The sequence below is a fragment of the Papaver somniferum genome, chromosome 5 (genome assembly GCF_003573695.1).
Source record: "Papaver somniferum cultivar HN1 chromosome 5, ASM357369v1, whole genome shotgun sequence".
In the NCBI taxonomy this organism is placed as follows: domain Eukaryota; kingdom Viridiplantae; phylum Streptophyta; class Magnoliopsida; order Ranunculales; family Papaveraceae; genus Papaver; species Papaver somniferum.
The window spans coordinates 168,632,280-168,704,368 of NC_039362.1; the positions used below are offsets into that span (position 1 = coordinate 168,632,280).

Below are 72,089 nucleotides of genomic sequence, written 5' to 3' on the forward strand. Positions count from 1 at the left end.
GTCGAAAAACTATGCTTAGCCAAACTAGACGATTAAATCCGCCACATCACAATGGAAGTGTGGCCACGCCCTAGCTTGCCGGCCCAACTTCCCATTGATAAACACATTTTTGTGTCCGATTTGTCTCGATTCTATATATTGTTAGGGCTCATTTTTGTACTTATTATGGTGTTTTATTTATTTGTAGGTATTTTTGGCCAATAAATATTTTTGGAAAAAATTGGCTCGAAAAGTTGTCGGGAAGCACCCGGAGGACACTTGCTATTCGGACCCCCGGTTTGGATAAGGGGCACCCCAGGACACCCCTTAAGGCAGCTGCTAAAGGCACCCCTACTCTGGATAGGGGGAGCTCCCTTTTTCTTCATCGTTCAAACACAGTTTTGGCGGGAAACTCTATTATTACCTGCGTGAATTTGGGGGCATCAGTTGGACGTGAAATAACGAGATTCAATGGCTGATTTTTGTTGGGATGGACTTCCTAGAGCATAAAAGGGTTGGTATATGTGATTGGATCGAATGAATTGGGTTAGATCGACCGGGAGAAGGAAACAAAGGTGTTGTGGTCACGGGTTGCTGTTGGAATATTTTTTCGACAATTCAGGGAGATTAAAGGCTAGAAAAGCTTCCCCAACATTCGTAGTTATCTAATAAAGAGTTTGGAAGTATTGGGAGAGGTCAAATACTCGTGAAGAGAGTTTGGCAGAAAGAAAACTCCGAAACTTGCTGTGGAGATAAACAAAGATTTTGGGGGAGATTTAATCGAGCTGTGGCCTATAAAAGGAGAGGGGATAAGTCATATAAGGGGGACGAATCCTTTAAGATAAGTTTAGAACACCACAGAGCTCCAGAGATCGAGTTGCAGGAAAATACCTTATTCTGCTGCTGCTGCTGCTGCTGAAGAGGAAGAACACGAAGAACATTGACGCACAAGAAACTGTCGCAGAAAACTATCGTTGTTTCACAGCAGAACCTATGTGTCGTTCATCACAACAATTGCATTAGGTCTTTAGCTACTATTTCTCCCTGTAACAGTGATTCTGTAACGCCAACAAACTGTTGCGAATCGTCTGTATTATCACTTTTCATCTTTTTAATCATCTTTTGAGCCATAAAAAAATATTTTGAGATCATGATTAATATGAGGAGCTAAACCCCATTTCTGAGGCGATAGAGGAAGCTATTTTTCCAATAAAAAGTGGTACAATCTATTTTATTTAATTTATTGCAATTATTATTATGATTATTTGCCTTGAACTACTATTGAATATGATTTTTATTTGAGTGATTGTGATCTATTTTGAAGGAGTATGCTTAGTTTATAGACTCTTGATTCTTCATACTTGGTATTTACAATTATTACTTGTGAAAACCTATTAGTTGCAATATTTTAGAATCAAAGTAAACGAGAAAATTGCATGAATATAAATATTTGGACCAAATCACTTTGAACTTGGAAAATAGTGGAATCTTAGCCTCAGTGTTCTTTTAATATTGATACCAACTTTGTCAGTGTTTGTTATAATTATTAGTGAGTTTTCTATTTAGTTTTGAATTTAAGTCTAAAGTTATCCTTCACAAGTTCGAGAATCGAATCACTTTTTACCACTATCTACAAATCACATCAATTTTTGGCGCCACCGACGCGGACTTTTTTTTAGGGTTTTAGATTTATTTTATTTTTATTTTTTTATTATTTTTGTTCTTTTTTATGTTTTTGGGTATTTATCTTATGTCTACAGGTTATGGATCATAAAGAAAATTGAGCCAAAGAGTTTGGTGATTTCATAAAGACTTGGAGCTTAAGATTAAAGCAAAAAGAACAGAAAAGAAGACAATTTTATTTTAGACAATTTTAATTTAGGGTTTGTTTATTTTCTTTTAGAAAAAAAAACTGTACTAGGGTTTCTTATTTTTGTAACTTTTCTTTTTGGACTTTTGGACATTATTTTTTTTTATTACCCTACGGAAGGGTACTTTAAATATAAACTGTTTGCAGAGAAGGAGGACAATTACGATATTGTCTCTGCACCTGGGGTTCGTACACTTGACATCGGATTCAGTGGCCCGAATCGACTACAACCGATTCATCCCCCGTCTGGAACGGGAGGTAAGATTCTAAACACTCGCGAATCCCCTGTCAGCGAGTTACTGGACTCCTTCGTATGCATATATGTTGAGGATTGAATACGGACATTTATTTTTCTAGTAAAGGGCAAGGCCTGGCCATACAAGATAAGGGTTCGGATTTCATCACCGTTCTCTTCTTGCCCGCTTTAGGAACACGTAACCTACGCGAACCTAAGCCTAAAATTTTGACTAGAACGAGACCGATAGGGTAACGAGCTTAACAGGAAAGTCATTCGAAAAATATTGGTTACTCTTTTAAGCATACTTCGAAGTTCTTGACGGTTTCTGTAAGTTGACTGCGTGACTGCGCCGCCTTGTAATACCGGTGAGGCCTCGGGTACCAAAGCTCCACCGAGATTCCCTCGCCTCTATTCAACTTACGTTAACTCGGATTTATTCCAGAGGGGTTTGCTTAAATTGTAACGAATTCCCGTTCGAAGGATTAGAAGCTGGTCTAGAAATAATCTAAGTGGAGCCATCATTCTTTTTGTTTGCTAGAAATCAATAGGTTTGATTTGGTTGAGTCGGCCTTGATCTGTGTTTGCTTACCCTTCCAATTTAGAAAATTCTATTGTATGCATGAACGTTAAAGAGACGCACTAGGTAGATTTGTTAAAGAGAAACCTAGTAGTTCGAAGCGTCTCGATTACCTTAATCTAGAGAGTCCGACTTTTGAAGAGTCTGTTTTTGAACGTCCTTTGACTGAGGAGAGAATCCTTGTTGCTCCGATAGCGCCAGAAATGTCAACTTGAAATCTTTGTTGAATCCAACTAGGACTACTCGTCCCTCATGTATCAGGTTAGCTGAGACGGAAGCAACTTATGAACTTAAATCTGGGACCTTACAGCTGCTCCCAATCTTTTTAGGGAAAGAAAATGAAAACCCCTATTTCCATGTTAGGGACTTTGAGGAAATTCGTAGTACCCTCAGGATTAAAAACCTAGATGATGATGCTTTGAAACTTAGGTTATTCCCCTTTTCCCTAAAAGATAAAGCTAAATCGCGGCTATATAGTTTGGCTTCCGGGCCAATCGAAACGTATGAACAACTTACATCTGCCTTTTTGAACAAGTTTTTCCCTAGGCATAAACATCGTCTATTAGGACGCAAATCTGCATGTTTTCCCAACAGGAGGGAGAAACTTTGTATAGGTATTTGGAAAGGTTCAATGATTTATTAGCCCAATGTACTCATCATGGTTTAGAGAAGGTTAGGTTAGTTCAGATCCTTTATAAGGGTTAAGATTATCCCACCACAACCACAGTAGAATCTATGTGTACTGGTGGATTTGAGAACCAAACAGTTGATGACGCGATGACATATTTGCATGAAGTCGCCGAAAAGACCCAACAATGGGAAAGTAGTAGGGGACCCCAGAAAACAATTCTTCTTAGCAGAGGAAACGTTAATAGGGTAGAAGGAGGCTATGAATCAGATGCCAAAATTGCTGCTATAGCGAAAAGGTTAGAAGCTTTAGAAGTGGGTAACACTAGTGGTAGATTGGAGCCTTTTGGGAAGGCCAGAATAATGAAGAGCAAGCCAATGCTCTATATAATAACACTAGGTTTGATAATCGTCAGAAGTTTGACCCATATTCAGAAACCTATAATCCTGGTTGGAGGAACCATCCGAACTTTTCATGGTCTAAGGGCCAGAGTCAGGGTCAGTCTAATAATTCTAATGCTCCCCCAGGTTTTGGCTACACTAGGAATACATCAGGCCCAGAAAATAAAACGACTAGCTTAGAGGAATCTATTAAGATGTTAGCAAAAACTCAGGAAATGTTAGCACAGAGCCATGTTAGTTTTCAACAGGAAACCAAGCAGAATTTTCAAACTAATGCTCAGAGCCTTGCTAAGTTAGAACTTCAAGTCGGCCAAATAGCTAAGACCTTAAGTGAGAGAGATAATGGTAGGTTCCCTAGTCAGACTAATCCCAATCCTAGAGGAGTTCATGAAGTAGGTACAAAACCATCGAATCAATTGAATGCTATTAGAACCCTTAGGAGTGGTAGAATAGTAGACAATCAGGTAACCATGCCCGATAGTGAACATACTGTAGTTCACCCCTCAGGACCACTAGCTAAGGAAACTGATAAAATTTCTGATGATGCCAACTCAGTTCCTGAGAGGTCTGATTCTGCCTAGAGCCCCATTTCCTCAGCTATTAGTACCAACAAAGAAGGAATCGAACTTTAATGACATATTGGAGGTTTTTAAGCAAGTTACCATAAACCTTCCTTTATTAGATGCAATTAGGAAATTCCTGCTTATGCCAAGTTCCTTAAGGATATGTGTACGCGAAAGCGAAAACTTAGCGTCCATAAGAAAGCCTTTTTAGCTAGTCACGTAAGTTCAATTATTCAAACACACAACTCCAAAGTACAAAGACCCAGGTTCCCTACCATTGCTTGTACAATAGGTAAACCCGGGTAGAAAAAGCTTTACTTGACTTAGGAGCCAGTGTGAACTACTCCGTCCATGTGTACTTACAGCTAGGACTTGGTGAAATGAAACCTACTCAGATAACACTGCAGTTAGCTGATAGGTCTGTTAAAATTCCTCGAGGTGTTATGAGGATGTCCTTATTGAGGTCGACAAGTTTATCTATCCAGTGGATTTCGTGGTCCTAGATACCAACCTGTCCCTGACCCAGAGAACCAGATACCTGTGATTTTAGGTCGCCCATTTTTAGCTACGTCTAATGCGATCATTAACTGTCGAAATGGTGTGATGAATTTATCTTTTGGTAATATGATGGAGATGAACATTTTTAATGTCAGTAAGCTACCTATGAGCTAGATGACACATGTGTTGAAGAGGTGAACATGATAGAAGCCTTAGTTCAGAGTCATTACCAAACATTTTGTTGAAGACCCATTAGAAAGTTGTCTATCCCATTTTGGTTTAGATTTTGACGATGACGATACACTATTGAACAGTGAATGCTCTATTAGATTCTACCCCGTGTTAGACACTGATAGATGGAAAGCTAGGTTCGAACCGTTACCAGTTTCTGAGACTACCCTAATTCCTTCTTTAGAAGAGCCCCCAAAGTTGGACCTTAAACCACTACCCGATACTCTAAAGTATGTGTTTTTAGGCCCATCTGAGACTTTACCTGTGATTGTAGCTTCCGATTTGGATAGTGATCAGGAAAGTAGGCTAGTAGTAAATGTACTTCAAGACAATAAGGAAGCTTTAGGGTGGACTATAGCAGACATTAAGGGTATAAGTCCTACTGTGTGTATGCATCAGATTCATTTAGAGGAAGACTCCAAACCTTCTAGGGAGATGCAACGTCGACTGAACCCTAACATGAAAGAGGTAGTTCGAAAAGAGGTGCTTAAGTTGTTAGATGCGGGTATTATTTACCCAATTTCAGACAGTAAGTGGGTCAGCCCTGTTCAGGTTGTCCCCAAGAAATCAGGTATCACTGTAGTCCAGAATGATAATAATGAATTAATCCCAACCCGAGTGACCACGGGATGGCGTGTGTGTATTGACTATAGGAAATTGAACAAGGTCACAAGGAAGGATCACTTTCCCCTTCCTTTTATCGACCAAATGCTAGAGCGATTAGCTGGACATAGTCACTATTGCTTCTTAGATGGCTACTCCGGTTATAATCAGATCGTTATTGCCCCAGAAGACCAGAGAAAACCACTTTTACCTGTCCCTTTGGTACCTTTGCGTATAGACGCATGCCTTTCGGGTTATGTAATGCCCCTGCGACTTTTCAGCGTTTATGATGAGCATATTTTCTGATATGGTAGAACGGTTTTTAGAGGTCTTTATGGATGATTTTTCAGTGTTTGGTTCATCTTTTGATGAGTGCTTGCATCATTTGACATTAGTGTTGACTAGGTGTAAGGAAAAGAATTTAGTGCTTAATTGGGAAAAATGCCATTTCATGGTTGAATCAGGAATTGTCTTAGGGCACATCGTTTCTTCAAAGGGTATAGAGGTAGACAAAGCCAAAATTGACCTTATTAAGACTCTACAGGTCCCAAAAACCGTAAAAGATATTAGGTCATTCTTAGGGCATGCAGGTTTTTACCGTCGATTCATTAAGGATTTTAGCTTGATTTCTAGACCTCTTTGCAATTTGCTTGCAAAAGATGTTAAGTTTGTCTTTGATGATGCTTGCTTAAAGGCTTTTGATAAGCTTAAAACTTTACTCACTACTGCCCCGATAGTCCAGGCACCTAACTGGAACCTACCCTTTGAGATCATGTGTGATGCTTCAGATTATGCTATAGGCGTTGTGCTAGGTCAGCGAGAAAACAAATTACTCCATGTGATTTACTATGCTAGCAAAACTCTAAATGATTCCCAAATGAACTATACAACTACCGAGAAGGAATTGCTATCCATCGTGTTTGCCTTGGATAAGTTTAGATCCTATTTATTAGGTTGTAAGATCGTAATCTATACAGATCATACTGCTTTGAAATACCTTTTGTCTAAGAAGGATACCAAACATAGATTGATTAGATGGATCCTTTTGTTACAAGAATTTTGTCCAGACATTAGAGACAAAAAGGGTGCAGAGCATGTGGTAGCAGACCACTTGTATAGGCTAGTTGTTAGTTCCCTTAATAATTCCCTTCTTATAAGGGACACTTTTCCTGATGAACAATTGTTCTCTGTTTCCCAATCACCTTGGTATGCAAATATAGTGAATTATCTTGTTATTGGTCGAATGCCTCAACATTGGGGTAAGCAAGATCGTTCTAGGTTTTTAGCCGAGGTTAAGCATTTCTTTTGGGATGATCCTTATCTGTTTAAGTATTGTCCGGACCAGATTATTAGGAGATGTGTATCTGAGAGTGACCAGTCTAGTATTATCTCCTTTTATCATGAACATGCATGTGGGGGTCATTTTAGTGCTAAGAAGACTGCTGCTAAGCTTTTGCAGTGTGGATTTTACTGGCCTTCGTTGTTTAAAGATTCCCATAGTCATTGTGTTTCTTGTGAGCGTTGCCAGAAGTTAGGAACCATTTCCCGTATAAATATGATGCCTTTGAATCCTATTTTAGTGATTGAGGTCTTTGATGTATGGGGCATTGATTTTATGGGTCCATTTCCTATTTCATTTGGTTATCTTTACATACTTGTCGCTGTAGACTATGTGTCTAAGTGGGTTGAGGCGGTTCCATGTAAAACGAATGACCACAGGGTCGTAGTCCAGTTTTTGAAAGAGAATATACTTACACGTTTTGGTACGCCGCGAGCTATAATTAGTGATGGAGGTTCACAATTTTTTAGTAGACTGTTTGCTCTTTTAATGAAACAATACGGTATTACCCATAAAGTAGTAACCCCATATCACCCTCAGACTAGTGGTCAGGTAGAGGTTTACAATAGGAAAATTAAATGTATTCTAGAGAAAACAGTTAATCCAAATAGGAAAGACTGGTCGTCGAGGCTTACTGATGCATTATGGGTTTACCGTACTGCGTTTAAGACACCCATTGGAATGTCACCTTATCGTTTAGTGTTTGGCAAGGCATGTCACCTTCCTGTTGAGTTAGAGCATCGAGCCTATTGGGATATTAAGAACTTAAAATTTTCACTTGACAAAGCAGGAGCTCAAAGAAAGCTCCAGCTCAATAGTTGGACGAGATTCATAGAGATGCATACAATTATGCTAAGGAGTATAAGAACAAAATGAAACTTGTGCATGATAGGAATATTTTACGAAAGTCATTTTCTCCAGGTCAAAAAGTTCTTCTGTATGACATTCGTTTGCATCTATTCCCCGGGAAGTTGCGCTCTCGGTGGATCGGTCCTTTTGTGGTCCGTACTGTTTTTCCTCATGGCGCTGTTGAGATTGAGACACCAGATGGTAGTAGTTATTCGAAAGTTAACGGTCAGCGATTAAAGCCCTTTTTAGAGCCTTTACCAATGCTAGGGTGAATTAGAGTGATTGAGATACAAAAAAAGAAAAAAAAAAAAAAAAAAAGAGAGAAACTGAGACCAGACCATCAGACCAACTCGAATAAATTCAATAAAGTCGACCACTGTAACCCTTGTATATGCCAGTTGTGTTGACCTAGAGTTAGGATTATCAATCACTGGTTCCCTTGTATATGCCAGTGTGTTGATATTAGTCATACTAGTATCTCATTCCATTAAGAAAGGTTCATTTTGGCGGAGGCCTTCAGACAGATATGAGAAACACCGTTCACCTAGTAAACATCAAAACCATCTATGTTTTTCTCTATATCCATCTTCTTGATCTATCCATGTGATTAGTTTCAACTCTGGATATTGATGTCCATAGTGCAACTATCTGAGTAGAGATCTGTCACTTATATATGAATTTTAGTATGCTTGAGTGCAAACTCGTGTACAACAATTGTAATTTCGCATCAGGGTACTTCCTCCTGTAGTCAATAAGTATGCAAACCAAGGATATTTTTTAGTGCCTTCCAAGGTTCTGTGTAGATAGTTAGGGTCTGGAGTATAAAGGTTTTGTGGGTATACCTCTGGTAAGCCCTCCGGAGACAACACTCCGCCACTAGAGACACCTAGGGGTTTAAAGGCTTATTGCATACGCTAAATGCAATCGACGATGCCTGCGACAGTGAGTTAGGATTTTATTTCTATTTTATTTTTGCTCGAGGACTAGCAAATAATAGGTTTGGGGGTATTTGATAGACACATTTTTGTGTCCGATTTCTTTCGATTCTATATATTGTTAGGGCTCATATTTGTACTTATTATGGTGTTTTATTTATTTGTAGGTATTTTTGGCCAATAAAGATTTTTGGAAAAAATTGGCTCGAAAAGTTGTCGGAAAGCACCCGGAGGACACTTGCTATTCGGACCCCCGGTTCGGATAAGGGGCACCCCCAGGACACCCCTTAAGGCAGCTGCTAAAGGAACCCCTACTCTGGATAGGGGGCGCCCCCTTTTTCTTCATCGTTCAAACACAGTTTTGGCGGGAAACTCTATTATTACCTGCGTGAATTTGGGAGCATCAGTTGGACGTGAAATAGCGAGATTCAATGGCTGATTTTTGTTGGTCTGGACTTCCTAGAGCATAACAGGGTTGGTATATGTGATTGGATCGAATGAATTGGGGTTAGATCGACCGGGAGAAGGAAACAGAGGTGTTGTGGTCACGGGTTGCTGTTGGAATATTTTTCGACAATTCAGGGAGATTAAAGGCTAGAAAAGCTTCCCCAACATTCGTAGTTATCTAATAAAGATTTTGGAAGTATTGGGAGAGGTCCAATACGCGTGAAGAGAGTTTGGCAGAAAGAAAACTCCGAAAGTTGTTATGGAGATAAACAAAGATTTTGGGGGAGATTTAATCAAGTTGTGGCCTATAAAAGGAGAGGGGATAAGTCATATAAGGGGACGAATTCTTTCAGAGAAGTTTAGAACACCACAGAGCTCCAGAGATCGAGTTGCAGGAAAATACCTTATTCTGCTGCTGCTGCTGAAGAGGAAGAACACGAAGAACATTGACGCACAAGAAACTGTCGCAGAAAACTATCGTTGTTTCACATCAGAACCTATGTGTCATTCATCACAGCGGTTGCATTAGGTCTTTAGCTACTATTTCTCCCCGTAACAGTGATTCTGCAACGCCAACAAACTGTTGTGAATTGTCTGTATTATCATTTTCATCTTTTTAATCATATTTTGAGCCATAAACAAATATTTTGAGATCATGATTAATATGAGGAGCTAAACCCCATTGCTGAGGCGATAGAGGAAGCTATTTTTCCAACAAAAAGTGGTACAATCTATTTTATTTAATTTATTGCAATTATTATTATGATTATTTTCCTTGAACTATTATTGAATATGATTTTTATTTGAGTGATTGTGATCTATTTTGATGGAGTATGCTTAGTTTATAGACTCTTGATGCTTCATACTTGGTATTTACAATTATTACTTGTGAAAATCTATTAGTTGCAATATTTTAGAATCAAAGTAAACGAGAAAATTGCATGAATATAAATATTTGGACCAAATCACTTTGAACTTGGAAAATAGTGGAATCTTAGCCTCAGTGTTCTTTTAATATTGATACCAACTTTGTCAGTGTTTGTTATAATTATTAGTGAGTTTTCTATTTAGTTTTGAATTTAAGTCTAAAGTTATCCTTCACAAGTTCGAGAATCGAATCACTTTTTACCACTATCTACAAATCATATCACCCATCGACCAATCAGGTCGCTTCAAACTCGTCACAGTGTTGAAAAGGAGGAAACCACGCCAGATGGTCGCAAATCCAATGGGATTCCCAAAACCTGCGCCAAACGCGCATGCCAGGCGCACACGCCAATCGGCACGCCAAACATGCTAAGCATCATGCCAAACTCGCCAAACACGCATGCCAGACGCACATGCCAAGCAGTATGCCAAACTCGCCAAACGCGCATGCCAGGCGCACATCCCAAACATGCCAAGCAGCACGCCAAACTCGCCAAACGCGCATGCCAGGCGCACATGCCAATCGACATGCCAAACTTGCCAAACACGCATGCCAGGCGCACATGCCAAACGACATGCCATATATGCTAATTAAGGTTTCGTCACGCTAAACCCTAATTTAGAAAAAGTTGCCAGGCGCCGACAGAAGGTAACCATAATCAACGGTTATCCTCCCTCGTGAGATGCAATCTCAGCCATCCAAGTTCGCCACCGAGCTGACAAACTTGTGGCAACTTTCAGGCGACCAGCCGCCTAAAACTAATGGCCATGTCTATGCCAGGCGCCACTTGCACCACCGTGCCACTGGAATGCGCGATCCATGCCACATTTCCTCTGGCGTGCACCAAAAACTCCGCTGCACCTTCTTCAGACGCCAACAAAATGTAGACACAATCAACGACTACCCTTATTTCCTAAGATGCGATCTCACCCATTGAAGTTCGTGACCAAGCCGGCGAACTTGTGGCAAGTTTTTGGAGACCAGCCAAGACGAGCCTAATAGCATCACATGCTATTCACCTGCGGAAAGCCTCTCAATTTGAACTTGCCACACGTAGAAAAGTGCTACATGTTTTCCACGAATACACTCGAGACATCAAAACATGTCACAAACTGGGGGTACTCATCAGGGTATTGGTATGAAGGTTTACAAGAAAGTGTCATAAAGCGGGGCGGTTAGTAATGGCAAGAAGTAATGGTGAAACGTATCCTTCATTATGGAAACATCAATTCCAGGCGTTACCCGTTACTCCCTTCTTCCACCACTCAATCGTTTCCACTTCCTACGAGACCAGGGTACGTTTTGTTGCGACTTGTATAAATAGGTCTCACCTATTTCCACCAAAAAAACAAGTTTTGGTCAGGAGAACAATACAACATTCAGAAATCACCTGATAGCTTTTTCATTCAGCTAAGCAGTCCAATTTTCTGATACAAGTCACAAAACACCCATACTTCCGGAATGACGATTTTGGTCTCAATACTTTATTCGCTTCCCTCCTTAAGACAAACCCTTCTCCTTCACTTTGTGACCGAAGCAAGTATGGAATGACCATTTCTTGGTTTAGGCCAGATTTGTACAGATTGATCTCTCGAATCAAAAGTACTCCCGTCCAGTACATTGTTTAGGGTTTAGACTCGTTTCTCATCCACACACACGAATTTACCAAAATCCGTAGAAACAGTTTTCACTCACAAGCAATTGGCGACAACAGTGGGAGATTAATCTCTCGGTTACAATATCAATTTCCAATTCTGAATTTCATCCTTCAACCCAAACATCAAGATGGTAGAAGAAAACGATCCGCGCGGGATTCAATGGCTCAGTTGTCAGTTATTACGCGATGAGGAATGACTGGGGACTTCTCACAGTCATAACGGTGTCGCCCATAAAACTCAGACTTACGCCCGGAGGATCCATTTTGTCGGGAGGCCCTAAAAGCGAGTAAGTCTTGTTAGACAAAGTACATAATCTACCATTTCAAGTTTTCACGTTGATAACAGAAACCGACCATGTTACCATCAAAATTTCATCCTATACTTTCTACCGTCATACAACATTCACGGTTCCATGACTCTCCTGGAATATTCATGCTACTAACAGTCATGATCAAAACGTCATTATTCTAAAATTCATTCCAAAGAATAATCCAAAACCCTCATAGGTAACAATTATCTACCAATCCAAAAATATCAAGCCATAAACCAGGCGTTTCGTTTGCCTTTAAAAAAAAAAAAAAAAAAAAACACCTAAGCAAAGGAAGTTCGGAAGACATGAGATATTCAATGAAAATCATTTGGCAACGACTTGATCTTCTTGGAGAGAGCCTCCTTCGTGCTTTGGAGGGACGCCCGTTTCAGCTTCAACTTTCTGGACAACCTTTCGATTTCCGCTTCCTGTTGATTGATCACATCCTCGGAGGGGCCTTCAGTCGCATCAGCCTGCAATTTTTGGATCTCAGAAAAACCCTCAACAAACCAGGGAGCATTGAACTCAAAATTTACGCACATGTCCCGGTGAAACTTCCAGCTCGAGATTACATCCTCGGAAATGGTGTGGCTAGTCACATTGCACATGTTGTCAATTGAAGATAAGGCTTCTTCCACGCGCTTGACTAGTTTGAACCGGCTAGTGATCTTCTTGGTAGTGGCGATATGTACGTACCTTTCCCATATCTTAGTGTATAATTTCGCATATTTTCCTGGCATATTGAAGCCTCCAATCAGCACATGATCTAGAAAAGGAACCAAATACCGAGGAGCAAAAATGGCACCCGCAACTGAATCTGTGACCGGCAGAGGATTCTTGACTACAATTGCGCCAACGTTTGGCGAAGTACTTTGCACCATCTGGGTTGCAGCGACGTCTTCAACCTCCATTTCCAAATCACCAGAAGACGCGGCTTCCACGGTTGGGGTCAAAGCTACATCTTTACAGTGACGAGTCTCCACCTCAGGGCCATCTTCAGAAACGGTTCCTCCCTGCGATATTACGGTTTAGTATTGTTTCAAAAAAAAAGGAGAGGAGAAGAATGCGGAAACTTACCGACTCATTCAAGGACTCGCTGGAGGAAGAATCAACTCTACTTTCAGAAGTACTTCCACCATCACCACTGGATCCTGAACATTCCTTTTCTCCGGACTCTTCTTCATCTTCAAGAAAGTTAGACGCCGATTTCTGACTGTTCGCAAGTCGTGCAAAGGGGTTCATGTTGTCAAGACCCTAAGTTGTGAAAGAACAGAATAAAAGATGTTCAGCGATGAAACAGAAGATTTGTGTGAACCAGTCAAATAAAAATGGAGCCATGCATACCCGTATTTTGGAAGAACTGAAAGTCACGAGAGCTGACGAATTCGACTGAAAACCACCCGCAAGGTTTTTATACCTTCTCTCCTTTTCCTTGGAATTTTCCACATCCGGGTTGGGAGATTTTCTCTTATCCGTATGAAGCTCCCTCAACGATGGATGTTTCGCTAAAACCGCAGGAGAAGGCTTACCACGATGATCTTTCACCACGTTATTCACAAATCCACGGATGGCGAGAAACTCGTCCTGACAGAACATATTGTATTTGGAGGTCGTTGATGGGATTCGTTCTGAGAGAAGGAAAGGGAGGCTTCTACCCGGCGCAAGAACACTGGAATCAAGAGTATCTGACAACAATCTTTCGGAGCCGCCGAATGACGAAGAAACGGGACTCATTGGTCAAAACCCATATGCCGAGCAGCCCTGTCAATATTATAAGGAACCTCCTTATAAGATCCCCTGAAGAAAGATGGCACGTGTCCAGGTATACAGCTTCGCATGAATATGATTTCTCCAACGCTCATATTCTCTCCAGCGGAAAGCAAAGTCACATTTGGGGCATCGACAAAAGTGTTCGTCTGAACTATGGATGCATGGACCGGGGCCCAAGGACGAAAGTTAACTGCATACGCATTGTCGAGGAAGTCGATGAGGTTCGATTTTAGACGCTTGTTTAACCAGCGGAGTATCCTGGAGCCGTCATAGGAATCAGGAAATGAGGCCAGCGACTTAGGAGCATAATTTCTGAAATGCTCCCACATCCACGTTTGAAGAAAAGTGATGTGGACGTACGAGTCTACTTTCATATGACCATTAAAAGTATACATGTCCGCAATCAAGTGATCCAGATGGGTGTACAAAGATCCAAGAAACAATCCACCGATGGGGAGGACAACACCTTTCACCAATTTGATAGCCAGTTTGATGAGATCCTGTCTTATCTCCTTCTTTCTAGAGCCATCATCAAGAATATCTCTGGAGCCAAAAATGCAGCGACATGGAGCGTACCGTTCATCTGATCCGGCTCCGAGTCTTTCGAGAACCACTCAGACACCCACCAGCTGTAAAAGCACTTCGTTTCGAAATCTTTCCGAAAAAACCCGCCGACTTGGCAACGAGAGTGGCACGCATTTCCTCTTCCTCATCGGACAAAGTAATGTCAAGATTCCCTATTATTAGAAGATTCAGCACGACGGCTACACTCTCTAAAGAGATAGTCATCTCACCCTACCTGCATATGGCCGTATGAGTATCCGGACACCATATGGAGATAAAAGTGACCAAGCCAACGATGTCCTTCCTGATTTGAAGTGTTGCAGAAGCCATGACTCTATTGATGATTTCCGCCCTGGTCAGACTGTCTCTTACGCAGTCTATCATGAACCGCATCCATTCATCAAAAGAACGCAATGGACTCTGACAATCCCTGAATTCAATAGGAGAAGCAGGATACTCATTTTTCTGAAGAGAAAATCATATCACGCGCCCTGGCCGAACTGATGGGGCGTCTCCTTCATTTTCTGAACCGCTCAGAAGGATAGCCACATATTTGGGATGGTTTCTTTTAACTGCGGAAGACTGTGTAAAGAATTCGTCATTGGTGTTGGGCTTGGAGTTGCTAACGTTTTTCGACATAGCGGCAGGACTATTCTCAGGCGACATCCTAACAAAATTTTCTTATACTGCTTTCACTTTCAAAGTAACTACAACGGATCAAAATGAAGAAAAGTTACTACCAAAAAAAAGAAGGTGCACGAAGACTACTTTATCACCAGCGGAGAATCTATTTTGGTCGCAAGTCATAGCACACGTAGCCAAAAGGAGCATGCATAGACAAAAGAGTAGGGACTGATACTCATTTCAACAAGCCATTTTTTGCCAAGGGAAACGTGCCCCTAGCCAAAACCGTGTCTCGCAGCAGGAAATATGCTCTCGACCAAAGGGAGAGTGTGTCCCACCACGAAAATTTTGCACGCGGCTACAAAAAGAAAAGGAAACCCTGAAGCTAGGTTTTCATGGGAGAAGAACTAATGGCATCTACCCATCCGTGCGCTCCTACTTTGCATAATAATTGGCTTCCTTACTATAAATGTGACGGCTAATATTACTACGATACTACTAGCAGAGAAGAATCATTCATACAAGAGTATTTATACGGGTTTATGGAGGATATGTCGATGGCTAGGTGTACACCAACACAAAAGATCAAACAAAAGAAGAAACTTTGAGAAACATACTTAAAATACGCTCTCCTACTTCTGTTGCTGCTCTCTTCGCTGATCCAAGACTTTGCCGCTAGCACCAAGATGTGAAAACAAAGCAAACAATACTAAATTAAGGAAGATAGGTAACGCCTTTTATATGCATGGTGTTTTGGAGTTCGGCTAGAGAAAGGTTTCTCTTCTGGGACACGCACGAAATAAGGCAGCTCGTCCCGCGGTGTTGACATTCCATGGCACTGATCTCCACGGCCAAGCCAACACTACACCAACGCTCCACGGCTCCATCTCTACCACTCCTAGCCGACGCCATCTCTTCCCACTCCAAGCTAGCCGCGCCATCCACCATGCCATGGATGCAGCCAAACCAGCAGGACCACGCCAGCGCCAACAGTCCGCGTTCAATCCCAGTGCCAAAGGTCCACGTCAAATCTAGCAGTCGTCTCGGCCATTCCGCGTCCAATCCAGCGGCACCATCTCCGTACGGCCAAGCTATCCGCACCACTCCACGGGCATTCCAAGGTAGCCGCGCCATCCACCTTGCCAAGCTAGCAGCGCCATCCTATCCATTCAAAGCAACGCCATCTCCACCAGCCAAGGAAGCGCCATCCTGGTCGTTCAAAACAACGTCATCTCCATACGTTCCGTAACCTAGCCAGCTAGCATTCACCGATTCGCGAACCAAATTGTAGTACCATCTCTGCCAATCAGTAGGCAAAGCTTCAGCGCCAACTTTTCTGCTCTCGAAAAATGCCCTAGCCAGCAGCGCCGTGAACCATTCCCTAACCAGTAGCCAAAGACGCCGCAATGGTGCCAACATCCCACGGCTAAGACGAATTTATGCAAAAGCCGCCAACACTAGGATCACGGATTCCTCATGCCTTCCATCAAAGGTTAGTTAAATTTCCTTGGAAATCTCTTCACGTCTTGCTCTTTCGATTTTACTCTGGTTTGTCATCATCTCATGCTTACCCTGCAACAATGCCACTGTTACGTGCTAAGCAGGGGACTTAATGTTGATGGTGGTTTTTATCTTAGGGTTAAAATTGTAAAACCTTGCATCTGACGTCACTCTGCAAGAAAACAGTCCCGTGAGTGCTAACCTCTCCACCAATATATTTATTAAGCCATTAAATATATTTACATGAAATTTATCCAGACTGGCGAATATAGCAACCATCCCAAACACTCTGTAAATTTCGGCACCTCGCCAATACAAGACTCACTTAGTACTTTCCCGTGCTATGTTTCCCGGCAGAACCCTTAATATCGGTATGGCATGACGGATTTGTGTTCACTCGCAGCGGAGTAACATGAACCTCCAAGTACCAAAGTTAAGGCCATCGCGCGAAATGCTCAGTCGGAAAGCACACTGCATTCTGTAGATAAGGATTTTTGTGGCAGCATATAAAAACTCATAAACCCGACTAATTTGCAAAATTAGGATTTCGCGCCCCGCGCAGTACACTAGACCCCGCTGGTCGAAAAACTATGCTTTGCCAAACTAGGCGATTAAATCCGCCACAACACACTAGAAGTGCGTCCACTCCCTAGATGACGGCCCCATTACCCATCAACCAATCAGGTCGCTTCAAACTCGCCACAGTGTTGAAAAGGAGGATACCACGCCAGATGCTCGCAAATCCAATGGGCTTCCCAAAACCCGCGCCAAACGCGCATGCCAGGCGCACATGCCAATTGGCACGCCAAACATGCCAAGCAGCATGTCAAACTCGCCAAACGCGCAAGTCAGGCACACATGCCAATCGGCATGCCAAACATGCCAAGAAACATGTCAAACTCGCCAAACGCGCATGCCGGGAGCACATGCCAATCGGCATGCCAAACTCGCCAAACGCGCATGCCAGACGCACATGCCAATCGGCATGCCAAACTTGCCAAACACGCATGCCAGGCGCACATGCCAAACGACATGCCATATATTCTAATTAGGTTTTCGGCACGCTAAACCCTAATTTAGACAAAGTTTCCAGGTGCCGACAGAAGGTAGCCATAATCAACGGATATCCTCCCTCATGAGATGCAATCTCAGCCATCCAAGTTAGCTACCGAGCTGACAGACTTGTGGAAACTTTCAGGCGACCAGCCGCCTAAAACTAATGGCCATGGCTACGCCAGGCGCCACTTGCACCACCGTGCCACTGGCATGCGCGAGCCATGCCAACCATGCCGCATTGCCACTGGCGTGCACCAAAATCTCCGCTGCGCCATCTTTAGGCGCCAACACAAGGTATCCACAATCAATGGCTACCCTTATTTCATAAGATGCGATCCCAGCCATCGAAGTTCGCCACCAAGCCGGCAAGCTTGTGGCAAGTTTTAGGCGACCAGCCAAGACGAGCCTTATAGCATCACATACTATTTACCTGCGGCAAGCCTCTCAATTTCAACTTGCCACACGTAGAAAAGTGCTACATGTTTTCCACGAACACACTCGAGACATCAAAACATGTCACAAACTGGGGGATACTCATCAGGGTATTGGTCTGGCGGTTTACAGCATGCGGCGTGCAATACGCCGGTTACAAGAAAGTGTCATAAAGCGTGGCGGTTAGTAATGACAAGAAGTAATGGTGAAACGTATCCTTCAGTATGGAAACATCAATTCCAGGCGTTACCCGTTACTCCCTTCTTCCACCACTCAATCGTTTCCACTTCCTATGAGACCAGGGTACGTTTTGTTGCGACTTGTATAAATTGGTCTCACCTTTTTCCACCAAAAAACAAGTTTTGGTCAGGAGAACAATACAACATTCAGAAATCACCTGATAGCTTTTTCATTCAGCTAAGCAGTCCAATTTTCTGATACAAGTCACAAAACACCCATACTTCCGGAATGACGATTTTGGTCTCAATACTTTATTCGCTTTCCTCCTTAAGACCAACCCTTCTCCTTCACTTTGTGACCGAAGCAAGTATGGAACGACCATTTCTTGGTTTAGGCCAGATTTGTACAGATTGATCTCTTGAATCAAAAGTACTCTCGTGCAGTATATTGTTTAGGGATTAGACTCGTTTCTTATCCACACACACCAATTTACCAAAATCCGCAGAAACCATTTGCACCCACAAACAGGCTCGCATACGGGTTTGATTGTTTTAACCCGGTTCCCTTACCACAGTTCCAAAATGGTTTGCATATGAATATGCATACCTATCCGGATCACGAAACAAATATATTTTCCCATGATGCACATACGAATATGTATATTACACAAATCTGAAAGTCGATATATAACTACTCCGCTACGTGTACGAATACATGTAAAACGGCTTCAGACATATAAAAAATTTCTCAGTTTGTAAGACTGATAACATTGTCTTGTATACCAAATATAGTAGTTCTACATTTTTCTAAATCAATTCGAAACATTCCTGAATAACATCAATGACATATATCACTGTTCCATGTTATTTTCAAATGATAAACCTGAATCATGATTTGGTTCCGAACAATAAATTCTCTCCACCGAAATTTGATCAAGTATGGACAAATGTTCATTAAGTTTAATTATTATATTTCGAGAAATTCGTAAACTAAACAATTAGTTCTCGACTCGAAATTCTTGTCTATACAAGCTAGTGTAATTAGTTATGCGACAATCGTCTCAAGGATAGAAAAGTGAATATAACTTGAGAAATAGGTGGTTTAGTCTTCACTTACTTTTTATCGATGAAGTTCTCCAAAATCTTCGGTTGATCTTTGCCTTCAAACGGTAGATAGCAAATGATGACTGGTTCGTTTATCAACTACCTCTATCCTAGACCGAGACTTAACTAATTGTAGACGGGAAATCAAGATATAATTTTTATAACAAGCTTGATATAGCAACACTTGTGAGTTCGACCGAGCAATGCTCTAACAGACATAGCTTATTTATTAGCCAAAGAGACTAAATTCAGCCAAAACTTTGTTTTTGATTTAAAGTCTGTATAATTGTTACAATCTTTTTTTAGATAGAAGCTTGATGTAAACAATTGATTTTATCAATTGAATTTTCCTTTCCTATTAAACTATAATAACAATACGATTTGCTTTCCCACCAACGGTATTACGAAAAACTTTTTGATCTCAAATAAAACTATAAATGAAGAAACGCAAGAGATTAATCTCCTCAATCAACGAGTTGGCTTCCCACACAAACAATCAAGTAGTCTGGTCAACTTCCGGGGATGAGTTTGTAAGATACAAGCTCTACTATTTATAGTATTATGACCAAGGCTTGAGCGGAAGTGATAGACACATTTTTGTGTCTGCTATAATCTCAATTGTATATATTGTTAGTGCTCGATTTTGTATTTATTATGGATTTTTGTGTCTTTGTAGGTGTTATTGGAGAAATAAACATGCGTAGAAAAATTGGCTCGAAAAATGATATTTGCGCTCGTGGGAGAAAATTACTATGCGGACTCTCAGTTTGGATAAGGGGCACTCAGTTGATAAGGGGCACCTCACCGCTACTTGCACCCCATACCCGTTATTTACACCCCATGGCTAATGACACCCTATTCTGGTTAGGGGGTTTCCCATCTTCATCATAGTTTTGGCGGGAAAACACGTCTTCCACCTGCGAACTTCTGCATAACTTCCTGGGTCGATTTTGACGACATTTTATTAGGTTTTATTTGTTGATATGGGTTGGTTGGGCCTGGTCTGGTCAAACAGGGATGGTATAGGATTTCGATACGCAGAAAAACAAGTTTCCATGCATATCTAGGCGAATCAGGCCATCAGGGAAAGTGAAAGTATATCGGGTTTATTTTGTTGGCTTGGTAAATTACGTGAAACTTGGGAGAGTGTATTAACGGCTGGGATTATATTCTGCTATTTGGGAAGAGTTTGGATGAGAAAGGAAGTTGCGTGAAAGAAAACAGGGGAGAAAAAAAAGTCTCGGATATGGTTCTATTTTTGGAGTTTACGTGTAAAAATGGAGAGAATATCCTGTTGTGGGATTTACTACCAGGTTTAGAAGTGTTTGGACCAATCAGAATCTTTTAGAGACGTACCAAAAGAAAAAGAAAAAGAAAAAAATACCGAGGATTTTGCTGTAAGGAAAGAAAGAAAAAGACGATGATTTGGAGTTATTATCGACCTGTGGGCTATAAAAGGAGTTGGGATAGCTCATAGAAGACTTACGTACACTTTGGGGAAGTTTAGAACATAACAGAGCACAAAAACACCAAGGTGCAGAGATACAGGCGAGAGGAAGAAGAAGAACTCAGAACAGCAGTAAGAGACAGTCGCAGAATCCGTGGCCTTTTCTTTCAAATTCAATCAGTTTGTCACAATTTCTGTAACAATTATTCAGAGTTGCAACAGTTTTGTGTTAGGGTACTTCGTAACAGTGGTTCGTAACAATTATATCCGTTACAAACACGCAGTTTTATACCTTCTCTTCTTTTTAATCAACTTTTGAGCAACAAACATGTATTTTGAGCAAGTGATTAATATGAGGAGCTAAACCCCATTTCTGAGGCGATAGAGGAAGCTATTTTTCCAACAAAAAGTGGTATATTCTTATTTATTTATTTATTTATCGCAATAATTTTTATGATTGTTTTGCCTTGAGTGAAAATTGTTTGAATGATTCTTGTTAAGCAATTGTTATTTCTTTTGATAGAGCATGCTTGGACCTAGGTTTTTGATGTTCTATGCTTCGGATTTACACTTGTTATTTTGAGAATCTACTTGTTGCAATAGTTTAGAATCAAATTGAACGAAAAAATTGCATGAATATAAATATTGGATTAAATCACTTTGAATTTGGAAAATAGTGGAATCTTAGCCTCAGTGTTCTTTTAATATTGATATCAACTTTGATTGAGTTTTCTATAATTTTTAATGAGTTTTCTATTTTAATATTAGAATTTAAGTCTAATTAATATCCTTCACAAGTCTGAGAATCGAACCACTTTTACCACTATCTACAAAACACATCAATTTTTGGCGCCGCTGCTGGGGACTTGTTTTTAGGGTTTTAGATTTATTTTATTTATTTTTATTTATTTTTATTATTTTTGTTCTTTTTTATGTTTTTGGGTATTTATCTTGTGTCTACAGGTTCTGGATCATAAAGAAAATTGAGTCAAAGAGTTTGGTGATTTCATAAAGACTTGGAGCTAAAGATTAAAGCAAAAAGAACAGAAAAGAAGACAATTTTACTTTAGACAATTTTAGTTTAGGGTTTCTTTATTTTATTTTAGAAAAAAAACTGTATTAGGATTTCTTATCTTTGTAATTTTTCTTTTCTTTTTGGACTTTTGGACTTTGGGACATTTTTTTTTATTACCCTACGGAAGGGTACTTTAAATATAAACTGTTTGCAGAGAAGGAGGAAAATTACGATATTGTCTCTACACCTTGGGTTCATACACTTGACATCGGAGTCAGTGGCCCGAGCGACTACAACCGATTCATCCCCCGTCTGGAACGGGAGGTAAGATTCTAAACACTCGCGAATCCCCTTTCAGCGAGTTACTGGACTCCTTCGTATGCATATATGTTGAGGACTGGATACAGACATTTATTTTTATAGTAAAGGGCAAGGCCTGTCCATACAAGATAAGGGTTCGGATTTCATCACCGTTCTCTTCTTGCCCGCTTTAGGAACACGTAACCTACGCGAAACTAAGCCTAAAATTTTGACTAGAACGAGACCGATAGGGTAACGAGCTTAACAGGAAAGTCATTCGAAAAATATTGGTTACTCTTTTAAGCATACTTCGAAGTTCTTGACGGTTTCTGTAAGTTGAATGCGTGACTGCGCCATCTTGTAATACCGGTGAGGCCTTGGGTATCAAAGCTCCACCGAGCTTCCCTCGCCTCTATTCAACTTACGTTAACTCGGATTGATTCCAGAGGGGTTTGCTTAAATTGTAACGAATTCCCGTTCGAAGGATTAGAAGCTGGTCTAGAAACAATCTAAGTGGAGCCATCATGCTTTTTGTTTGCTAGAAATCAATAGGTTTGATTTGGTTGAGTCGGCCTTGATCTGTGTTTGCTTACCCTTCCAATTTAGAAAATTCTATTGTATGCCTGACGTAAAAGAGACGCACTAGGTAGATTTGTTAAAGAGAAACCTAGTAGTTCGAAGCGTCTCGATTACCTTAATCTAGAGATTCCGACTTTTGAAGAGTCTGTTTTTGAACGTCCTTTGACTGAGGAGAGAATCCCTATTGCTCCGATAGCGCTAGAAATGGCAACTTTGAAAGCTTTGTTGAATCCAACTAGGACTACTCGTCCGTCATGTATCAGGTTAGCTGAGACGAAAGCAACTTATGAACTTAAACCTGGGACCTTACAGCTGCTCCCAATCTTTTTAGGGAAAGAAAATGAAAACCCCTATTTCCATGTTAGAGACTTTGAGGAAATTTATAGTACCCTCAGGATTAGAAACCTAGATGATGATGCTTTGGAACTTAAGTTATTCCCCTTTTCCCTGAAAGATAAAGCTAAATCGTGGCTATATAGTTTGGCTTCCGGGTCAATCGAAACGTATGAACAACTTACATCTGCCTTTTTGAACAAGTTTTTCCCTAGGCATAAAACATCGTCTATTAGGACGCAAATCTGCACGTTTTCTCAACAGGAGGGAGAAACTTTGTATATGTATTTGGAAAGGTTCAATGATTTATTAGCCCAATGTCCTCATCATGGTTTAGAGAAGGTTAGGTTAGTTCAGATCCTTTATAAGGGTTTAGATTATCCCACCACAACCACAATAGAATCTATGTCTACTGGTGGATTTGATAACTAAACAGTTGATGACGCGATGACATATTTGCATGAAGTCTCCGAAAAGATCCAACAATGGGTAAGTAGTAGGGGACCCCAGAAAACAATTCTTCTTAGCAGAGGAAACGTTAATAGGGTAGAAGGAGGCTATGAATCAGATGCCGAAATTGCTGCTATAGCGAAAAGGTTAGAAGCTTTAGAAGTGGGTAACACTAGTGGTATATTGGAGCCTCTTTGGGAAGGCCAGAATAATGAAGAGCAAGCCAATGCTCTATATAATAACACTAGGTTTGATAATCGTCAGAAGTTTGACCCATATTCAGAAACCTATAATCCTGGTTGGAGGAACCATCCGAACTTTTCATGGTCTAAGGGCCAGAGTCAGGGTCAGTCTAATAATTCTAATGCTCCCCCAGATTTTGGCTACACTAGGAATACATCAGGCCCAGAAAATAAAACGACTAGCTTAGAGGAATCTATTAAGATGTTAGCAAAAACTCAGGAAATGTTAGCACAGAGCAATGTTAGTTTTCAACAGGAAACCAAGCAGAATTTTCAAACTAATGCTCAGAGCCTTGCTAAGTTAGAACTTCAAACCGGCCAAATAGCTAAGACCTTAAGTGAGAGAGATAATGGTAGGTTCCCTAGTCAGACTAATCCCAATCCTAGAGGAGTTCACGAAGTAGGTACAAAACCATCGAATCAATTGAATGCTATTAGAACCCTTAGGAGTGGTAGAATATTAGACAATCAGGTAACCATGCCCGATAGTGAACATACTGTAGTTCACCCCTCAGGACCACTAGCTAAGGAAACTGATAAAATTTCTGATGATGCCAACTCAGTTCCTGAGAGGTCTGTTTCTATGCCTAGAGATCTATTTCCTCAGCTATTAGTACCAACAAAGAAGGAATCGAACTTTAATGACATAGTGGAGGTTTTTAAGAAAGTTACCATAAACCTTCCTTTATTAGATGCAATTAGGCAAATTCCTGCTTATGCCCGTTCGAAGGATTAGAAGCTGGTCTAGAAACAATCTAAGTGGAGCCATCATGCTTTTTGTTTGCTAGAAATCAATAGGTTTGATTTGGTTGAGTCGGCCTTGATCTGTGTTTGCTTACCCTTCCAATTTATAAAATTCTATTGATGATGATGCTTTGAAACTTAGGTTATTCCCATTTTCCCTGAAAGATAAGGCCAAGTCGTGGCTATATAGTTTGGACTCCGAGTCAACTGAGACATATGAACAACTTACATCTGCCTTTTTCAATAAGTTTTTCCCTAGGCACAAAACATCGTCTATTAGGACGCAAATATGCACATTTTCACAACAAGAGGGAGAATCTTTATATAGGTATTTGGAAAGTTTCAATGATTTATTATCCCAATGTCCTCATCATGGTTTAGAAAAGGTTAGGATAGTTCAGATCCTTTATGAGGGTCTAGATTATTCCACAATGACCATGGTTGAGTCTCTACGCACTGGTGGATTTGAAAACCAAACTGTTGATGCGGCGATGGGATTTTTTAATGAAATCGCCGAAAAAACCCAGCAATGGGAAAATAATAGGGCACCCCAGAACATAATTATTTTAAGTAGAGGAAACGTTAATAGGGTAGAAGGAGGATATGAATCATATGCCATAATTGCTGCTATAGCAAAAAGGTTAGAAGCTTTAGAAGTGGGCCAGACTAGTGGTAGAGTGGAGCCTTTTTGGGAAGGCCAGAATATTGAAGAGCAAGCCAATGCTCTTTATAATAACACTAGATTTGATAACCGTCAAAAGATTGACCCATATTCAGAAACCTATAATCCTGGTTGGAGAAACCATCCGAACCTTTCGTGGTCTAAGGGCCAAAGTCAAGGTCAGTTTAGTAATTCTAATGCTCCCCCAGGTTTTGGCTATACTAAGAATCCTTCAGACTAGCTCAGTTTCAGAATCAGTCAGATAAGAAAATCCTAAGTTTAGAGGAATCTCTCGCCTTGTTAACTCAGCAAACTGCAAAATTCAGTTATCCGTAGAACAGAGTCTACAAGCTAGTAACAGGATAGGACAAGAAAATAGTCAGGCTATTTCCGAGTTAAAAACCCAGGTTGGTCTGATAAGTGATTCTTTGAGAGAAAAAGGTAAGTTTCCTAGTCAAACACAACCCAACCCTAGAGGAGTTCATGAATTAGGTGCAAAACCATCGAATCAATTGAATGTGTTAGAACCCTTAGAAGTGGTAGAGTTGTAGACAATAAGGTAACCATGCCCGATAGTGAACATACTGTAGTTCACCCCTCAGGATCTCACCTCTCAGGACCAGTAGCTGAGAGACTGATAAAGTTTTGATGATGTGAATTCGGTTCCTGAAAGGTCTGATTTTAGCCTAGAGCCCCATTTCCTCAGCTATTAGTACCAACAAAGAAGGAATCGAACTTTAATGACATAGTGGAGGTTTTTAAGCAAGTTACCATAAACCTTCCTTATTAGATGCAATTAGGCAAATTCCTGCTTATGCCAAGTTCCTTAAGGATATGTGTACGCGAAAGCGAAAACTTAGCGTCCATAAGAAAGCCTTTTTAGCTAGTCACGTAAGTTCAATCATTCAGAACACCACAACTCCAAAGTACAAAGACCCAGGTTCTCCTACCATTGCTTGCACAATAGGTAACTTCCGGGTAGAAAAAGCTTTACTTGACTTAGGAGCCAGTGTGAACTTACTGCCATTCCATGTATACTTACAGCTAGGACTTGGTGAAATGAAACCTACTCAGATGACACTGCAGTTAGCTGATAGGTCTGTTAAAATCCCTCGAGGTGTTATCGAGGATGTTCTTATTGAGGTCGACAAGTTTATTTATCCAGTGGATTTCGTGGTCCTAGATACCCAACCTGTCCCTGACCCAGAGAACCAGATACCTGTGATTTTAGGTCGCCCATTTTTAGCTACGTCTAATGCGATCATTAACTGTCGAAATGGTGTGATGAGTTTATCTTTTGGTAATATGACTATGGAGATGAACATTTTTAATGTCAGTAAGCAACCTCATGAGCTAGATGACACATGTGTTGAGAGGTGAACATGATAGAAGCCTTAGTTCAGGAGTCATTACCAAACATTTGTCTGAAGACCCATTAGAAAGTTGTCTATCCCATTTTGGTTTAGATTTTGACGACGATAGCACTATTGAACAGGTGAATGCTCTATTAGATTCTACCCCTGTGTTAGACACTGATAGATGGAAAGCTAGGTTCGAACCGTTACCAGTTTCTGAGACTACCCTAATTCCTTCTTTAGAAGAGCCCCCAAAGTTGGACCTTAAACCACTACCCGATACTCTAAAGTATGTGTTTTTAGGCCCATCTGAGACTTTACCTGTGATTGTAGCTTCCGATTTGGATAGTGATCAGGAAAGTAGGCTAGTAAATGTACTTCAAGACAATAAGGAAGCTTTAGGGTGGACTATAGCAGACATTAAGGGTATAAGTCCTACTGTGTGTATGCATCAGATTCATTTAGAGGAAGACTCCAAACCTTCTAGGGAGATGCAACGTCGACTGAACCCTAACATGAAAGAGGTAGTTCGAAAAGAGGTGCTTAAGTTGTTAGATGCGGGTATTATTTACCCAATTTCAGACAGTAAGTGGGTCAGCCCTGTTCAGGTTGTCCCCAAGAAATCAGGTATCACTGTAGTCCAGAATGATATAATGAATTAATCCCAACCCGAGTGACCACGGGATGGCGTGTGTGTATTGACTATAGGAAATTGAACAAGGTCACAAGGAAGGATCACTTTCCCCTTCCTTTTATCGACCAAATGCTAGAGCGATTAGCTGGACATAGTCACTATTGCTTCTTAGATGGCTACTCCGGTTATAATCAGATCGTTATTGCCCCAGAAGACCAAGAGAAAACCACTTTTACCTGTCCCTTTGGTACCTTTGCGTATAGACGCATGCCTTTCGGGCTATGTAATGCCCCTGCAACTTTTCAGCGTTGTATGATGAGCATATTTTCTGATATGGTAGAACGGTTCTTAGAGGTCTTTATGGATGATTTTTCAGTGTTTGGTTCATCTTTCGATGAGTGCTTGCATCATTTGACATTAGTGTTGACTAGGTGTAAGGAAAAAAATTTAGTGCTTAATTGGGAAAAATGCCATTTCATGGTTAAATCAGGAATTGTGTTAGGGCACATCGTCTCTTCAAAGGGTATAGAGGTAGACAAAGCCAAAGTTGACCTTATTAAGACTTTACAGGTCCCAAAAACCGTAAAAGATATTAGGTCATTCCTAGGGCATGCAGGTTTTTACCGTCGATTCATTAAGGATTTTAGCTTGATTTCTAGACCTCTTTGCAATTTGCTTGCAAAGATGTTAAGTTTGTCTTTGATGATGCTTGTTTAGAGGCTTTTGAGAAGCTTAAAACTTTACTCACTACTGCCCCGATAGTCCAGGCACCTAACTGGAACCTACCCTTTGAATTATGTGTGATTCTTCAGATTATGCTATAGGCGTTGTGGACAACGAGAAAACAAATTACTCATGTGATTTACTGCTAGCAAAACTCTGAATGATGCCCAAATGAACTATACAACTACCGAGAAGGAATTTAGCCATCGTGTTTGCCTTGGATAAGTTTAGGTCCTATATTAGGTTCTAAGATCATAATCTATACAGATCATGCTGCTTTGAAATACCTTTTATCTAAGAAGGATACCAAACCTAGATTGATTAGATGGATCCTATTGTTACAGAATTTTCCAGACATTAGAGACAAAAAGGGTGCAGAAAATGTAGTAGCAGACCACTTGTCTAGGCTAGTTGTTAGTTCCCCTAGTGATTCCCTTCCTATAAGGGACTTTCCTGATGAACAATTGTTCTCTGTTTCCCAATCACCTTGGTATGCAAATATAGTGAATTATCTTGTTACTGGTCGAACCTCAACATTGGGGTAAGCAAGATCGTTCTAGGTTTTTAGCCGAGGTTAAGCATTTCTTTTGGGACGATCCTTATCTGTTTAAGTATTGTCCGGACCAGATTATTAGGAGATGTGTATCTGAGAGTGACCAGTCTAGTATTATCTCCTTTTGTCATGAACATGCATGTGGGGGTCATTTTAGTGCTAAGAAGACTGCTGCTAAGATTTTGCAGTGTGGATTTTACTGGCCTTCGTTGTTTAAAGATTCCCATAGTCATTGTGTTTCTTGTGAGCGTTGCCAGAAGTTAGGAACCATTTCCCGTAGAAATATGATGCCTTTGAACCCTATTTTAGTGATTGAGGTCTTTGATGTGTGGGGCATTGATTTTATGGGTCCATTTCCTATTTCGTTTGGTTATACATACTTGTCGCTGTAGACTATGTGTCTAAGTGGGTTGAGGCGGTTCCGTGTAAAACGAATGACCACAGGGTCGTAGTCCAGTTTTTGAAAGAGAATATACTTACACGTTTTGGTACGCCGCGAGCTATAATTAGTGATGGAGGTTCACACTTTTGTAATAGACCGTTTGCTCTTTTAATGAAACAATACGGTATTACCCATAAAGTAGCAACCCCATATCACCCTCAGACTAGTGGTCAGGTAGAGGTTTCCAATAGGGAAATTAAACGTATTCTAGAGAAAACAGTTAATCCAAATAGGAAAGACTGGTCGTCGAGGCTTACTGATGCCTTATGGGCTTACCGTACTGCGTTTAAGACACCCATTGGAATGTCACCTTATCGTTTAGTGTTTGGAAGGCATGTCACCTGCCTGTTGAGTTAGAGCATCGAGCCTATTGGGCTATTAAGAACTTAAACTTTTCACTTGACAAGGCAAGCTCAAAGAAAGCTCCAGCTCAATGAGTTGGACGAGATTCGTAGAGATGCATACGATAGTGCTAAGGAGTATAAGAACAAAATGAAACTTGTGCATGATAGGAATATTTTACGAAAGTCATTTTCTCCAGGTCAAAAAGTTCTTCTGTATGACACTCGTTTGCATCTATTCCCCGGGAAGTTGCGCTCTCGGTGGACCGGTCCTTTTGTGGTCCGTACTGTTTTTCCTCATGGCGCTGTTGAGATTGAGACACCAGATGGTAGTAGTTCCTCAAAGGTTAACGGTCAGCGATTTAAGCCCTTTTTAGAGCCTTTTCCTACAGGTGATGTTGAGGAGGTCCCTCTGAAGGACCCTGTTTACCTTGATTGACCATCGAGGCGATTTTGTATGTTGTATAATATTTTTGTAGGTTTTTGGTTACACTTCACCCAAGTACTATCTTTCCGACTTCTCTCTTTACTATTTCCTCATGTTACTTATATTTTTGGTACTGTTATTTAATTAGAAACATTGAGGACAATGTTAGATTTAAGTTTGGGGGCGGGGTAGAACTTTTTGTTACCTTTTCGTTGCAATAAATAAACTCCAGAGCCTAGAAATTTATCCCTATTAAGGATGGCACTAACCAATCTAAGTGGATGGAAGAATTTTGGTTGTAGGAGTTGAGGAACCAATCTGACTAGATGGCAACATCTAAAGAGTCTATTCATAAAAGCACAGAGCTCAGGGTGTTAGAAATAACATGATAGTTTCACCATATCTCGTTGAGTCCTTTTCACTTCTTTTTTTATTTTCTTTTGTTTTTAAACTATGTTTCTCTAAGTGATTAGGTAGGGCTCACGATTCAAGTTGTTATCAATGCTAGAGTGAATTAGAGTGATTGAGAAAAAAAAAAAAAAAAAAAACTGAGACCAGACCATCAGACCAACTGGAATAAATTCAATAAAGTCGACCACTGGAATCCTTGTATATGCCAGTTGTGTTGACCTAGAGTTAGGATTATCAATCACTGGTTCCCTTGTATATGCCAGTGTGTGATATTAGTCAGACTAGTATCTCAGTCCATTATGATAGGTTCATTTTGGCGGAGGCCTTCAGACAGATATGAGAAACACCGTTCACCTAGTAAACATCAAAACCATCTATGTTTTTCTCTATATCCATCTTCTTTATCTATCCATGTGATTAGTTTTGACTCCGGATATTGATGTCCATAGTGCGACTATCTGAGTAGAGCTCTGTCACTTATATATGAATTTTAGTATGCTTGAGCGAGAACTCGTGTACAACAATTGGAATTTCACATCAGGGTACTTCCTCCTGTAGTCAATAAGTATGCCAACCAAGGAGATTCTTTAGTGCCTTCCAAGGTTCTGTGTAGAAAGCTAGGGTCTGGAGTATAAAGGTTTTGTGGGTATACCTCTGGTAAGACCTCCGGAGACAACACTCCGCCACTAGAGACACCTAGGGGTTTAAAGGCTTATTGCATATGCTAAATGCAATCGACGATGCCTGCGACAGTGAGTTAGGATTTTATTTCTATTTTATTTTTGCTCGAGGACTAGCAAATAATAGGTTTGGGGGTATTTGATAGACATATTTTTGTGTCTGATATAATCTCAATTGTATATATTGTTAGTGCTCGATTTTGTATTTATTATGGCTTTTTGTGTCTTTGTAGGTGTTTTTGGAGAAATAAACATGCGTAGAAAAATTGGCTCGAAAAGTGGTATTTGCGCTCGTGGGAGAAAATTACTATGTGGACTCTCAGTTTGGATAAGGGGCACTCAGTTGATAAGGGGCACCTCACCACTACTTGCACCCCATACCTGCTATTTACACCCCATGGCTAATGGCACCCTATTCTGGTGAGGGGGCTTCCCATCTTCATCACAGTTTTGACGGTAAAACACGTCTTCCACCTGCGAACTTCTGCATAACTTCCTGGGTCGATTTTGACGACATTTTATCAGGTTTTATTTATTGATATGGGTTGGTTGGGCCTGGTCTGGTCAAACAGGGATGGTATAGGATTTAGATACGCAGAAAAACAAATTTCCATGCATATCTAGGGGAATCAGGCCATCAGGGAAAGTGAAAGTATATCGGGTTTATTTTGTTGGTTTGGTAAATTACGTGAAACTTGGGAGAGTGTATTAACGGCTGGGATTATATTCTGATATTTGGGAAGAGTTTGGATGAGAAAGGAAGTTGCGTGAAAGAAAACAGGGGAGAAGAAAAAGTCTCGGATATGGTTCTATTTTTGGAGTTTACGTGTAAAAAGGGAGAGAATATCCTGTTGTGGGATTTACTACCAGGTTTAGAAGTGTTTGGACCAATCAGACTCTTTTAGAGACGTACCAAAAGAAAAATAAAAAGAAAAAAATACCGAGGATTTTGCTGTAAGGAAAGAAAGAAAAAGGCGAAGATTTGGAGTTATTATCGACTTGTGGGCTATAAAAGGAGTTGGGATAGCTCATAGAAGACTTACGTACACTTTGGGAAAGTTTAGAATATAACAGAGCACAAAAATACCAAGTTGCAGATATACAGGCGAGAGGAAGAAGAAGAACTCAGAACAGCAGTAAGAGACAGTCGCAGAATCCGTGGCCTTTTCTTTCAAATTCAATCAGTTTGTCACAATTTCTGTAACAATTATTCAGAGTTCGCAACCGTTTTGTGTTAGGGTACTTCGTAATAATTATATCCGTTACAAACACGCTGTTTTATACCTTCTCTTCTTTTTAATCAACTTTTGAGCAACAAACATGTATTTTGAGCAAGTGATTAATATGAGGAGCTAAACCCCATTTCTGAGGCGATAGAGGAAGCTATTTTTCCAACAAAAAGTGGTATATTCTTATTTATTTATTTATCGCAATTATTTTTATGATTGTTTTGCCTTGAGTGAAAATTGTTTGAATGATTCTTGTTAAGCAATTGTTATTTCTTTTGATAGAGCATGCTTGGACCTAGGTTTTTTATGTTCTATGCTTCGGATTTACACTTGTTATTTTGAGAATCTACTTGTTGCAATAGTTTAGAATCAAATTGAACGAAAAAATTGCATGAATATAAATATTGGATTAAATCACTTTGAATTTGGAAAATAGTGGAATCTTAGCCTCAGTGCTCTTTTAATATTGATATCAACTTTGATTGAGTTTGCTATAATTTTTAGTGAGTTTTCTATTTTAATATTAGAATTTAAGTCTAATTAATATCCTTCACAAGTATGAGAATCGAACCACTTTTACCACTATCTACAAAACACATCAGGAAGACAAGGTATAATCAACTCCAGAAATTTATATAAATAGGCAAAGAATATTATTTCTGAAATTAACAAATACCAATTGTATTCCAACTCGTAAACCGAAATCACTCTTAGTTGGAAACTAATACTATCTAACATATATCCATATGTAACTAGAGATACGAAAATTTGTTACAATCTTTCACTAATCAGCAACAATCTCCTTGATTTTTGAACCAATCCTGATCCGAATTAAGATGATAAAATTAGTTCTGAGATCTTCAAAATCAGCGATATAATCGAATCATCTCATCCGAGGGGAATTAACAAGGTCAGAGACGAAAAATTCCCTATATTTTCTACCAATCTTATTCCTCAACTGATAGTTCTTGAATGGTAGTATAACAGAAGATATAGACCTTTAAAATATACAAGAACTATGATGACCATGATAAGATTTTAGATAACAAAGATCTATCATACAAAAGATAGCCTAACCGGGTTTCACAAATCCAAAGTGAAGTTTTGAAATGGTAACCTAATTATGTTTGTCAGGGAAACTTAGGTTTATGGTGGACGGCTCCTGCAACAACTACTACAACGTGCATGTATTGGAAACATTAGTTGCAGATAATCCTCTTTTCATAATGATAATAAGGTTAGGTTTCTTAAAGTTCAAGCAACTATTGTTTACATTCGAAGTTAGTTCGTGAACTAGTTTATATATTTGTGATTTACTTTAATCTCAAATAATCTGTTACTACTTAGAATAGATCTTTACTTTTTGTCCCCAGTAAAATTTGTTTCCTTAGTTAGAATATTCTAGCAACGGAGTTCTTTCATTAATGTATTCGAATGTATGTTTTGATGATTCCTTTTTTATTTCCTTCGCGTACATTGGTTCTCCTGATGATCCCTTAACACCATATGGCGTTTTCAGATTTTTGTTTAGGTTATGACCTTTACCATGGATTTTTATGAGATTTTTTGACTAATGAATGGGTCATACTGATTAGGATATGCAGCCCTACGAAAACGACTAATATTCGTTGGAGTTCACTGGGGAGATTACCAAAAATCCACACACAACAAAGTATTTATCATTTATTTTATATGAACTTTGGTATCCTGCCTAAAAAACCCTAACGCTCCTCCCTCTCTCCTCAACGAAAATTTCCATCGCTTGAGCCTCCACTGCTCAGATATGCTCTTTTGGGAGTGGATCTGAGCATTAAACAACACTTAAATATGTGTTTTCACTTCTTTTACAATAGCAATCTCTTAGTTTAGTTCCTGTTTTTTAATCTATTCACTTCCAATTCAAGTATAATCAGGTTTAGCTTGGGGTTTTACTTGATCTGTGATCAGGTTCGTTCGTTTTCTTGGTTATTACTATGATGAAGTATTTCGTGGTATATTTCTTCACAAAGTAACTTCTTCTAAACAACAAAAGATTTCATAACAACAATAGCAACAACATCAACTAAAGCAATCACACTGGCAGCATCAACACCCATTTTTCCAACAAGGTCAGTTACCGATCCTACATCAACAACGCCGCATATTGCTTACAACTTCGAGACTCCAACATCACAAAGTAACAAGTTCAAATACCGATTGCAGCGAATTCAGTCAGATTCTTAGTTATTTCCACCTATCCAGATGAACTTGGTTACCCTTGTTACTTTGTTACTAAAACCCTTGAGAGAAATGTTTGGATTATTTAGCACCACTATCAGTTTCATCAGTTTTGCTGTTTGGTTTGGATTTGTTTAGTACATCCCAAACAATGCCATTTGAAATTTTTGGAAACCATCAAGTTGGTCTGATGGTTCTCAAGTTTCCTCCATATGGGTGGGGGTGGGGGGTGGGCGCTTAAACTTATCAAACTTGTTTACTGCCGTCTGCAGGTTCTTGTTTTGATTGTAATATCTCAATCTGATCTTTAAGTGTAGTAGTTCTAGATTTGATGTATGTTCTTCAAATTTTGATGTTATTTTATCTAGTTAGTTATGTAATCGATTTCAATTGTGTGTCAGATAAAAAAAGACACAAAAACTTTTGTTACAATTTTTAACCATACTACATGATATAAAGGTGAAGATGAAGCTTGGTGGATGGAGTCTGTCAATAACGATGTTAAATGACCGTCTAACCTTCAAGATCTTATCGTAGTTTATAATATTTGATACTCTGATGTTTTTGTAGTGTACTAAAAATATACGGAGCATTTTATTCCAACGTCACTCTTAAATCGCTTTCATAGAACCATATAGACATTAGACAATATCTTTAGCCACGAGATAGGGAACAAAAGTCAAAAACAGAGAAGTTGTTAGGGAAATTAGGCTAAGACCCAAAAAATATATTATTCTTGTCGTCAGGCCCAAAATATTTTCAGTTTCCGTGACACCCAAAATTATCCGAAACTATTAAAAATCGCTACATAACTCGTTATGCATCTTATTTTTTCAGGGGTATAATTGGTAAGGAAACTTGAATATAATATATCTAAGCGCCTTGGAATTTTACAAATTTTATCTCGTTAGAAAGATTTTAAAGAGATTTACACAACGAGTACAAACAACAATATCAAAAAAAAAAACACCAAAAAAATTGGAGGTGATTATCATTTTACGAAATTTTTTCGAACATTGACTACATATTCGTTATGCGGCCTCCAAAAAAGATACATAACACAATATTCCTAACACGTTATGCAACCATATTTTTGTTCATGCGTCTATTATTTTGGTAATGCAACTGCTAAAACGTTGTATATGCCTGAATCCAACAGAAAAAAATAGACGCATAAGGAATTATGCAACCATTTTTTTGCCTAAAACTATGGTTAAATAAAATGCAATCATTTTCTCGACTGCATAACAAGTTATGTAGCCACTGTTTTGGTTAATTTTAGCGCGTACAGAAAAAAATCGATGTATAATACATTATGCAGCTATATTTTCGGATGCATATCAGGTTATGCATCCATTTTCTCAATGCATAAGAGATTATGCAACAATTTTCAATTTCACAGCTAACAAGAAAGATGTCGGATAATGTGTTATGCATGCATTTCCTCATAACAACAACAACATCTTCTTCTTATTTTTTTTCTTCTACTTGAACTCCTCTTAACCATAACATCATCATCTTGTTGTTACTTATCATCTTCCCTGTAACTCAAATCAAAAATTCAGGACACACCAGACATACATCCATATGCCCACCAGGACCATTACCTTTCTTCAAACCTGTTGATTGTGGTTTTTAGTTCATGGTTAAAACTGTAAAATCCTGTACTTAATGCGCTATCACCCTGCAAGGGATAAGGCCATTTGAAAAATGACAAATGCAAAAACCCTCCTCGTTCATTGAGCAATTCAATATATATGAAATTCACTCAGAATGGTGCGTGTAGCAGCAATCCCAAAATATTCTGTGAATTCTTTCTTCTACTAGCATTGCCCATTAATGCATGACTCGCCTAGTATTTTCCCGTGTTATGTTCCCATCCAAACTCTCATTATTGACATGACATGACGATCAAATGTTCACTTTCAGCAGAGTAGCATGAATCTCCCGAAATGTTAATATTGGATCTACACAAAAATACTCATACAGGCATCGCTCTCTGACAAAGAGATCACGTGTTCACACACTTTTTAACTAAAGATTAATAGAGCATTGCTCGGTCGAACTCGCATGTGTTGCAATCTCAAGCATGTTTGTCAATGTTAGTGATCAAAACTATAAGTCTTGATTTCTAGTCTATTATAGCTAAGTATCGGACTAGGATAGAAAGTGTAGTTGAGGTCAAGGACTTCATGGCGATTCATCATACAAGTAGAAGAACTACACAAGGAACCGGTGGAACTTCTCGACAAAAAGGAATGTGAAGACATGAACTTATCTATCACTCAAAAGTCTATCTACTCTATCTCCTACTCTTTGAGACAAGAAGTCGTATGCTATATATATATATATATATATATATATATATACTTTGATTATACACATTTGGTATTTCGAGCCGAGTATACCTCGCCTATCTATATCTCGAAATATGAGTTGGTAAGATTTTTGATTTAACCAAGTTTATCTTTACCATGTGACGAAAGTCATGATATGTTTCAATCATCTTGAAAATTGCTTTGACTAGAAATGGTGTAACAACTGTATAACGTCCTCTAAGAATGTCTCAATGATTGAAATGAGAGTTTAGATTACATAACCAATGGTGGACATAAGCATTGTTGTGGAAACACATTTATGTATAATTCCTATTCCTTGAACCAAAGTTTGAGAACTTTGTTGATCAAGAGAACCGGAAGAATGGCGTGAGCCAAGTCCGCGAACTGCTGAAGTTCTCAAACCCGAGAATTTCTGCTGGAGTTGACAAACTACTTGCATGAAACTAAGTCCGCGAATTGGCGAAGTTCTCATACCCGAGAATTTCTGCTGGAGTTTGTAAACTCTACCCGGTAACTTAAGTCTGCGAACCTAGTCTGCGAACTTGAGAAGGTTATATATCTGAAGATGATTTCTGAACTTAAAATTAAAAAGACTAAGGAATGCATTTCGCAAACCATGGCTATAAAATTTCATGAACCGATTCAAGTGAATCTAATCATCATTGCTTCAATTGTCTTGTGTAATACATGAGATTTCCTTGCAATTGGAAAACTATCTAACTAGTTCATTTGAAATCATTTGAACTAGTTATGGTGAAGAAGAACATGGTTGATATAGAATGCTCATATGGATAACCATTTGGTTAACTATTGTTGAACCAACAAGTGCATACATTTGGGTACGGTAACAAACCTAGAAGCATGCATTAATTATCAAGTGTGTATAACAAGCTAAGTTTTCGATCTAACGGTTGAGAAATATTTGCTTGAATCTAAATCAGGTTTTCATCTAATGGTGAATATTGATTGATTTGTTACAAAGGTAACTTAATTGCGAACCCTGATTTGAAAGACTATATAAGGGGAACTCTAGTATCTGTGCAAAACTAATCCCCATACCTCACCTGTGATACAAGTTTGCATATTAGAGTCGGTTCTCCTTTAACCTTTGGTTTTCTTCTTCTAAAATCATGTTAACGACTTAAAGACTTCATTGGGATTGTGAAGCCAGACCGATACTACTTTTATCATAGTTGTGTGATCTGATCTTGCATCTTCTATCGTAAGAGTACAATCAAATTGATTAGCTTGAGATTGATATCTCCGATAGGCAAGATATAAAAAGTAATCACAAACATCTTCGTCTCATTGTTTGTGATTTCGCAACATCTTGTTTCGCTACCATACGATTAAGATTGTTGTGAGGTGATTGATAACTCTAGGTTGTTCTTCGGGAATATAAGACTGGATTATCAATTGGTTCATGTTTACCTTGATTATTATCAAAAGACGGAACAAACCTTTTAGGGTTTATCTGTGGGAGACAGATTGATCCATCGATAGACTTATCTGTGTGAGACATATTTGTTTATTGTCAATTATTCGACTTTGGGTCGTAGCAACTCTTAGTTGTGGGTGAGATTATCTAAGGGAATCAAGTGTGCAGTATCCTACTGGGATCAGAGGCGTAGGGAGTACAACTGTACCTTGTATCACTGGGAGATTGATTGGGGTTCAACTACAGTCCAGTCCGAAGTTAGCTTGGAGTAGGCTAGTTTCTGTAGCGGCTTAATACAGTATGTGTTCAATCTGGACTTCTCAGGGTTTTTCTACATTTGCAGTTTCCTCATTAACAAAATTCTGGTGTGTCTGTGTTATTTCTTTTCCGCATTATATTTTGTTATATAACTGAAATATCAAAGGGTGTGCGTTGTTCAATCAATTAGAATATCCGACCTTTTGGTTGTTGATTTAAATTGATTGACACTTGGATATTGGTCTTTGGTACCATCCAAGTTATCTCTCTTTGATAAAGACTCGCAGATTTCTATTTGCTTGAGTATAGATCAAATCGAGAGATTGAGATATAAACTCTTTGATGTAGTTTTATCTAGATTGAGTTTGACTGTATAGTTGATTCTCTAAAAAGTATATTGGAGTTTTTCCATACAGATTGTTAAGCGAAATATTGGGTGTGGCTGTTGGAACCCCGCTTTTTCAATTGGTATCAGAGCAGGCAAACACGTTTAAGACCTCGAAAGTCTGTGTTTGTGGCGATCTGATTATGGACGAGTCTATCTCTAATAACGTACCAGTTCAGAAATTACCAGATGATTCTAAAATCTTGGATTCACCTAAGATAACTGTCAAATCTAAGTCAATATCTAAACATTCTCTTGATGTAAAAACTGTTGATTGGGAAACTATCCTAGAAGAACAATTGGATGAACTTTCTGATGAAGGTGATTCAGATATTGATAGAGATGTTGATGAGGAAGTCTCAGAGTATGTTAAGTTTTTGGATTCGTGGAATATGAAGAAGATTACAACTTATCATGTCTCACCTATTCTGACTCCTCTTTGTCGAGAAAACAAGAAATTGAGAAGATGTTACGCAGGTGTTTATTTTCCGAATCGTTCTTGTGAATCGATCCTCAAGGATTCTGAGGAAAATCTACGTATGAAGTCACTTGAATGTGATAATCTTTATCAAAAGTACTTTTTGTTGGAAGAGAAACTTGCAGAATCTGAAGCAAGGTTTAACTCTCAACAAATTAGTTTTGATGACAGAGAAAGCGCTTATCTCACTCGAGAAAAACGCCTTGAAGCTGATTTAGCTGTTTCTCTTGATAAAATCAAGATGTTGGAAGATGACTTGAAAAAGTTCAATACTAGTTCAAGCAAATTAACCACTATGTTAGGAGCAAGTAAAAATCATCGTGATACACGAGGATTGGGCTATAAGGGAATAGATGCTCCAAGTATTAACAAAGAGGTAAAATTTGTCAAGGCTAGTGACTCTTCTCAACAAAAGGTTTCCACTAATGGAAAAAGTGAAATACCTTCACCGGCAGTTAGGTTCAAAAGAGCAAAGTTTATCAACCTCCAAAGTTAGCACACACGGATCGAGGTAAGAACATTCCTTATGTTTGCCACTATTACGGAAATAAAGGTCACCTGGAAAGGAGATGTCGTTTCCGTATAAGGAATGAGAAACTTCATGATTTTCTTGTTTGGGAATCACAAGAAGTTGTGAAACCAAGATCATATGTTAAGACTAATCCCCTTAACGTTACAGGTTGTAATTGTCCAACCTTTAGGCAAAGGAATCAATGATGTGATAAATCAAGATTTGCCTATAAACGTCATACGAATACTTTTCACAATCATAATGGTTATCAAAAGGATAACTTCGTAAAGAAGAAGACAAGATCCGATACTCCCAATTGGAGAAAGACTAACTTGCAAAAGAATAGTCAATCCAATTCTCTTCCGAGAATTCTAGAAGAGAGTAATGGGAAGAAGGTTCCGATTATTCCTAAACACATTCAGAAGTGGATACCAAATAAAGTCGATGATGTTTTGAGTGTAAAAAGGAATGATCTCCCGGAAAATTCCATGACTATGGAGAAGGCAGCATCCATGGTGTTGGAACTTAACAAGTTCTTTGGAAAGATGGATTTGGATGTGAAAGGTTCTAAAAGTGATATCTTTCATGATAATCCAAAAGTCACTTGTGGTGAGCAAGACATTGTTCACCTCAACACAACTTGAGTGTGTTTTAAGTGCATCCTCACCAACGAATTCCCTATGTATACGGTGAGGGAAGCACTAAAATTAGGGCGCACAGATTATGTTTGGTAAGGCTGTAGAATTCAATTGGATTCATATAAAAAGGTATGTCTATAAACTTGAGAAAGATTTGTGTTTTTATTTGCTTAGAGAACTTATAATGATTCACGTACCTTTCTTATCGTTTTTTTCTACCTAACTTGATCTGTGTTTAAGGTTCTTATATGTTTAGGTTTGAAAATGGTAGTTCGGGATGTTTAGACTCCATGGTACACATACCTGGTATGGTTACCATTTTTTAAAATCAAAATCCAGGGGTTTAAATTCCCGGACTTGAAAATTCGTTTACAAACCTGTATGCATATTTGCCTGTAGACGTCGATATTCGGTAAACTTGTTTTGGCCGTAATTTCTTCGTCCGAACTTGGAATGACCTGATTCTTTTTGAATTCTCTTCCTATTTGATTTCTCTTAAAAATTGAGATGAGAATTTCTTAATTTGGATGAGTTAAGATTGGTATTTGTCCTGTCTCTTGTTTTTTTGAGTGTTTTGCTCCGTGTTGTTGCACTTGTTCCACTTATCTTGGACTTGGGCACTTGGATTCTTGGAGAACTACTCTTCTAATCTCATTAGTATCCTTAACAAGAATGTTTTTGGTGAATCACAAAGAAGGAAGTGCAAGAATGGGCTGTAGTACGCATTGCTATAGGATTCTTGAATGTTCACAATCATTTTATGTGAACTATGGTGCATAGTCGTTAATGACTTTGTATGTTCTTCTTTGTTAAGAAAAACTTTATACGCCTTTGGTAGGTATTCTTGGTGTAAATCCGGGCGAAAAAGGTTGATTCTACCCTTTAAGGACAAATCATCTTATATGTGCATTACGAGTTTGTCTTGATGCCTAGTAAATCTTCGGATGAGAATTTATTTCTTGTTTTGTTTAGAAGAATAACTAGAGTTTGGAATAGCCATTATTGTGATTACACATAGCTATGTCCAACTTTTTCATCTTCATGTTTTTAGATTTATTGGTTTAAATTCTAAATTTGTTTGGAATATGATTTTTGCAGTATTAATCTTTATGGTTTTATATATTGCAATATTGTTATGGGATATGTGTTTTTACGTCCGTGAACTTGATTGTCCCATACTTTGTCAAAAATAAAGTCGTTCGTTAGTTGATATGTATATATTGATGAAAGAATGAATTGACTTTTGACAAATACAAAAGTTAAGCCTATTATGTCAATTTCTGATAGAAGATAGGTTAAAATCTTTTGTGTTCAAGGATTATGTCTATTGTATGTCATTGTGCAAATGGTGACGGAAAAATAGAATGAATCCTTGTGTATTCCGCAGTAATTGATCTTTCCTGATCCATATTTTATGTATTACTGTGATGCTACGTAATGTGTCTTATGTTGAGCACTAAACAACCAAGTTGATTATTTAGCTTTGTTGTTGTTCCGTGAGGTACTTTATGTCGAGCATTTTGAACTAAATTAATCCTCTTGTTTGGTTATTTACTTATGACTCCGTAAGTTTTCTTATGTTTGAGCTTTTTTGAATGGGTTGATTATTTTCATGATTAACTTAGCCATTGCTCCATAGATTCTCTTATGTCGAGTATGACCAATTAAATTGATTACTTTTGTGATTAGTTTAGTTGTGTATTTCGATTATATTAATTATGGGTTTTCTTGTGATTAATATAATTGAGTGTTTTAAAGTCTCCATAAGTTTACTTGTGTTGAGCATTTCCAATTAAGTAAATCATGGGTTCTCTTATGATTAATTTAATTGAGTTTTTTGGATTCAAATTCATACTTGTATGTAATTTGTTACGTCCAAAGTAATCTTTCTTTTCTTTTTGAAATTAAGGTTGCTCTTGTTTTTCTTTCGGGAATGACATATAATGGGGGAGAGTTCTTTTGAACTTGTGCTTAATGGTCATATCTTGAGGGGTGTGCGGCTGTGGAATTTTAGAGGGGTTATCTTGTATCTTTAAACTCCTTGATGAATGCATTTAGCTTCGGCTTTATGATTGCATCTAAATTAGTTGGTATGTATTTTTTTTCTTTTTGTCATGAAATGTCTCTCTCGGAAATTTCATTATGATCCCGTTCTTGTACCTTTGCCAATTTTGTTGAAAAAAGGGGGAGAATTAATATGTAGTTCACACTACAAATAAATATGGTTTGCGGATCATTGTGTAAGGGGGAGTGGTTTCCATGTGAGATGCAGTATTGACTAAGGGGGAGTGATATATATCACCATAGTATAATTGTTGAAGTTATGATATAATTGAACTTTGACGTTGTGTAATAATACTATGACGCTGTATAACAATGATCGAGAACTGTATTTTCTCATTGTTATAGCTACGGATCTTCAACATCGGTGATGCTAAACTTACAACCTTTGGGATCATTTGAGTACTTAGAAGTGACGAAGATTTCGAGGAATGTTGAAGATTAGACATGTGGAATAGGAACTACTAAAGTTTCTTTATCTTTTTTTGTATTCCATATGTATTGATAGTTTTGTCACTAAAATTGACAAAGGGGGAGATTGTTAGAGCATTGCTCGGTCGAACTCGCATGCGTTGGTATCTCAAGCATGTTTGTCAATGTTAGTGATCAAAACTATAAGTCTTGATTTCTAATATATTATAGTTATGTCTCGGACTAGGATAGAAAGTGTAGTTGAGCTCAAGGACTTCATGGAGATTCATCATACAAGTAGAAGAACTACTCAAGGAATCGGTGGAACTTCTCGATAAAAAGGTATGTGAAGACTTGAACTTATCTATCACTCAAAAGTCTATCTAATCTATCTCCTACTCTTTGACACAAGAAGTCGTATCCTATATATATATATATATAGACTTTGATTATACACATTTGGTATTTCGATCCGAGTATACCTCGCCTATCTATATCTCGAAATATGAGTTGGTAAGATTTTCGCTTTAACCAAGTTTATCTTTACCATGTGACGAAAGTCACGATATGTTTCAATCATCTTGAAAATATATATGACGATAAATGGTGTAACAACTATATAAGGTCCTCTAAGAATGTTTCAATGATTGAAATGAGAGTTTAGATTACATAATCAATGGTGGACATAAGCATTGATGTGGAAACACATTTATCTATAAGTCCTATTCCTTGAACCAAAGTTTGCGAACTTTGTTGATCAAGAGAATCGGAAGAATGGCGTGAGCCAAGTCCGCGAACTCAGTCCGCGAACTACCGAAGTTCTCACACCCGAGAATTTATGGTGGAGTTGACAAACTACTTGCGTGAAACTAAGTCAGCGAACCCAGTCTGCGAACCGGCGAAGGTCTCATACCCGAGAATTTCTGCTGGAGTTTGTAAACTCTGCCCGGTAACTTAAGTCCGCGAACCTAGTCTGCGAACTTGAGAAGGTTATATATCTGAAGATGATTTCTGAAATTAAACTTAAAAAGACTAAGGAATGCAGTTTGCAAACCGTGAGTGAACCGATTCAAGTGAATCAAATCATCTTTGCTTCAATTGTGTCTTGTGTAATACATGAGATTTCCTTGCAATTGAACAACTCTCTAACTAGTTCATTTGAAATCATTTGAACTAGTTATGGTGAAGAAGAACATGGTTGATATGGAATGCTCATATGGTTAACCATTTGGTTAACTATTGTTGAAACAACAAGTGCATACGTTTGGGTACGGTAAAAAACCTAGAAGCGTGCATTGTCAAGTGTGTATATCAAGCTAAGTTTTCGATCTAACGGTTGAGAAATATTAGCTTGAATTTAAATCAGGTTTTCATCTAAACGGTGAATATTGATTGCTTTGTTAACAAGGTAACTTAATTGCAAACCCTGATTTGAAAGACTATATAAGGGGAACTCTAGTATCTGTGCAAACCTAATCCCCATACCTCACGTGTGATACTAGTTTGCATACTAGAGTCGTTTCTCCTTTAACCTTTGGTTTTATTCTTCTGAAACCAGGTTAACGACTTAAAGACTTCATTGGGATTGTGAATCCAGACCGATAATACTTTTATCGTAGTTGTGTGATCTGATCTTGCATCTTCTATCGTACGAGTACAATCAGATTGATTGTCTTGAGATTGATATCTCCGATAGGCAAGATATAAAAAGTAATCGCAAACATCTTCATCTCATTGTTAGTGATTTCGCAACATCTTGTTTCACTACCATACGATTAAGATTGTCGTGAGGTGATTGATAACTCTAGGCTGTTCTTCGGGAATATAAGACCGGATTATCAATTGGTTCCTGTTCACCTTGATTATTATCAAAAGACGGAACAAAACCTTTTAGGGTTTATCTGCAGAAGACAGATTGATCCTTTGATAGACTTGTCTGTGTGAGACAGATTTGTTTATTGTCAAGTCTTCGACTTTGGGTCGTAGCAACTCTTAGTTGTGGGTGAGATCAGCTAACGGAATTCAAGTGCACAATATTCTGCTGGGATCAGAGGCGCAGGGAGTAAAACTGTACCTTGGATCAGTGGGATACTGATTGGCATTCAACTACAGTCCAGTCCGAAGTTAGCTTGGAGTAGGCTAGTGTCTGTAGTGGCTTAATATAGTGTATTTTCAATCTTGACTAGGTCCCGAGGTTTTTCTGCATTTGCGGTTTCCTCGTTAACAAAATTCTGGTGTCTATGTTATTTCTTTTCCGCATTATATTTTGTTATATAATTGAAATATCACAGGGTGTGCGTTGTTCAATCAATTAAAATATCCGACATTTTGGTTGTTGATTTAAATTGATTGACACTTGGATATTGGTCTTTGGTACCATCTAAGTTATCTCTCTTTAATAAAGACTCGCAGATTTCTATTTGCTTGAGTATAGATCAAATCGAGAGATTGAGATATAAACTCTTTGATGTACTTTTATCTAGATTGAGTCTGACTGTCTAGTTGATTCTCTAGAAAGTATATTGGAGTTTGTCCATACATATTTCTAAGTGAAATATTGGGTGTGGCTGTTAGACCCCCGCTTTTTCAATTGGTATCAGAGCAGGCAAACACGTTTAAGACCTTGAAAGTCTATGTTTGTGGCGATCTGATTATGGACGAGTCTATTTATAATAACGTACCAGTTCAGAAATTACCAGATGATTCTAAAAGGTTGGATTCACCTGAGAGAACTGTCACATCTAAGTAAATATCTAACCATTCTCTTGATGTAAAAACTGTTGATTGGGAAACTCTCCTTGAAGAACAATTGGATGAACTTTCTGATGAAGATGATTCAGATATTGATAGAGATGTTGATGAGGAAGTCTCAGAGTATGTTAAGTTTTTGGATTCGAGGAATATGAAGAAGATTAAAACAAGAAATTTAGAAGATGTTACCCAGGTGTTTATTTTTCGAATCGTTCTTGCGAATTGATCCTCAAGGATTCTGAGGAAAACCTATGTATGAAGTCACTTGAATGTGATAATCTTTATCAAAAGTAATTTTTGTTGGAAGAGAAACTTGCAGAATCTGAAGCAAGGTTTAACTCTCAACAAATTATTTTTGATGACAGAGAAAGCTCTTATCTCACTCGAGAAAAACGCCTTGAGGCTGATTTAGCTGCTTCTCTTGATAAAATCAAGATGTTGGAAGATGACTTGAAAAAGTTCAATACTAGTTCAAGCAAATTAACCACTATGTTAGGAGCAAGTAAAAATCATCGTTATACACGAGGATTGGGCTATAAGGGAATAGATGCTCCAAGTATTAACAAAGAGGTAAAATTTGTCAAAGCTAGTGACTCTTCTCAACAAAAGGTTTCCACTGATGGAAAAAGTGAAATACCTTCACCGGCAGTTAGGTTCAAAAGAGCAAAGTTTATCAACCTCCAAAGTCAGCACACACAGATCGAGGAAAGAACATTCCTTATGTTTGCCACTGTTGCGGAAATAAAGGTCACTTAGAAAGGAAATGTCGTTTCCGTATAAGGAATGAGAAACTTCATGATTTTCTTATTTGGGAATCACAAGAAGTTGTGAAACCAAGATCATATGTTAAGACTAATCCCCTTAACGTTACAGGCTGTAATTGTCCAACTTTAGGCAAAGGAATCAATGATGTGATAAACCAAGATTTGCCTATAAACGTCATATGAATCCTTTTCACAATCATAATGGTTATCAAAAGGATAACTTCGTAAAGACGAAGACAAGATCCGATACTCCCAATTGGAGAAAGACTAACTTGCAAAATAATAGTCAATCCAATTCTCTTCCGAGAATTCTAGAAGAGAGTAATGGGAAGAAGGTTCCGATTATTCCTAAACGCACTCAGAAGTGGATATCAAAGAAAGTCGATGATGTTTTGAGTGTGAAAAGGAATGATCTCCCAGAAAATTCCATGACTATGGAGAAGGCAGCATCCATGGTGTTGGAACTTAACAAGTTCTTTGGAAAGATGGATTGGATGTGAAAGGTTCTAAAAGTGACATCTTTCATGATAATTCAAAAGTCACTTGTGGTGAGAAAGACATTGTTCACCTCAACACAACTTGAGTGTTTTAAGTGCATCCTCACCAACGAATTCCCTATGTATACGGTGAGGGAAGCACGAAAATTGGGGCGCACAGATTATGTTTGGTAAGGCTGTAGAATTCAATTGGATTCATATAAAAAGGTATGTATATAAACTTGAGGAATATTTGTGTTTTTATTTGCTTAGAGAACTTATAATGATTCACGTACCTTTCTTATCATTTTTTTCTACTTAACTTGATCTGTGTTTAAGGTTCTTATATGTTTAGGTTTGAAAATAGTAGTTCGGGATGTTTGGACTCCATGGTACACATACCTAGTATGCTTACCATCTTTTAAAATCAAAATACAGGGGTTTAAATTCGCGGACTTGAAAATTCATTTACAAACCCGTATGCATATTTGCCTGTAGACGTCGATATTCGGTAAACTTGTTTTGGCCGTAATTTCTTCGTCCGAACTTGGAATGACCTGATTCTTTTTGAATTCTATTCCTCTTTGATTTCTCTTAAAAATTGAGATGAGAATTTCTGAATTTGGATGAGTTAAGATTGGTAATTGTCCTGTCTCTTGTTTTTTTGAGTGTTTTGCTCCGTGTTGTTGCACTTGTTCCACTTCTCTTGGACTTGGGCACTTGGATTCTTGGAGAACTACTCTTCTAATCTCATTAGTAGCCTTAACAAGAATGTTTTTGGTGAATCACAAAGAAGGAAGTGCAAGAATGGGTTGTAGTACGCATTGCTATAGGATTCTTGAATGTTCACAATCATTTTATGTGAACTATGGTGCATAGTCGTTAATGACTTTGTATGTTCTTCTTTGTTAAGAAAAAATTTATACTCCTTTGGTAGATATTCTTGGTGTAAATCCGGGCGAAAAAGGTTGATTCTACCCTCTAAGGACAAATCATCTTATATGTGCATTACGAGCTTGTCTTGATGCCTAGTAAATCTTCGGATGAGAATTTATTTCTTGTTTTGTTTAGAAGAATAACTAGAGTTTGGAATAGCCATTATTGTGATTACATATAGCTATGTCCAACTTTTTCATATTCATGTTTTTAGATTTATTGGTTTAAATTCTAAATTTGTTTGGAAGATGATTTTTGCAGTATTAATATTTATGGTTTTATATATTGCAATATTGTTATGGGATATGTGTATTTACGTTCGTGAACTTGATTGTCCCATACTTTGTCAAAAATAAATTCGTTCGTGAGTTGATATGTATATATTGATGAAAGAATGAATTGACTTTTGACAAATACAAAAGTTAAGCCTATTATGTCAATTTTTGATAGAAGATAGGTAAAAATCTTTTGTGTTCAAGGATTATGTCTATTGTATGTCATTGTGCAAATGGTGACGGAAAAATAGAATGAATCCTTGTGTATTCCGCAGTAATTGAACTTTCCTGATCCATATTTTATGTATTACTGTGAGGCTCCGTAATGTGTCTTATATTGAGCACTAAACAACCAAGTTGATTATTTAGCTTTGTTGTTGTTCCGTGAGATACTTTATGTCGAGAATTTTGAACTAAATTAATCATCTTGTTTTTATTTAGTTATGACTCCGTAAGTTTTCTTATGTTTGAGCGTTTTTGACTGGGTTGATTATTTTCATGATTAACTTAGTCATTGCTCCATAGATTATCTTGTGATTAGTTTAGTTGTGTATTTCGATTAGATTAATTATGGGTTTTCTTGTGATTAATCTAATTGAGGGTTTTAAAGTCTCCATAAGTTTACTTGTGTTGAGCATTTCCAATTAAGTAAATCATGGGTTCTCTTATGATTAATTTAATTGATTTTTTCGGATTCAAATTCATACTTGTATGTAATTTGTTGTGTCCAAAGAAATCCTTCTTTTCTTTTCGAGAATGACATATAATGGGGGAGAGTTCTTTTGAACTTGTGCTTAATGGTCATATCTTGAGGGGTGTGCGGCTGATGAATGCATTTAGCTTCGGCTTTATGATTGCCTCTAAATTATTTGGTACGTATTTTTTTTCTTTTTGTCATGAAATGTCTCTATCGGAAATTTCATTATGATCCCGTTCTTGTACCTTTGCCGATTTTATTGACATAAAAGGGGAGAATTAATATGTAGTTCACACTACAAATACATATGGTTTTCGGATCATTGTGTAAGGAGGAGTGGTTTCCATGTGAGATGTAGAATTGACTAAGGAGGGGTGATACATATCACCATAGTATTATTGTTGAAGTTATGATACAATTGAACTTTGACGCTGTGTAATAATACTATGACACTGTATACAATGATCGAGAACTATGTTTTCTCATTTTTATAACTACGGATCTTCAACAACGGTGATGCTAAACTTACAACCTTTGGGATCATTGGAGTACTTGGAAGTGACGAAGATTTCGAGTAATGTTGAAGATTAGACATGTGGAATAGGAGCTACTAAAGTTTCTTTATCTTTTTTTGTTTTCCATATGTATTGATAGTTTTGTCACTAAAATTGACAAAGGGGAGATTGTTTGAGCATTGCTCGGTCGAACTCGCATGTGTTGTATCAAAACTATAAGTCTTGATTTCTAGTATATTATAGCCAAGTCTCAGACTAGGATAGAAAGTGTAGTTGAGCTCAAGGACTTCATGGCGATTCATCATACAAGTAGAAGAACTACTCAAGGAACCGGTGGAACTTCTCGACAAAAATGTATGTGAAGACTTGAAATTGTTTATCACTCAAAAGTCTATCTACTCTATCTCCTACTCTTTGAGACAATAAATCATATGTTGTATATATATAGACTTTGATTATACACATTTGGTATTTCGATCCGAGAATACCTCGCCTATCTATGTCTCGAAATATGAGTTGGTAAGATTTTCGCTTTAACCAATTTTATCTTTACCATGTGACAAGGTCATGATATGTTTCAATCATCTTGAAAATTGCTTTGACGAGAAATGGTGTAACAACTATATAACGTCCTTTAAGAATGTTTCAATGATTGAAATGAGAGTTTATATTACATAATCAATGGTGGACATAAGCATTGTTATGGAAACACATTTATGTATAAGTCTTATTCCTTGAACCAAAGTTTACGAACTTTGTTGATCAAGAGAACCATAAGAATGGCGTGAGCCAAGTCCGCGAACTCAGTCCTCGAACTGCCGAAGTTCTCAAACTCGATAATTTCTGCTGGAGTTGACAAACTACTTGCGTGAAACTAAGTCCGTGAAATCAGTCCGTGAACCCAGTCTGCGAACCGGCGAAGTTCTCATACCCGAGAATTTCTGCTGGAGTTTGTAAACTCTGCCCGATAACTTAAGTCCGCGAACCTAGTCCGAGAACTTGAGAAGGTTATATATCTGAAGATGATTTCTAAACTTAAACTTAAAAAGACTAAGGAATAAAGTTTGCAAACCGTGGCTATGAAAGTTCATCAACCGATTCAAGTGAATCAAATCATCTTTGCTTCAATTGTGTCTTGTGTAATACATGAGATTTCCTTGCAATTGAACAACTCTCTAACTAGTTCATTTGAAATCATTTGAACTAGTTATGGTGGAGAAGAACATGTTTGATATGCAATGCTCATATGGCTAACCATTTGGTTAACCATTGTTGAACCAACAAGTGCATATGTTTGGGTACGGTAACAAACCTAGAAGCGTGCATTGTCAAGTGTGTATAACAAGCTAAGTTTTCGATCTAACGGTTGAGAAATATTAGCTTGAATCTAAAACAGGTTTTCATTTAATGGTGAATATTGATTGCTTTGTTACTAAGGTAACTTAATTGCAAACCCTGATTTGAAAGACTATATAAGGGGAACTCTAATATATGTGCAAAACTAATCCCCACACCTCACCTGTGATACTAGGTTGCATACTAGAGTCGTTTCTCCTTTAACCCTTGGTTTTATTCTTCTAAAACCAGGTTAACGACTTAAAGACTTCATTGGGATTGTGAAGCCAGACCGATACTACTTTTATCGTAGTTGTGTGATCTGATCTTGCATCTTCTATCGTAAGAGTACAATCAGATTGATTGGCTTGATATTGATATCTCCGATAGGAAAGATATAAAAAGTAATCACAAACATCTTCGTCTCATTGTTTGTGATTCCGCAACATCTTGTTTCGCTACCATACGATTAAGATTGTTGTGAGGTGATTGATAACTCTAGGTTGTTCTTCGGGAATATAAGACCGGATTATCAATTAGTTCCTGTTCACCTTGATTATTATCAAAAGACGGAACAAAACCTTTTAGGGTTTATTTGTGGGAGAAATGTTGATCCTTTGATAGACTTATCTGTGTGAGACATATTTGTTTATTGTCAAGTCTTCGACTTTGGGTCGTAGCAGCTCTTATTTGTGAGTGAGATCAGCTAAGGGAATTCAAGTGCGCAGTATCCTGCTGGTATCAGAGGCGTAGGGAGTACAACTGTACCTTGGATCAGTGGGATACTTATTGGGGTTCAACTACAGTCCAGTCCGAAGTTAGCTTGGAGTAGGCCAGTGTCTGTAGCGGCTTAATACAGTGTGTGTTCAATCTGGAGTAGGTCCCGTGGTTTATTTGAATTTGCGGTTTCCTCGTTAACATAATTCTGGTGTCTGTGTTATTTCTTTTCTGCATTATATTTTGTTATATAATTGAAATATCACAGGTGTGCGTTATTCAATCAATTAGATTATCCGACTTTTGGTTGTTGATATAAATTGATTGACACTTGGATATTGGTCTTTGGTACCATCCAAGTTATCTTTCTTTGATAAAGACTCGCAGATTTCTGTTAGCTTGAGTATAGATCAAATCGAGAGATTGAGATATAAACTCTTTGATGTACTTTTATCTAGATTGAGTCTGACTGTCTAGTTGATTCTCTAGAAAGTATATTGGAGTTTGTCCATACAGATTGCTAAGCGAAATATTGGGTGTGGTTGTTAGACCCGCACTTTTTCAAAGGTTAGCGTGATCGAACACATATTTTTTCCTTAAAGAAAATCTAGACTGTTAATATCAGTCTTAGAAATAATCACGGCCACACAATTTGGCTGCGCGATTTAACAAGCATAGCCTACTCCTAGCAGAACTAGGCAATCCTTATAGTGACCACCGACGGGCCACTAGTGCCCTAGTCGATCGAATAGTTCTCTGCTCATTCACAAACACTTCCAACGCCTGCCTAAACATGGGTGTTCACACTATTTAAAAATAGCTCAAACGAGCTGAGGCCGACCATGACGGTCTTAAAGTCATCACATCCGTCCAACTTGGCCAACGAAGTTGGACGTCTTAGATCGAGCTTTGGGCAATCAAAAAGGCGCCGGCGTGATCACCGGCGGGCCCACTAATTCCCTAGTCGATCGAGATCTATGTAGTTCATTCACAAGTGCTTCGAACATCGACCCAAACATGAGCGTTCACACTGCATAAAAATAGCTCAAATGAGCTGAGACTGATAAAAAGGGTCTCAAAACATATCGCGTCTGTCCAACTTCGTCGGCCTGGTTGGACGGCTTGGATCACATCTCAAGCGATCAAGGAGATGCCAACTTGTTCACTGTTGGCCCAACTCCTCCCTTGGTCGATCGACCTGTTCAAGTTAAAACCAAAGCGTATCAAATCGTTCGCCTAAATAAAGGTGAACGCGCTGCTTTGAAAACCCTAAAAATACGTTGGCGGAAACACACTACTGTCGCAAATCGATCACAACCTTCCATCTTCGCCAGCCGAATCGAGTGGCTTAGATCTAATTCTAGATGGCCCAGGAGATGTCAGCGTGCTTACCAATAACTCGTCTTTGCACGAGGTCGATCGACCTGCTCAAACCAACAAGCAGCGCCTCGAATCGCTCGCCCAAAAGAGAGTTGGACGATCGGCCTCTAAACCCTAAAATTGCGTCAACAACATTGAACAACTGCCACAAATCGATCACGACCATCCAACTTCGCCAGCCTAGTTGGACGGTGTAGATCTATTTTCAGAAAACTAACAAAGTAGCATTACGACCATTGACCATCACTCCTCCACAGGGAGTGATCGACCAGGTGGTAGTTCGCCCATAGGGCACTCGAACGATCACCCAAAATAGGTCGATCGCGCTACCCTTTTAAGACACTAAATCCATAACTGATTCGATCGAGCTCAAGAACCACGATGCATCATGCACATCGATTATTTTGAGTTGCTTGCTTAAAAGCGATGCTTCACATGCATCGAATACATACGATATTTTATAAATATCGGCTTCATAAATAACTTAGTTATTTAACCTAATAGCGCCATGTGTAATTCCTTGCGGCAAGTCCCACGACTTGACCCACCTACTCGAGACATCAAACATGTCACAAACTGGGGTATTGGTCTGGCGGTTTACAGCGTGCGGCGTGCAACGCGCCCATTATGAGAACGTGTCAGGAAAAGATGGACGGTTAACGACGATGAGAGTAGTGGATGAAGATGTGACCAAGTGATGATCACCACTCTTACACGGCCCCACTACTCCACTACTTAACTTTCTCCACTTCCCACGAGATCAGGTCGCGCTCAAACGACTTGCATAAATAGGTTTTCCAACCTATTTCGAGGACAGAACACAAGTGTTCAAGTAACCTAAAACCATTTTATAATACAAGTCGTAAAACAGCCACACCTTCATAATTCAACATTCTGTTCTCAAACACCTTCTCCGCTTCCCTCCCTAAGATCAACCCTTCTCCTTCACTTTGTGACCGAAGCAAGTCTGGAACGGCTATTTCTCGGTTTAGGTCGGAATTGTACAGATTGATCTCTCGAATCTAAAGTACTTCCGTGCAGTGCATTTGTTTAGGGTTTAGATTCGTTTCTCATCAACACACCTAAATTTACTAAAGATAGTAGAATCAATTTTTACCCTCAAACAAAACCTAACCTTAATTTCTCATAAACCCTAATTCTCCAAATCATAATCACAGTATCAAACAAATAGCCTTTATTCTCAATAACTTTTGGAAAACCAAATCGAAATGCAACGAATCATAATAACTTCCCACAAAAAAAAAGATGTGATTAGACCTAAAAAAACTATTGAATCAACTCTACTTATTGAAAATTGAAATAAAATCACATATTTATCACCTAAAAATGGAATCACTTTGAATCTTCTTCCAAAAATATTATCAATTAACTGCGACAACATGATTATCCTCGATTAATTTCACCATGTTCTCTTGGCAAAAAAAGGTAATCATGAGAAAGAGAAGTCGAAAAAAAAAAGGAAGTCACAAAGAAAAAAATTGAGGAGGAAGAAGCGAAGAAATAATTTAGAAAATATGGGTGTGAGGGAAATCTTAACCCAAATAACGGATGCGTGCATAAAATTCCATACGTGGATTTCATGGTGAAAAAAATCTGAAAAATGGATCTATTAGTAGTTTCCACAGATAAGTTATTATTACAATCTTATTAAATAGATAAGTAAGTTGTTATTGCAATCTTATTAAATAGATAGGGATAAACATAATAACTAGATAGAGAAATGATGGGGACATGATCCCTTTCCACAGAAGTTTGCAGCAAATCTGCAGCTTGATCAAACTTGAATCGGTGGACTATACCCTACTCTTGATTTTGCAATATCAAATTCTAGAATACTTAAGCGCATCTGATAACCACCAATAACTATTGAAGTCTCCGGCTTTAAACCTCCGTCTACATATGGCAAACAATATACATTGTCCTTAACGAACTCGAAAGGATTACTACCTGACCGAGCCAAAAACCAATTTACATTGTTGGGCATGCGAAGAGAGATATATGGCACAACAACCCCGTCTGGTCTACTTTCTATCGTCGATCCATTAAAACAAACACTGAAAGGCGCAACAGGAGCAACCGTAGAAATACCCCTGGCTTTAGCCGCCTTAACATATGCGCTTGTGAAGGCCTTGTATATTGATGTCTCCATAGTAGTGTAAGGTACCAAGGTGCTAATTTTAATTCCTCCCACTCCATTACTCTTGTTGATGGACAATAATCCTTTGTTTATGGTGACATTTGAACCATCTACGTCGATTGATTTCAGGTCAATGAAATAGTCACTTGGAAAGAAAGAGTTAGTGAGAAGTGGGGTGTAAGCTAATGACTGCCTGAAGTTTTGGTTAGAGTAAGGACCATCCCCGAAGTATATTGAACCTTCGCCGGCACCTAAATCTAAGGCAAATTTTTGAGGGAACCGAAATGCAGCTGAAAATTGTGAAGCCAAAGAAGAACTTGATCTTCCGAGACCGGCAATTCCTTTAGCACCCTTTGCAAGTCCACGTAAGACACTAGAATTCTTTTCACAACCGAGTGAAATCCCAGTAGCAGTAACATTTTGACCTGAGACCCATTCCCCATTTTTCAAATCGTTAGATTGAGCTGTTACGACGCCTGAAATGGATGTAGATGCACAACCAGCACTAGAATAGATCCAGGAGGATTTACGACCGAGATCGAGGACTACGTTTATGGGGACTTTTCCTAGGCTGAGCTTGGTGACAAATTGGAGAGTAGATGGATCTTTGTTAACAGGAAAAACGAGACCCCCGGGCCGGGAAGAAGAAGAAGGTTGAGCATTGGAAGCAGAGAGAAAGAAGAAACTGAGAAAAACAAACGCGTACAAGGAATGATAAGAAGCCATGGAATTTGCTTGTAATAACCACCAGTAGTGGAAATGTGGAATGTAGAAGAAAAGTGAGGAGGGATTGGGTTTATATAGTAATCTAATAAGTCAATGTTCACGTTTTGAGTCAAATGAAATGAACGATATTTTGCCAGCTCAAGTCATTCCTATTGGGCGCCTACCATATGGTTAATAGTCCTGACTACTGATGTCGATAAAGATGAACATAGGCAATTTTAAATGGAATTGGTTGCCTACATAAAAAGGTACTAAGATAGTTCAATGCCTTTATCTTTTGGTTTTCTGCTGGCATTTGTTGCTGGGCTAGAGCAGCAGAAACAATAACATACCTCCATCAAAACCAATCAATTTATTAAACCACTAAAGAAAAATACAAAAGGGGAGAGAGTCTCAAAACAGTCAACTCTACAGAAGTAAAGGATGTGAAAGATGACGTTTTTGCTGAGCGGTAAAGGATGTGCTGCTCCGTCATAGATAGTCCCGCTCCACATTCTTAGCCGTGATGGGCTAATTTGAGGACTTATCCGTGCAAATTCTTATTTTGTACATCCCACACGCGTTATACATCCTTTTTCTTTTGGAATAATATTTTTAGGCATATACATCGTTTTATTAGTTGCAACGGAAAAGTGGTTGATGCATAACCAAAATATGGATGTATAGTGTGTTATGCATTCTTTGTGTTTTTTTTTTTTTAATTTATTTTATTGATAAAGCCAATTTAGGAAATCGGAAACTTACAGAAATATTTCAAGATCATACAAAAGTCATACACGTTGTATTATCTCCACCAATTCTTACCTATCAATTTTATCCTTTCAGATCTAAAAACAATTTCATAGTACTTTCTTCTCTCGCAAAGGAGATGAGCAAACCAACATGGCCAAGCTGATTTTGCAAACAAAACCAGGATGTATCAATGCACAGGGCAATGATTAGATCAAATCCAACCCATTGTCTATCAGAATATGTAAATAACATGAACTGGAGTTTTTAAAATTTAGATTGCTTTAATAAATCAGCGTAACACTGACCCAAGTAACAGTAACAATATCCAAGTAGTATCTAAAGTGTCTCAAGTATCTACGGTATTCTGAATCAATTTTTAGGAGTTTGTATCGAAACGAATCGGGACGACTCAGCATTGTAGATGTTATAACAGATGAGTTTGATGACGATCTTGAACAGGTTGCAGTTGTCTTGATTTCCAGAGCTTGACTTGTTAGAGTGGTTGTTGTTGTTGGTCAAAATTCTTTCTGAAATAGATCTGGACTAAAAACATCACTATTGAGACCAACACACAACAAACCAAAAACAACCCAAATATTCACACGAAGAGATAATAATACAGAACTGGGATAACAATCATTCAAGTCTATGAACATACCCCATAACCTAGAACTTAAAATAGACATTAAAGAAGACAAACAAGTAAATATAAACTGAGAAATTAAATAACCGCAATCGAAAAGAAACGATGCCGGAGTAGATGTCGCGGTTTACAGAAAAGTTACCGGAGAAGATGTTGTTGCAACTAGATCAGAGTTATGAACGGGAAAATATTGATTGTATTGTTATCTTCTTCAAAGCATAACCAACTCATTCAGCCAACAAACCCAATCTAGAAAAACAAAAACAGAACCAAAAAGCCAAAAACTGAAGAGAAAACTAAGAAAAAAAGGCTGGAACAGGCAAATCAAAGTCCACGGGTTTGATAATGGTAATTGATCTGCTCAGATCAGCTCTTTTGGAGCCGATCTGGGCAGAGCGGCGATCAACTAGTGGTGGTTTTCATTTTAGGGTTTAATTATGCATCCTTTGTGGTGGTTTGCATAATTGTGCCCAAAAGAATAAAGGCTTTCGAATTTTTCGTAAAAACTTAAAATTTGATATTGTTGTTTGTACTCATTGTGTAAATCTATTTAAAATATTTCCAACGAGATAAGATTTGTAAAATTCCAAAGCATGGATTTTATATATGTTATATTCTATTTAAAATCTATTTTGCTTGTCAATTATACCCCTGAAAAAATAGGATACATAAAGAGCTAGTGAGGATTTTATATATGTTATATTGAAGGACCGATGGTCACTAAGAATCTCTCATCATATTGAAAGCAAATCCAGAATCTTTCCAAAACTATACCCATATTCACTAAAATGCTACTCGTGATGATATGAAATTGATAATCCATAGGGTCTCTTAGCTCACACACCTGAGGTCCCACACAACGCAAGAATACTCCCAACTCTACTGACAACACAAGATAACTGATCGGTTATACTCCTCTCCAGTTAGATATTTATTTGGACTTATGTCAATATTATAAGATTGTAATCTAGGTAGTTTAGCTCGATATATATCTCACATGTGTAATTTTCTTTGAGTTGGAAACCTAGAAATCTTACATGGTATCAGAACGAGGCTCATGCATGAGTGGTTAGATGCCCATCCCTATGCGATCCATGTGTTAGGAGGTTTAAATATCCCTTACCCGTGAAGGGGAGTGTTGGAACTATTAGACACTTCTTATAACTACTAAGCTAACAATCCAAAGTTTCTGAAAACCTTTAGCCTCTATACACATATAACTCTATGGGGCACTCCACTCATTGCCAATTGTTTTTGAGTTGGAAGCCCTAGAAATCTTACATGTTGAACAAATATGGACAAGGATTGAACAGTTTTATTAATTTTTTGTTAAAATACAGAGAGAATTACAGGTTCAGAATTTATATGACAAGCTTTATAACAGAATAAGACATTTCTATTACCACAATACAACCGACACAACTGTTACAAACACAACTACTATACGCACCCAATCAATTATTTTCACACCCCCCTCAAGCTGATATCCTTCTAAATGCATAAATTTGAGTATCAGAGAAAGAAAAACTGGATGGATCAGGCCCTTTCTTAACAAATCTGCTAGCTGATTTGCAGAAGAAACATGCTTGACCACCAGAAAAAAAGAAGTGACCAAATCACGCAGGAAATGGTAATCAATCTCAATGTGTTTCGTACAAGCATGAAACACAAGGTCACTATCCATACTAGTTGCAGAGGTATTGTCACAAAAAAGGAAAAAAGGTTTTGTCAGATTTATAAGCAACTCATCAAGTAGAAACGAAGGCCATACCATTTCTGTAGCATCCACAGCCATAGACTTATATTCGGCTTCAGCAAACGATAGTGATAGTAGGTTGCTTCCTTGAGGACCAGGAAACAAGTGAATAACATAAAAACACACAAAATCCTGAAGTTGATCGTCACGTGTCAGGGCAGTCTGCCTAATCAGACTCTGAGTATGCAGTGAGAGAAGTAATATCTCTAGAAGAAAATAACATGCTTGAACCAACAGTTCCACTGATGTGTCTGAGAATACGCTTGACCAGAAATAGATACTCAGAGGTAGGTTGATGCATGAACTACGAAACATAGTTTATTGCAAAGCAAATATCCGGTCGAGTTATTGTTAGATATTGAAGAGTACCCACATACTCCTATAGGCCTTCAGATTATGCAACAATATATCAGTGGAGATGGAGTCTTGGCTGCTTGCAAGTCAACATATCATATTTCTAGAGCACTTCCAAAGCATATTTCTTCTGAGTCAAGAGTAACTGACAAGCATTATTTAAGAATGAAGCTTCAATACCCAATAAGTAGTGTAGGACTCCCAAATCTTTTATTAGATAAAACTTTTGAAGAAAAGTAACAATTGAATCTGAAAGTTGAGAAAATGAAGGTGACTAAATGATGTCATCTAAATACAACAGTAGAACTTCCATATCACTTTCAGATTGATATAGAAACATCAAATGATCACATACGTGGATCTGGAATTCATACAGGGAACTGCCGAATATCTCAAACCAAGCCCGTGGGGCTTGTTTGAGACCATACAAACTTCTCTTAAGCTTACACACGTGTGTATGATTCTCAGTATCCACAAACCTAGTGGTTGTGTCATGTAGACATCCTCAGTCAAATTGCCATAAATAAATGTGTTGGATACATTCAACTGCCTGACAAACCATTTGTGAGTGATTGCAAGAGTAAGAACTTCCCTAACTGTAGTTTCATTGACTACTGGGCTAAATGTCTCAAAATAATCCACATCGTCAACTTGATCATAGCCCTTGGCCACTAACCGTGATTTGTACCTCTCCATTGTTCTATCAACATCGAGCTTCATCTTATACACCCACTTACATCCCAAGACATTGAACTTTTCATCAAAAGGAACCTTAATCTAAGTTTCGCTATCCATCAAGGCTTTATACTCATTAGATACAGCGTTTAACCATTTTGGATTCTTACAAGATGCTTCATAAGATTTTGGTTCAGTTGTGAGTTGAGAAGTAAAAGCTTAATGGGAAGTTCAGTCTAAAAAATGAGCAACAAAATATGATGGTAGTTGTTTTGACTTAGAGATACCAGATTTTGATCTTATATTTATAGTAGAAACAGTTGGAGGAATAGAAATAACATACGTGGGTATTACAGGAGGAGGAACTGTAGATATAGAAATCATGGTTTTTAAAAGCGTACCCTTCACGCTTCCGAGTGTACACTTCGCTTCAAATTTCAGCATTTCGCTCTGAAGCGGTCATGTGAAGCGCATCTTTTATGAAGCGTACGCTTCACGCTTCGGAGCATACGCTTCGCTTCAAATTTCAGCATTTCGCTCCGAAGCGGTTATGTGAAGTGCGCTTTTTGACCTAGTCAACTCCTTTCCCGCCTAATTTTTACAGCTTTTAAAAGAAAAATATGAATGTTTTAAGGAGGAATCAAACACCCCACCTCCCACTCGCCTGGAGAAGGTTGAATTGATGTGCACAAGCTTTGTTTGTGATAATAATTAAACTTATATAAAATTAATATAGATATTATCTTCCTAATAAATTTATAATTACTAGTTACGACTAGTTTATTTATAACAAAACATTCGCTTCAAACATCAACCATGAAGCGACGCTTTACGCTTCGATATACGCATCGCTTCCTAAAAATGAAAAACGCTTCACACTCCGCTTCACGCTTTCAATACCTTGATAGAAATTAAGGTATTGGTGGTATAACAATTTCAGATAATGGTGTAGAAACATGTATTGATAGAGTTATGTTGTCAGAAGGAGACAAAAGTGGTGATGGAGATGAGGGTGTTGATGTAGCAAATGGGAAGCAATGTTCATCAAAATTTGTATGCACAAAAATATAAATCTTCTATTGACAAAATCATAGAACTTATAGCCCCTATGAATAGGACTATACCCCGAAAATACACACTTGATCGACTTTGGACTCAACTTATCATCCCTATAATGCTCCAAATTTGGGTAACAACAACCAAATACTTTTAGGAAGGAATAATATGGAAGTGTATCAAAAAGAACTTCATAAGGAGATTTTAAGTTTAGCATTTTTATGGGAAGTCGATTGATGATATAAGTGGTGGTTAGAAAAAAACCATACCAAAAAGATTTAGGTAATGAGGCTTGAAAGGCTACAGTGTTTCCTATTTCTGTCATGTGTCTTTGTTTGCGCTCTGCCAAACCATTTTGCTGATGTAGATGGGGAAATTACACTATATACACAATACCTTTGTCTTCTAGAAATATTTTGAATTTTCATTTGACCAACTCAAGGGAATTATCACATTGAAATAATTTTATATAAGCACTTAATATATTCTATGCACTAGGTTTGAAGTGTTTGAAACATGCTAGACTCTCAGTCCTACATTTGAGGGGATATATCAAATGGAATCTGGTAATCATCTATGAAAACTATGTGATATCTGAAGCCTAAAGTAGAACAGTAGGTGCAGGATCCTAGATATCACAGTGTACTAAATATAGAGGAGTGGACGTAGTTCGATCTAAAGAATGAAATGGTAATTTATGATTTCTACCTTACTGGCAAGATGTCAAAAGACATGAATCACTTGAATCAACCTTAAGTGCGGAACTGCTAGCTACTTTATGAAGAATTCCATAAGCAGGATGGCCCAGCCTTGTATGTGAAAGGGAGAAATCATTTGTAGAAGTAAAAGCGGTAAGAGCAAATGAAGTCATACATTCCATACGATATATGTTATCCTTGATTTTACCTTTATCCAACAATCTTCTTGTTTTGACATATTTTTGTTCCATATATCCATCCCATTGAACTAAATAAAATAAGTTATTTTATCATATATGTGACGAAATATGTGTCGTAAAATCTGTGAATCTTAAACAGTAACTTCATTAAATAAAATCCTATAAATAAAATCCCTATGTACCAAAATAACACAACTTTTTTATATAATTTTTCTAAATTAGTTTTGCCATTATGGTTGTTGGATTCACTCCACCGAAAGATACTACAATCATAGCCACTTGGCTATATATTTTTTATGCTCCAGCTGTTAATGAAACTACAACTCATAACCCCCCTCAAAACTTATGGGATGCAGTTTTTAATCATTTTTAGCTAACTTTGGTAATCCTCACCAGTGAACCAAGCAAACTATTCGGCATAGGATAAGATCCATCAAAAGATAGGTCAAACGCTACGTTATGCTCCAACGTGTACTTTTCAGAGACCTTTCTGCTAGTAATAACATGAATGATGTTGTAAATGATTTTCAGTTAACTACATGTTTTTATGACACTCTTTCAATGAAATAATAAACTGGTTTTTGTTTGTTTGATTTAAGAAACCGAAGCCACAAGACTCTACGAAGAAACAATGGGAAAATAATTTGGGTTTTTATAAATGTTACTTACTAATGAAAGACTTTAGTGATGACTACAATCTGATATTATCGTTAAGGCATTCTTCACTAGATGGAAACCAAGATTAATATGACTGCACCAACATAATAGATTTTATGGGCACACTTCTTTTGAAACCCTCACAATACTATAACTCGTCCGGTAGCGGTTTGAAGGCTTTCCACAAATGCTAGGTACAACAGTGACCACTGCGAAAGTGATATAGGGTTTTAATTAACTATCTTATTATCCTTTGTTATTTGAGAATGAGTCGGTGTACTCTTTTTTTCAAGTGAATAATACAATGACAAATTAAACTATAGGATTAAGTACACAAAGTATCGGGTGTTACATATTATGAAGGAGTGATAGGTATTCTAGTGTTTACTTTTCAACACAACAGTGACTAACAATAATGAATTCCAGTGCTACGTCCAATCATTTCGAGTTTTCAACTGAACGGTTAGATGAATGAAACGCACTAACACGTCTTCTCATTTCGAGTTTTCAAAAACAATGACGTTTGTAAAAAAGTTAGGTCGCTTGTAAATAGTAAAGGTCGTATGTAAACAGTGAAATATAATGTTCCAATATCTGTCTAGACCAAAACATGAGTTGGATCTTATAAAAAAGATGAGTTTCCTTAAGGTATTTCACGCACCAAAACCTTTTGTTTCCTTATACATCTCATATAAACAGTAAAGGTCGTTTTTTCGGAGATATTTTAATAATAAAAAATCCTTCAACACTACTATGGTTTCCTTTGATTCTACAAATGTTTGGTAATAACAAAAACTTGGGTGACCCAAAGCTCTCGTGAAGAAGTTAGACGAGGCTGAATAACATATTTAGTCTTCTGGCAACGGGTATGGAACTATGACAAAGAGATTTTGGAAGTGATCGGGAAAGAACGGTAGGAAAAACAAAGGATAAGTACGGGGTTATCCAAGAATTAGTACAATGTTTTTATTCATTCCATATAATCGCTTTCAACAGAGCCGAGATCCTGAAGCAATGACAACTGAAACAATAGTGAATGTTTGATTGATCTATTTATATTGATTTTCCTTGAATCATTTTGGATCTAATGTTAGTGTTTCGATATTTTAGGAGCTATGGGAAAAAATGAAGTACCTTCAAGTTAAGGGTGTGGAATTTCCCCACGATAAAGTCTTTCAATTTTTAAAGACCAAGTTTCCCGACTATCTAACATATTTTAAAACAATTCCTAATGACGATGAATTGTTAAATATGAACGTGGAAGAGTTTTAAGAAGAGGGTTTACCTCTTGATATGGGACCTTATATTTATATAATGATAGTTTTCATGCACACACCTATTTGTAAACCCTCACTGGACTAACCTCGTTAGGATCACCTAACGATTTAAAGTTTTGTTACACATGCTAAATATAACCGTGATTTCTATGAAAATGAGTTACGTTTTGAATCATAAGTTCTAATGCACTTGTTGGTTGTGTTAATTCAAATTTACTTATGTTCAAATTCAAATTTGCACTTAAGTACCATTGAAAAGTGGAGCTTGAAAAGACGAGGGTACACAAATACACCACAATCTTTTTGTTTCAAACTATAAATCATTTACCTAAAGTGATCGTCTATAGACAGAGTCGAGACAATACGACAATTCGGTTCACACTTCGTGCGACCATCTATGGATACGAGTTCGATACAATACGACAACAAGATAACTTGTGTGATTGACTATGGACACAAGATCGAGACAATACAACAACAAAGTGTGTTACTTGATAATAAGTTCGGTAATAACCAAATCTATAAGATCACTATCAAGTATTGCGGAGATAACTTACAAGTGTAATTTAGTTTTATTATAATAAAAACAATTACAATTGCGGAATAGAAACATAAATGACACATCAATATTTTTTTAACAAGGAAACCTCAAATGCATAAAAACCCCGGGACCTAGTCCAGATTTGAATACTATCAGAATAAAGCCGTTATACAAAATCTAATACCAACTTTGTATAGTTGAGACCAAGCAGACTACCCCTAGATACTTAGTTCCCTCAGTATCCCTGCGCCTTCGAATTCTAGAGTTACACATGTGAATAACAAGTCCTTTGGATCATATTCCAAACAGGAAAGGAAGAATTTGTTTGGTAACCAGTCTAATTAATCCTGCTACAAGATATAGATGATTCGTTGACAAAGTCTCTTATGTTTAATATAACAAACTCCTTTGTCTGGTTAGATCAATCTATCCAATAACTACCGAAGTAGTCAAGTTTAGATTCGCACATAATCAATATAGATTTCAAAGAGAAATATATAGAATGCCGATCTCACGCAACAAATCAATCGAATCTATCAAAGATAAATCGATTCTAGTATGATCCCATCCGATCAAGGTTTGTGCACTAAATCCACAAGATACAAAAACTAATAAGAATTATTCTTCGTCTTAAAATCTCTTTTATCTTCAAAACCTGCACAACACCACTTGAATATCTTGTAATCAATCACGCACAGAATGGAGTCTGTTAACGATGGATTATTACAAGATGTCTTTAGATCTAACAACAGTTCTAAAGATCTCGTCGATACTTCGATCTAGTTTAAGTGAATCTTATATCAAAAGAGAAGATTCTAAAGCATAAACAAACTAGGTGCAATCAAAGTTTCAACAACCGTTAGTCAATCAAATCAAATCGAAAACTAATAACACTTCAACTATCTAGTTTCCCACCAACGATACTCGTATAGCTTCTTGATCCCGTAGAAGTCTTTAAGCGAGCGGTCGCAAGAGATTTCACCTGATTAGGATACTTTTCTCCCCGAATACACGGATCCACCAGAAACAACAAGAAATGAAGTTTGCTTGGCTCTTAGGATAGTTTGCTCGAATTGCAAACTTATGTATTTATAGACCAAGGATGTTTGGACACCAAGGAATTTCTAAAACCGAAAATATTTTCAAGATATACAATGAATGGCATAATTCGGTTTTCATAATTCCAATAAATGTTGGTCCAATATTTCAGAAATCTTTCAATAGAAAATCTCCAATTAGTAAATGCACATTACTAATTTTTATTCTCTAAAGCTATGCATTAATTGCTAGTAATTAAAGCATATAAAATAAAAAACCTTAATTAAAAGATTCTTAATTTATTTCGAGATGGTATATGGATACGAGATCGAGGTCGAGACAATCCGACAACAAGATAACTTGTGTGATTGACTAAGGATACAAGATCCAGATAATACAACAACGAAGTATATTACTTGATAATAGGTTCAGTAATAACCAAACTCTATAGGATCACTATCAAGTAATGCGGAGTTAACGTATATGTGTATTTTACTTTATTATAATAAACAATTATAATGCAGACATCAAAGTTAAAGACACAACAAGATTTTGTTAACGAGAAAATTGCAAATGCAGAAAAACCACGGGACCTAGTCCAGTTTTGAATACTCTCATAATTAAGCCGATATAAAAAACCTAAGCCAACTTGGTATAGTTGAGACCAAGCAGAGTACCCCTAGATACTTAGTTCCTTCAGTATCCCTGCGCCTTCGACTTCTAGGGTCATGCACGTGAATAGCAAGTCCTTTGGATCGTATTCCAAACAACAAAGGAAGAATCTATTTGGTAACCACTCTAATCAATCTTTGTTACAAGATATAGATGAGTCGTTGACAAAGTCTCTTATGTTTGATATAATAAGCTCTTTTTTATGGTTAGATCAATCTAACTTTAACTAATGAAATAGTCAAGTATATATTCACACTCAATCAAACTAAATCTCAAAGACATATATTTAGTTGGATCCCACCCGATCAAGGTTTGTGCACACAATTCACAAGATACGAAACCAAATAAGAAATCTTCTTCGTCTTCAAATCTTCTTTAATCTTCAATAACTTGCATAACACCACATGAATTTATTGTGATCAATCACGCACAGAACGGAGTCTATTAACAATGGATTATCACAAGATGTCTTTAGATCTAACAACAGTTCTAAAAGATCCGGTTGATACTTCGATCTAGTTTGAGTGAATCTAATATCAGAAGAAAAGATACTCAAAAATAAACAAACTAGGTGCAACCAAAGTTTCAACAACTATTAGTCAATCAAATCGATCGAACACTAATAACACTGGATTTATCTAGTTTCCCACCAACGGTACTCGTAGAGCTTCTTGATCCCACAGAAGTATTTAAACGAGTGGTCGTAAGAGATTTCACCTAATTAGGATACTTTCCTCTTCGAATAGACGGCTCCACCATAAATAACAAGAAATGAAGTTTTCCTGGCTCTTAGGATAGTTTGCTAGAAATGCAAACTTAGGTATTTATAGACCAATGACGTTTGGACACCATGGAATTTCCAAAACCGAAAGTATTCTCAAGATATGCAATGAATGGCAAAATTCGGTTTTCATAACATTGATGAGATATTGTCAGAGCTTCCAGACAGCCTTTACAGGTTACACTTGATAGTATCAATCTCTTTTTCTTTTAGAGATAGGGTTCTGTTGAGTTCATCATTAAGTTTATCCAACAATTTCTTTAGTTGAAGATTTTCTCGACGAATTTCTTCGCCTTTATCCAAGAATTCCAAAATCTCAGTCTCAGACTCGTATTCTGAATCAGAATTAGAGTTAATAGAAGTTTCTGGAAAGAGAGCAGAATTTTCTGTGCAAACTTCAGAAGTATGCATGTCATTGACAATCTAACAAGATTTTACTTCTTATGTTGAATCATCTGAAGCCTTAAATAGAGAACGCCATTTCTCAGATTTTTGCTTCTCGTCACAATATCTTTGATCTGTTGCGTAATTAGAGACCAATTAGAATCATCATGATTAGAGCAACATTCATCAACCCAATAAAATTTCGAGGATTCACTTGTATTGGTCACAACATTGAACGCAGATGTTCTGACTGTATTCTGATCATGACAAAGCATTTTTAACTTTCCAAAAAGTGAGTTTTCGGAAAGTGTTTCAAGGTTATTTCCATCAACGATGGCATGTTTCTTAGAATCGTATCTAGCTGGTAGAGATCTGAGAATTTTCATCACAATGTCCTTTTCGGGAATAGTCTTACCCAATGCAAAAGATGCATTAACAATTTCAGACACTTTGTGATTTAACTCATGAAATGAATCTTCATCAGCCATGAGAAGGTTTTCCCAATCAAGATTTAGTTTTTGAAGTCTGGCTTTTTCCTCAGAGGTATTCCCTTCAAATACGGTTTCTAAGATATCCCAAGCATCTTTAGACCGAGTGCACGTAGTCACATGGTGCTGAAGATCTGGGTAATGGCATGGATAATAGCGTTTAACCTATCTGAATTTTTCTATACAACACTAATATCGGTTTCGCTATGTCTACCAATATCCTTTGCAACAGTTATACCTACTACTGTAGCCATCAGAGGATTATATCCATTAACAATACGAACCCATGATTGAAAATCACGCGCTTGTAGAAAGGCACCCATAGCGATTTTCCACCATAAGTAATTCGATCCATCGAAGACTGGCGGTACGTTTACAGAGATAGCACTTTTGTCCATAGAGTCAGATTGCTACAAACACAGACCTATGAGGTCTTAGCGTGTTTTCCTGCTCTGATGCCAATTGAAAATGCGGGGGTATAGCAACCATACCCAATATTTCGTTCGAAAATCTGTATGGACTAAACTCCAATATAGTTTCGAGAGCACCAACTTAAAAGTGAGACTCAATGAAGAAATATATCAAAAAGCTTTATCTCTTTCTCAATACAATCAACAAATCAAAAGGATAGAAATCTGTGAGCCTGATTGATGTGAGAATAACTTGGATGGTACCAAAGACCAATGCCCAAGTGTAAATAAAGTTCTATCCAACAAACAAGGTCGGATTTATCAACTGTGGTTGAACTACGTACAACCTGTGATATTTCAATTATATAAAAAAAAATATAATGCGAAAAAGAAATAACACAGACACCAGAAATTTTGTTAACGAGGAAACCGATAATGCAGAAAAACCCCGGGATCTAGTCCAGCTTTGAACACCATACTATATTAAGCCGCTACAGACTCTAGCGTACTACAAGTTAACTTCGGACTGGAATATAGTTGATCCCTAACCAAGTCTCACACTGATTAAGGTACAGTCGCGTTCCTTATGCCGCTTGAATCCCAGAAGGACTCTGTGCACGAGATTCCCTTAGCTGATCTCACCCACAACTAAGAGTTGCTTCGACCCAAAGTCGAAGATTTATAAACAAATCTGTCTCCCGCAATATGTCTATTCTGGTTTTGTTTCCGTATTTAGATAAATCAATGTGAGTAGGAAACTCTACTAATAATATGGTCTTATACTCCCGAAGAGCAGCCTAGAAATATTAGTCACTCACAATAACCTAACTGATTAAAAAAAGAAGTTATTGTGGAATCACAAGAGTCTAAGACGAAGAACTGTTGTGATTACTTTTTATATCTTACCTATCGGAGATAAATCTCGAGTAAATCTTAGAGAAGATAAAACTCAATATGGTAGAAAAAGTAATATTAGAATACGCATTTACAAAGAAAATAAATGGATTTGGCTTCACGAATCCCAAATGAAGTCTTCAAGTCGTTAACCTAATAATGGTTTTGGAAAACCTAGGTTAAAAGAGAATCGATTCTAGTTTGTATCTAGGACACACGAAAGTGTCGGGATTAGGCTTCCCGGATGCTAGAGTTCTTCCTTATATAGTCTTTTAAATCAGGGTTGCTTACAATCAAAGCTAAGATAGCTTAATAACAAAGCAATTGATATTCACCGTTAGATGAACTCCTGATTTAAGATTCAAACTAAGTCTGCTTAGAAACTAAGCAATCAATCTCCACCATTAGATGGTATTAGCTTCATACACACAAATGAAATATACTTATATTTAGATATGGGTAAACCGTACCTAAACGTGTATAATTATTGGCTCAATGATAGTTAACCGAAGTTAGACATATTAACACTTATGACTTAGCCACATTCATCTAACACTTCTTGATAAAATATGATAATCAATCAATTATGATAGATAATCAAATGAATCTAAATGTGTTTCAAGTGAGTTGTTCAATTGTTCACTATCTCATAGAAATATACATGAACAATTGCAACATATTCGGTTTGGTTTGTAATTGTACAAAGTACATATACAAGAACCAATTCATGAACATAATGCCATGGTTTGCAAAACAAGTTTCACATACTTATATCATTAAAGTTCCAGGGACTTTAGTTCGCAAACGAACCTGAGTTCATGAGTATGAAAACCATACTTACCGATTTTAGAACTTAACCACTGTGTTCACAAACAGAGTACGCGAACAATAGTTTCGGACTTCGGCCTTGTCGTGCCGTTCAGAACAACAGTTCCAGACTTAGCCGTGTCTAGACGTTCGCAAACGGAGTACGTGAACAACAAATCTTGACCTTTTCACTAGTAAACCTGTTCGCAAGCATAATTCACAAACAAGAGTTTCAGACCTGAACTAGAGCTACACGATGCACATTCCAAGCATACATAATGTGTTATATCCAGGCATTGGTAATCGTTTTAAAACTCTCATTTAATCATTGAAACATCCTTAGACGACAACAATGGTAATCTTACACATACCACTAGCTACAAGTAATTTTCAAGTGATTAATCAATCAATATGAAACTTCCCGAGTTAACATCAAATGACTGTCTCTCACAAATCATGTAAGATGTTCAAGGTAATTTTCACATGATCATCTTGACGTAATATTTAGCTTCCAACAGCAAGTTGTTTACAACTAAACTTGTCAAGTAGATGACGAACTTAGATAAAGCTAAAAGCTTCCAACACGTATTTTAAGAAATAGATAAACTGGATAAACTCAGCTCGAAATTTCAATTGTGTATAGTGTAAAAGTCTATATAGCTATACCACTTAGTCCCATTAGAAGATAGAATAGAATAGATTTCTGAGTGATAGATAAGTTTTAGTCTCCACATACCTTTTGTTGATGAAGTTCATCAAAGCTCTTCAGTAGATCTTCTTCTTCAATTGGTGTACGCCGTGAAGTCTAATGCTAAACTACACACTTCTATCATAATCCGAGACATAACTATAAATAGACTAGAAATCAAGTATATAGTTTTGGTCAACTAAACTTGACAAACAAGCTTGAGATAGCAACGCTTGTGACTTCGACCGAACAGTGCTCTAACAAAAAGATCTAACAAATGATAATTATGTGGGGTTTTTAATAAACTGTCTCAAATAAAAAGTGTAGAAAATTATTATTCTCAGTTTGAAACTCTTAAAGCTTTGATGTTAAGCAAGAATAGGCATCTCACATAAGACCATTTCATTTTGATTTTCATAAGTGGGTTGAAGGATAAGTGGAAACCCAATTCAAATGTTTAAACCCACCACTCTGACACAGGATTTCTTTCTATATAGGATGCAAGAGATAACGTGGGAAGTCGATCAAATTCCTCCAGGCCTCCACTAAAAGTGAGCCCCATCACATCTTACTTCCCCAAAACCAACACCCTCAACTCAAACCCCATATCACCTAAAGTTTGTTCCTTAAATATCAATGCCTGGAAATTGGCCATAACTAGTAAATCTGACTCATCTACACCCCTAATTCAGGCCAAGATCATTTATCCCACCAATAAAGAAGATTAACTCAAGATCAGATGAACGTTACATGTGCCGAAGGGCTATGTTATAATTGTAATGGGTAGTACAAGCCTGATCACCTATGTAAGAGTTAACGATTATTCATGTTGATAGTTAATGAAGATACAAACGAGGAGGAGACAGAAGAAGAGTTAACAATGGAGGAAGACAGTCCTACATCCATTGAGACAGACATGAATATTTCCTCGAATGCTTTACTGATGGGGCTTTTGGAGAAACCATCAGAATTTTTGGTACTATTAAGAAACATGATAAACTGCACGGAAACACCCCTACTATAGTGCAACCTCACTATGGTGTGCTTTTATTCCTCCACTACACTGCACGGAAACTCAGTTTCCGTGTTTTTAAATTTATTTTCACGAGTTTAGATAATTATTATTTATGAGTTTTTTTTTTATGGAATTATTATTTATGGGTAAAAAGAGAAAAAATGGAGATATAACAGGAAATAAAAGAGTTAAAATATAATAAAAAAATACTTTCATTTTTTTCAATTTGGCATATTTTTAGGCTAAAATGAAAAAATAAAAGTATTACTTTTTCAAAAACAAATAGAGTATATTTTAATACAAGGTCACTCTTAAATCTCTTTCATGTATTGTTGGACACAAGATATTGAACAAAAGTCAAAAACGGAAAACACTGATCTTATTACAGACAAAATGTTGTTACAGACTTATTAAATAGATAGGGAAAGACATAACGAGATACAGAAATGATGGAGACGTGATCCCTTCCCATTGAAGTTGGCAAAAAATATGCCATTTGATCAGACTTGAATTGGTGGACTGTACCCTACTCTTGATTTTGCAATATCAAATTCTAGGATACTATATTCCATCTGATGACCACCGATGACAATCGAAGTCTTCGGCTTTGAACCTCCGTTCACAAATGGCAAACAATATACATTTTCCTTGATAAACTTCAAAGGAGAGTTATTTGGCCCAGTCATGATCCAAGCTACATTGTTGGGCAAGCGAAGAAAGATCTCTGGCACAAGAAATCCATCTGGTCTAGTTTCTATCGTCGATCCATTAAAACAAGCAGTGAAAGGTGCGACGGGAGCAATCGTAGAAATACCCCTGGCTTTAGCTGTCTTAATGTACACACTTGTGAAGGCCTTGTATATTGATGACTCCATAGTAGTGTAAGGTACTAAAGTGCTGAATTTAGTTCCTCCGACTCCATTTTTCTTGTTGATGGACAATAAGCCTTTGTTTATTGTGACATTTGAACCGTCCATGTCGATTGATTTCACGTCAATGAAATAATCA

General features: G+C 37.8%; 2 protein-coding genes and 2 pseudogenes across 2 annotated transcripts in view; all 4 read right to left on the minus strand.

Moving 5' to 3' along the window:
* Nucleotides 1-23,192: 23,192 nt before the first annotated feature.
* Nucleotides 23,193-23,292, minus strand: LOC113284810 (annotated as a pseudogene).
* Nucleotides 23,293-24,672: 1,380 nt separating this feature from the next.
* Nucleotides 24,673-24,772, minus strand: LOC113284785 (annotated as a pseudogene).
* Nucleotides 24,773-54,226: 29,454 nt separating this feature from the next.
* Nucleotides 54,227-59,496, minus strand: LOC113280013 (basic 7S globulin-like). The gene is made up of 2 exons (XM_026528649.1): nucleotides 59,280-59,496; nucleotides 54,227-55,065 (listed from the first exon to the last, which is right to left on the minus strand). The coding sequence occupies exons 1-2, from the start codon at nucleotides 59,494-59,496 to the stop codon at nucleotides 54,227-54,229; spliced, it is 1,056 nt and encodes a 351-aa protein (XP_026384434.1).
* Nucleotides 59,497-71,581: 12,085 nt separating this feature from the next.
* LOC113280014 (basic 7S globulin-like) overlaps nucleotides 71,582-72,089 on the minus strand; it is a 1,086-nt gene continuing 578 nt past the window's right edge. The window contains exon 1 of the mRNA XM_026528650.1: nucleotides 71,582-72,089. This exon is cut by the window's right edge and continues 578 nt beyond it. Coding sequence (XP_026384435.1) covers nucleotides 71,582-72,089 — 508 coding nt within the window.

Bases quoted from the DNA above. Each gene is read 5' to 3' on its own strand.
- LOC113280013 (XM_026528649.1), bottom strand. From the start codon at position 59,496: ATGGAGAGGTACAAATCACGGTTAGTGGCCAAGGGCTATGATCAAGTT. The intron at 55,066-59,279 runs GTTTGTGGATAC...CATCCATTTCAG, and splicing joins CTACATGACACAACCACTAG to GCGTCGTAACAGCTCAATCT.